At 42.5% G+C, this 72,089-nt stretch overlaps 2 long non-coding RNA genes across 2 annotated transcripts; both read right to left on the bottom strand.

The window, feature by feature from the left end:
* Positions 1-18,865: 18,865 nt before the first annotated feature.
* LOC122455442 lies at positions 18,866-41,547 on the bottom strand. The gene is made up of 3 exons (XR_006273649.1): positions 41,426-41,547; positions 31,853-31,974; positions 18,866-20,160 (listed from the first exon to the last, which is right to left on the bottom strand). It is a non-coding gene; the product is annotated as an uncharacterized LOC122455442 (long non-coding RNA).
* Positions 41,548-55,363: 13,816 nt separating this feature from the next.
* LOC119860453 lies at positions 55,364-64,623 on the bottom strand. Its single transcript, XR_005294543.2, has 3 exons — positions 64,345-64,623; positions 58,963-59,036; positions 55,364-55,808 (listed from the first exon to the last, which is right to left on the bottom strand). It is a non-coding gene; the product is annotated as an uncharacterized LOC119860453 (long non-coding RNA).
* Between the last annotated feature and the right edge of the window lie 7,466 nt (positions 64,624-72,089).

Below are 72,089 nucleotides of genomic sequence, written 5' to 3'. Positions count from 1 at the left end.
CCAAGGAAAACATCCAGCATCACGGCCAACCGACCAGCTCGAGGGGACCAATGAGACATGGGCTGCTATTACTATGGCCAGAGAGGCCACATACAGACCCAATGCCCCAAGCTCAGAGACAGACTGAGCAGACCGAACCCACCCAGGATTAACTAGGTAAGGACCCAGCCGGATGAGGGGCAGGCTTTCTGGGCAAGGGGGGCTGGCAGCTTATCAACTGCTCAAGAGTGGGGAGGGCCCCAGGCCAGGTCCTCTGCGGGGCTGGATGCCTTGGACTCAAGGTTCTCCATTTACAGGGTGGGCACGTGGCTGTCCCTGCAGAGCGAGTGCCTTGTTCCCCTTGAAGTGGATGGGAAGAAGGTCAATGGATACTGGAATATGAGCGCGGAGGTTACACTGGCCCGGTGCAAGGTGGTGGTGCCAGATCAGGTGATGCCCAACACTTACCTGACCCTGACAGGGATGGACGGGACCCCATTCAAGGTGCCGATAGCGAGGGTACACCTGAAAGGAAAAGGAAGGCCCCAAGGACTTGGGGGTGCACCACCATTTGCCCACTGAGGTGTTAATGGGAGGGGACCTGGAGGATTGGCCAAGCAACCCCCAGAGTGCCCTGGTTGTGACCCAGAGCCAGCGAGGGGCACTGCGCCCTGACTTCAAGGAGGGTACCTTACCCAAGGGGCAGGACCCTACCCCACAGGGGAGGGAGTGCCAAGGGTCACGGCTCAGAGAGGCTGTGACCTAAGACTGAGCCAGTGAGAGGGAACTGGTCCCCATCCTTTCCACAGCTGCTGAGTTTCAGGTCGAGTTGCAGAAAGATCACTCCTTGCAGAAGCTAAGGGACCTGGCCGACCTCAGTGAGGTACAGACCATGGGGAGAGGTTGCAAGGAGAGGTTCCTGTGGGAGAAGGGGTTCCTGTACCGAGAGTGGGCTCCCCCAAGGGAAACGGAGTCATGGGGGGGATCAGGAGGCAGCTGGTGGTCCCCCAGAAGTTTCGCCACAAGTTACTGTACCTGGCCCATGACATCCCTCTCTCAGAGCACCAGGGAATCCGGAGCACCAAGCAGAGGCTGCTACAGATCTTTTACTGGCCAGCAATATTGGCGATCCTATGACTCCTGTCAGAGGGTGGGGAAGGCCCGGGACAAGGGGAAAGCGGCTTTGAGACCCTTGCCCATCATAGAGGAGCCTTTCCAGAAAGTGACCATGGACATAGTGGGACCTCTTAGCAAGATGACCGGGTCAGAGAAGAAATACATTCTGGTGATGGTAGACTTCGCCACCCACTACCCCGAGGCAGTGCCCTTAGCTTCCACTGAAGCAGACACCCTGGCAGATGCGCTGCTGATCATTTTCAGCTGAGTGAGGTTCCCCAAGGAAGTCTTGACAGACCAAGGGTCCAACTTCATGTCAGTCCTGCTCCGGTGCTTGTGGGAGAAATGTGGGGTCCGGCACAACTGGGCCTCTGTACACCACCCCTAATCCAACGGGCTGGTGGAGAGGTTCAACGGAATGCTAAAGATGATGCTGAAAACCTTTATGAACCAGCACCCACAGGACTGGGACAAGTACTTACCTCACCTGTTGTTAGTGTATAGGGAAGTACCCCAGGAGTCTACTGGGTTTTTGCCTTTCTAACTGTTATATGGCAGGATGGTAAGGGGGCCCCTAGACCTGATGAGAGACGAATGGGAGGAGAAGACCATCCCAACAGAGAATCTGAGGTGGAGTATGTCCTGACCTTCCGAGAAAGACTTGCTGAGTTCATGGGCCTGGCCAGGGAGAATTTAGCCAGAGCCCAGAGGAAGCAGAAGGCTTGGTATGACCGCACGGCGCGGGCCCACATCTATGCCACCGGGATCAGGTGATGGTTCTCATCCCCGTGAGGAAAAACAAACTACAAGCCACTTGGGAAGGTCCCTTCAAAGTTGTCAAGCAGCTAAATGAGGTAAACTATGTGGTGGACCTGTCAACCGGGCACATCACCGCCGGGTGTACCATGTGAATATGATGAAGCCATATTATGACAGGGGGAATGTGGTGTTGGCCGTGTGCAGACATTGGGAGGAGCAGGGAGATGACCCTTTAGTAGATCTATTCCCTGGAACAAGAGCTGGTTGCCCCCTGGAAACAATTCCCCTCTCGGATCAGCTAACCCCTGCCCAGCAAGCTGAGATCAGAGGGGTGCTGCATCTGTACCGACAGTTGTTTTCCAACCAGCCTGGATGCACTAATCTGACTGTCCACTGGGTGCAGACAGGATCACATTCCCCTATAAGATGCTCCCCCTTCCGCATCACAGGGAGAACTGCTCACGACCTGGAAAGAGGTCAGGAACATGCTGGCTTTGGGAATGATCCAGCCATCTTCAAGCCCTTGGGCCTCACCGGTGGTGCTGGTCCCCAAAAAGGACAGGTCGATCCGGTTTTGTGTGGACTATCAGAAGCTCAGTGCCATCACTATATCTGATGCCTACCCCATGGACAGGCCTGTCGAGCTCCTCGACAAACTGGGAGGAGCCCGGTACCTTACCACCATGGACCTTACAAAGGGCTACTGGCAAGTGCCACTAGATGCAGATGCCAGGCTGAAATTGGCCTTTATCACCCCTCTGGGGCTCTGAGTTCCTGACCCTGCCTTTCGGCCTCAAGGGAGCACCAGCCACCTTCCAGCGCCTGGTGAATCAGTTACCGAGGGGGATGGAGAGTTTTGCCATGGCGTATATTGATGACATCTGTGTCTTTAGTCAGACCTGGGAGGACCAAGTGTCCCAGGTTAGACAAGTGCTGGACTGACTCCAGGAGGCGGGGCTGATTGTAAAAGCTGAGAATTGCAAGGTGGGGATGGCAGAAGTATCTTACCTAGGCCATCAGGTGGGGAGTGGCTGCCTAAAGCTGGAACCAGCCAAAGTGGAGGTATCAGAGACTGGCCTGCTCCCCAAACCAAAAAGCAGGTCCAAGCCTTTATTGGGATGGCGGGGTACTATCGAAGATTTGTGCCCCACTTTAGCACCATAGCCACCCTCATCACTGGGCTATGCAAGAAGGGGAAGCCAGACAAGGTGGTCTGGACAGAGCAGTGCCAGAGGGTGCTCTGCAGGCTGAAGGAGGCTCTAGTCAGTGGCCCAGTTCTGGCAAACCCAGACTTTGACAAGCCCTTTATGGTGTTCAGCAACGCCTCAGACACAGGGCTGGGTGCTGTGTTAATGTAGGAGGATGAAAAGGGGAAAGAGACACCCCATCGTGTATCTGAGCAAGAAGTTGCTAGCCCGGGAGCAAAACCACACAGCCATCGAGACGGAATACCTGGCCATGGTGTGGGCCCTTAAGAAAGTAGAGCCATATCTATTTGGGTGACACTTCACCGTGTACACCAACCAACCACTCTCCCATGACCTGACTACACCAGATGAAAGAAGCCAATGCCAAGCTCCTGAGGTGGAGCCTGCTCCTGCAGGATTATGACATGGACGTGGTTCATGTGAAGGGAAGTGGCAACATGATAGCGGATGCATTGTCCCAGAGAGGGGACCCAGAACTTCCCAAGGTCACAGGTCAGAGTGACCCTGCTCAGTTCAGTCTCGAAGGGGGGGAGAGATGTGATGCAGTAGGGAGCAAGTCGATTGACCAGGGAATGTCATCTAGTTTTGCTGGGACTGTCTGCATGGGGGATGGGAGAGCAGGGGATGACTCCACTTACGTGAGGATACCTGAGCCTGTAACCTGAGCTGGGAGAGGTTTGGACCCAGGTGACACCTTTGCCCAGGAAACTGGACAAAGGCTGGAGGAGGAGCTGGGGGAAGGAGGAATGAGACTGCAGGAGGAGGGTTTTTGGTTTCAGTTTTGTGCTGGGTGGTCAAACACAGGGAACCCCAAGGCTGGAGGGTCTAAGCTCCCTGACCCCAGAAGGACTTGACTGAGGGGTCTTGGTTGTAACTACAAGCTCTGTTTTGACTGTGTTCCTATTGTCTAAGAAACCTTCCGTTTTACTGGCTGGCTGAGAGTCACGGTGAATCCCAGGCAGGGGGGTGCAGGGCCCGGACTCCCCCACACTCCGTGACACTGACGAACTGACATCCAGCAGTTTAATGCAATTTCTCTCTCTTTCCATCAGATAGATAGATAGATAGATCTATCTATCTCTATCTCCATCTCACTCTCTGCATCCCTGTTTCTCTCAGACACAAGGGCTGTCCCAGTAGAGTTAGAAGGAAAACTCTATGATCAGATATTTTCAGGGAAAATATAATTGTGAACAGTGATAATATTGAATGCTAGAAGGTGAAAAAAAATGCAAAGGTGATCTACGATCATAAAAACAGCCTGTGGTTTTATTGAACGTAAAGAAAACATCTTTCATCAACAGGCTTCAACTTTATCTCTATGTCATAATAACCAAACAGCCACACAGAATTAATAAATTTTCCCCATAAGTCTTCACGAGAGATATCTCTTCCCGGCATTAATCAACTCTCATGAGTCTCACATCCAGACAGCACTGAGGTTCCTTAAACATGTGCCACCTGGTTGCTGAAATCTAGATGTGCAGTTCAGCCTCACATTTTCCAGAGTGAAGGGGCAAATACTTGCCTTTCTAAAATTCACTGTTAAACAAATGTAGTGCTCATGAAAACTGCAGGCTTGATCATTCTGCAGACTGAAATAAATGTATCCTTGAAACAGGGATGGACAAAAGGTGGTTCAAGCTTCCCTATGCTACATCAACTGTCCCAAACCAGTCCAGGACAGTCATCTCTAAGCTTCCCTTACATTTGGCTCAAGCTGCTCTGAAAGGTGCTAGCTGCAATGTGGACATGCCCAGTGACAACTGGGCTGAGACTCAGTAAAAAGAGTCAGATTTTTAATCTTTAGCAATAAATTACTCCAAAGATACTTTCTTGCATAGTCCCTCTTTTGTGGAATCCTCCTTTAGGGGACTTCCAGGACAACAGAGACCAAGGCAAACGAGGTGGCCAGAAAGCCCCAAATTTATGGTCAGGGAAGAGAGCCTCTATGTAGATTACTTTGGACTGTAGTAGATTGCCCAAGATCAATGGATGAATCCCTCCCTTCCTTCTTCCATAGGAGCAAACCTCACCCCCTTTCTCCAAAGGCCAGATCTAGTGAAAATGCCATGGATTTGGCTCTCACTGGTCCCCTCTCGGGATGAAGCTAGAAGCAGGGGTTCTCAGGACAAATTATTTGGTAGCCTCAAAGTGCAGCCACCAACTCTTGCTCTTGCACACTTTTTCCTAAAATACTTAATTAACTTTAGGAAAAACAAATAAATATGCACTCCAAATGGCTGTAATTTATTGATTGCTACTTACTAAGTCTGCTATGAAAAGTGATATTAAACATACAAGTATCTTTTCACAGCAGACTTACTTAGCTCCACAAGTCTGGGGCCAAATTAAGCCCTGGATGGGAGATCGGGGGAGGCAGCAGGGGCCGGGCAATGGGGGGGTGGCTGGTGAAGCAGCAGGGGGCTGGAGCCTAAAGCCCCATGGGGGACAGAACCCAAAGCTGTGTGGCTGGAGCCTGAAGCCAGAGCCTGCCTCCCCACCACCCAGTGGTGAGCTGGAGCTGGTTCGCACTGGTTCACGTGAACCAGCTGTTAAATTTTGAAGCCGGTTTAGAACCAGTTGTTAAAGAATACAAGGAACCAGACAGTTTGCTGTGAGGCAACTAGAAAGCTTTTGAATGCTGTAACAAGAAAACACTTAAGCACATGGTTAACTTTAGGCAATTTTTACTCACCCAGAGGCACTCTGGGTCTTCGGCAGCGGGTCCTTCAGTGCCACCAAAGACCCAGAGTGACTGAAGGAACCGGTTCTTCAGCTTTTGGCAGCTCATCACTGCCGCCACCCCCAGGCTGAAGCCCAAAGGCTCAGCCCCACTGCCCCTGGAAAGGTGGGGAACTCACCCACTGCTTGCTCCTCCAGCATTGTGCCCCAGGTGTTTCTGGAGGGGGGCAGGGCCCAACCCCTGCTGGAAGCCCCAGAAACCAACACGAAGGTGGTGTATCCAGGAACACCATGGACGGGGAGGGGCTGCTGCTTTTCCAAACCCTGCTCCCAAATCACAGCCCAGGAGGCTGTGGCCACAGGAAAAGCCCCTGGTGGCTGCATGTGGCCACGGTGGCCGCATTTGAGAAATGCTGGGCTAGAGCCGGGAGAGGGTTTATGCACAAGGAATGCAACTGCTCAACGGAGCCGTCCGCCATGGGAACTGAGACAAGTGTTGCAGGAAGTGCGGCTACTCCAATGAGACCCTGCCCCACATCCTGTGCAGCTGCAAGCCCCACTCCAGAGCCTGGCAGCTGCGCCACAACGCCATCCAGAACTGCCTAGTGAAAGTCATCGCACCGCGCCTGGGGGAGGTCACCGTGAACTGCGCCATCCCCGGTACTGACAGCCAGTTGCAATGTGATGTGGTAGTCACCGATGAGGCCCAGAAAAAGATCATCCTCGTCAACATCACGGTCTCCTTGGAGAACAGGACCCCGGCTTTCCGTGAATCCCGAGCTCGTAAGCTGGAAAAATACGCCCCCCTGGCCGACACCCTGAGAGCGAAGGGCTACGAGGTGCAGATGGATGCCCTGATCGTCAGAGCCCTGGGTACTTGGGACCCCTGCAACGAGCATGTGCTGCGGACCTGTGGGATCAGTTGACGCTATGCACGGCTCATGCGGCGCCTCATGGTCTCGGACACCATTCGATGGTCCAGGGACATCTACATTGAACACATCACCGGCCACCGACAGTACCAGGAGGTGTGAGCCGGTACAACATTGTGCATCAACTATGGGAAAGGGACTGAGAGACTTTTTCCATTGGACCATATGAACTGGAACCATAAACTCACTGAACATTAAATCCCACCAAATGAGGGTAGATCCATCCTCATCATCGTATCGGCTCATTATACTCCACACCTGAATATAGCCATTATATGGACAACATACCCCCATAGCTCAATGTCTGTACTTTGACCCGTTAAACTTTTACCCCCAATCGAGGAGATTGCAGATTATGTATTCCTTACGCCACCCACTCCTAAACCGAATTTCGCACCCCTTGATAATCTGTACCTTATTCCCTGATAACCAGAAACTTCTATGCCTAAACTCTGTACTGTTTTCTTTTTACTTCAACATTATCTTAATAAAGTTTATTCCGCTCTTAGTCAGGCAAAGCTCCTCTTGATGTCATTTGGATTTGGTATGTCTTTAAAAAGCGATTGTGTTATAAAGTTCAAAAAACATTATTGCATTTACATTTTAAGTGGTTTTAAACACACTTTTGCTATATGAGATTTAACTGAAAGATTTCAGTTGCATTCTCACAGTTGTTCAGGCTGGCAGGGATGTCTTTGGAGCACAGCCCTCTCCACGTGGACTTTTTCATTGCTGTCATGACACAAGGTGTATAAATTACAATGGCATCCAGCAGCATCTGCTCTCTCCCTTTCCTGGTACTTTGCCAACATGCCAGCAGCATGTTATAGAGAAATAGCAATATACGTTTGATCCAGCTGTGTATCTTGTTCTCTTGTTTCTTCCTTTCATATAGAGGCTATTTAAAATCCTTCCTCAGCAAACTCAATGGGCATTTCGAGTGAGGGTTTCAGGATAAAGAAAAAAAAAGTCACACATAAAAAAGCCCTCCACAAGTATCTTTATCAAAATACCAGTGCTGTCTGCGTTCTCATTAACACAGTGCTGGCAGTGCTGGCAACCTGCCTGGAAGAAGTAAGCAGCCGCCTGTGGATTCAGTTTCAGGCTCCACAACCTGATAGGGGAGGTGACTGCAGTGAAGTCCCAGCCATTGTAGGAAACACTGACTAACTAGAAAAGGAGTACTTGTGGCACCTTAGAGACTAAAGTACTCCTTTTCTTTTTGAGAATACAGACTAACACGGCTGCTACTCTGAAACCACTGACTAACTAGGGCATTTATTTGAATGAGGCTATAGAAACAACATTGAAGAGTGATTTATCAGTGATCCATTAGCTAAATGAAAGAGCTCTCTTATCTCTTAGTGATCCTGTTAGGCTGGGAAATGTCAACCATATGTGTTCCTCTCACCATCTCACAAGTGGCAAGTACCTTGCAGAGGAAAGCTCTACTCCCTGAGACTTAAGGTGGTAGAATCATACCCTATAAACTTTTTGTTGCAGTTTGCAGAGGAGGAGGGGATATTCTTATTTTTTCCTTAAGTCTTTTTTTGACATATATCAATATATTACTCTCTCAATCATTTAAGTCTGAGGTATAAAGAAAAGGCCTCTGGCTATTTTCCATCAGTATTATTCACTGCACTATATTTCCCCTAGAGAAATAGGACTAGAGAAATGGTGAATTAAAATATAAAGTGACATTTATAAAAATTAATTATGCATGAGCTTTTTACAGCCAAAGTGATAACTGAGGCTCAGTTGGTCATCCCGGTTATCAAGCAGGGTTAGAGAGTGAGGGGAGAAAATGGAAGGTATCAATTTACCACCATGTTCTTGAAAACTGTCAACACTATTTCTACCTTAAAATCATTAGCCATAAGAACTATAGTTGTATGATGATACAGAATAATGCAGACCAAAGGGACAATTCAACCAGCATAAGAAAAAAGTAAATCAAAAACATGGTCATTATGTACCCTGGTTACTAGAATTGATTTGATTGCATATTAAAAAAGGCAGCTAGGAAATGAGATTTGAGTCATAACAACACAATCAATACAAAGCAAACACTCCCCAAGAAGCTGAAATAAACACATGAAATACTGAAACATGTTTCTTCACTAAAATGCCTGAAGGGTACATGGTCCACTGATTTTCAGTGGTTACTGCTCTGATGTTGTTCCCAGTAGGTTCATTACAACTGCTTGCTAATGTCAAATCTGAGCTAGGACAATAATATTTCACGTGTATGCTGAGTTATGCATCTCTTTCTGTTGAAGCATGTTCACCCTTTTTGCAGCGACTACGTAGAATCAAACAGTGACTTTACCATTCAGGGGTCTATTGTTGTACAGTTATACAACATATAGACAGGCTGTTATTCTGTGTCCTGGAAGATTTCCAGTTATCATCATAGAGATTTATACCGATATAGCTTTTTTCCATAGAAGGATTACAAAGGACTTTTACAAGTTACAGACCAGATCCTCTAGTCACTGATGTCGGGAGTATTTTATTTGTAGCTTAATAATGCTCCCTGGATGGAGTGTCCATCCCGAGGCCAGATAGATGCTGGACTCCCGTGCATGGTCCGGACATTTGCACCAGTGCTTGAGGTGCTTCCAGATGTACTGGAGCAAGGTCCGGAACTATACATTATGGTGCAAGTGTCAGCTGGATTTTGTCATCTTTTTTCATGGGTTAAGGACTTCCCTACAAATGCAGCTACTGCCTCTCTTTCCCACTCTGCTGCATTAATTTAACTCTAAATCCACCCCTTCCAGCGTCCCAAATGTCAAACTCAGAAGTCGGTCTTCCTTAGTCCTCAGCTAGGTCAGACTTCTCCCTCAGGGTTGTTATTCAGCTCCTACCCAGTCAGCTCCTACCCCATCACTCCCATGATGCACCACAGCAGTTCAACCAGTGTGGAGACAGCAGTACATTATAGTAGTGCAGCCAAAGAGCGCAGTCCACAGAAGAGAATGGGGGCATCAGACAACCAAACTAAACTCCCACGAAGCAGTGTGGTAGCCTGCGGAGGGTGAGGGCGGGAGACAGATCAATCTGGGTCAGTTCAACAGTAAAGTGTTTTGATACACTTCAACAAACCAAAATGTTTTGATTTGGGTTGACCTGACCCAAAACCAAAAAAAGTTTCATTTTGATTTTTCCCCCAATGGGGGGGGGGGACACAAAAATATTCCCCAAATTGAAAAACTTCAGTTGTGCTGCAATTGTATTTTCCACTGAATCCACACTTCAGTGGAAAAATTCCCAACCAGCTCCACACACTATCTTAGCCTACAAGTGCTTAAATATTACCTGTACATGCAGCTCACAATGAGTACGAGTTTTCTCTAGAGACCTTACATGTTACTCTTTATGGATAGATAGCCTGTAAGACGTGTTTGGTGTCATGTATTTGTCAGGTCTGAAATGAGAGATGTTTGCAAAGAACAGGAGACCCTTTGCCACCCTTCCATGGCTCATTCTCTGGCAAGGGCCTGGAAGCTTACTGGTTTTGCCCACTACTGGTGTGGGGTGTCAGCCAAGGAGGGAATGGGACTGGAGCACCCAGGAGCTATTGGACTTGATGGGCCAATAGTGTAGTGTTGTCAGCCTTGTATTGAGTGACAGGAGGCATCTGCTCCTGGCTTGTTTCTTTGCCCTGAGCAGTGAGAGCAGCTCAGGAGAGCATTTGAGGCAGATGAAGTGAAGCACCATCACCAGTAGGTTTCCCCCAATTACACAGCACAGCTGTGTCTCATGGTAGGATGTTAACAAGCCTTGTAAAAACCCTTGACATAGCAGCCCGCCGTCTCAGACAAACTCCACTGGAGCACTCCAGCTTACCCCCCATTTGTTGCCTAGTGTTAAAAGTGCTGATGTGGGACAGGACCAGTATCTACTCAATGTAGCAGCTATTATTTGCCATGAGGAGGATGATTATTTTCCATCTGAGCAACACAGATTACGGTCTGTGCACACCATCGATAGCCAGCAACTGAAAACCCAGCTGCCAACAGTCCTGAAGTGATTAGAATGGTCCTTTGTTTTATAAACCCGTCATGTCCTGTATAATGAAACTCTCCCCCTCCTTGGTTTGCACTATTCATTGTCAAAAGGAATTTATACATTTCTAGGCTTTTTTTAAAAAAAAAAAGACACACATCTTTATGAAAATTCACATTTGCAAACCCAGAAGCTCAAATCCATAACAGTGCACAAGAAAAGGTGCATGCCAATCTTTGAACACCTGACTGGCAAGCACTCACTATTCTCATGCCACAGGCAAGTAAGGGATTTGCAGACATGTATGTATATGCTCAAATGCACATGCAAGCTCGCATCATGCACAGTATGTACTCTTGTGAATCTTTTGAAAATGTGAGTGATACTGCTTAGACCAGGGCTGTATTTCCATAAAGGAATATTTTTCTGTTTAATTTCATATGAAAAGTTTTACTCTTTTGTTCCAAAAGTATAAAGTGTTCAATAATGTGCGGAGCCTTCAGGATTGTAAATCTAAATAATGAGGAGCCTAGTTATTTGTGTTATCCATAATAATAATTTGCTCATCTGTAATAGTCATTTCTGACTAAGATATCCAGTCAGCAAGGCGAAGACCAGCTAGCAGCATCCAGCACTGTAAACTGCTATCAGATTTTAGCTCAGCTGAAATTATATAATTATCAGAAAGTAATAATTTCTTATAAAGTATCATTGCTGAACGAGACAATTAGGAAGCAGAATCCCTCCCCTTCACATGAGAGAGAGAAAGTACATGGATTTACTAATGTCCCTTTTATTTTTTCTAAAATTATGTTTGTTACTATCAGGACTACAGATCTATATTAACTGAAAAACAGTCAGCTGTCACTGCAATACAAATGCAAATTGCAACCTAGTGTCTGAACAATTAAGATCTAGCGTACAGGCTTATTGCCACGGGAGGAGCATAATTGAATTCCTATTGCTATCAGACAGGTTGGAAATTACAGTAATGAAGAACATCAGTTTTCTACTCTCCATCTCATTATTTCAGCTAAGGAGCATCTGTCTGAACAATATTTCACAAAGCTGATCAGACAGTGATAAAAAGGGAAAGACTTGCCAGAAGGAAACCTACCTATATTTAAGGGGACATATTAGTAACAATGCTAAGTGTGATCATTTATACTCACGAAATGAAGAAATTTAGAATTATGCTTCCCACAGCAAAGTTGATTCTGTTACTATTCAGTATGCATACGATAGCGTCTTTCATTGCATGACCACTTAAAACTGGGCAACATGACATACAACCTGATCTTTGTATTCAATCAATCCCACATGCATCAATTCTAGTATAGTTGTGTGACACATGGCTAGAAAGGTTAAACATCCTGCAAAATAAATAACCTCAAAAGACATGTGGGGAGATAATTGTGTTTTTGTATGAGTAGGGTCGACAATGTAATCAACAGTCCCTGTCTATGCTGTATTCTGTTAATTCAGAGGTCAAAAGAACATCCTAGCATTTAAATGAATTCTAAACATGGGTTCTCTCTCTTTGAAATATACGGTCAATGGTGGAGGAACAAGCAAATGGCCTTATGTTAAATTGTATAGCTAAGTACTGGTGATGGACCTCCTTCAAAGTCATCCTAATTGCCTTTATTCCCTAAGGAAATCCCAATTTATAAAAGCTCCTTGGTCCTGATTCTGTCATCTCAGATCTGCTAAGGCTTCATCAGGGATGTTTGAGTCGCAAGACTGAGGTCCCAGTTATGCTGCTACGCTCTGAATATGAGATTTGGGCACTGGACTATAACCTATGAACTGAATTCTAAAGGAACTCTTTGCAGCTACAAAGCTCACCATCTCTGCTATTATTTTGCACCTCAATGAATTGAACTCTTTTCTGTATGTATATTGATCTTTAATCATACTTGCTCTTTTATTTTTTAAAAAAAATTAGTTTCGTTAATAAGAATTGGCTGTAAAGTGTATTTGGGTAATATCTGGAATATTCAATAACCTAGGAGGTAATGTGTCCAATCCTTTGGGATTGGTAGAACCTCTCTTTTATATGATGAAATGAGATTTACAGAAATTTTCATCATATTTGATGTGGGTACCTGGATGGAGGCCTGAGGCTGGATCACTTTAAGGGAACTGTGTTGTTTGGACTTCTAAGTAACCAGTAAGGTAATAAAGAAACTGTTTTATGCTTGCTTGGTAAATCTAAGTATTGGAATATCCACCAGCTTTATGGGGATTGTGTGACCCATTCTTTGCAGTTCACCCTAATTGAGTAACCACAGTTGGCTCCCTGCTAGGGCCCCAGTCACAGCTAGAATAGTTAGAAAAAGAAAAAGAAAAAAAAACACACACACATTGTGGTCAAGTCTGCCCTTAGACACTCCATTACTTTTCCATAATTCTATTAATCACTTGCCAGAAGGTGAATCATTGCTTGTACATGTTTTACAAGATATCCTCTTTAAAATCCACTTCTTCCACCAGCTTCATTTTCATAGAGGTGTGTGCTTAAAATTTTAACCACAAATACCTTATAGGATCAGATAATTTTTAAAAGATTTGTATCTAGGGAAAGACAAACCATTACTTTAAACAATATATAGTCGTTTGCCCTAACTTCAGCCCTTCCCCATTCTGAACTGAACCCAAGCTATTTTTTGAAGTTTGGACCATTAGGGATAAGTTAGTCCCCATATTCCTCTTTCTCCACTGCTGCCCTTTAATGAGGACCTAACCATCCATGTGTTGAGAGGGAAGCTCTCCCTGAATTGCCAACCACCCCAGGCAAGGGGAGCAGGCAATTAATGGGCTCCTCTAAGAAAGAGATGCAATACATTTTGGGTCACTCAGAGGGAGACATCCCAGCGTGCACAAAATCTGAAGGAGAATTTGGTTCTGTGTCCAGCAGAGACTGACTGTTCTTAGATGACTCTTTAGTTCTCTGATCACAGAAGCTTCCATAAAGATTGTCCAAGGGCATTGCACTCTGCAGGAAGAAGAAAATTACATCCAGGGCCAACATTACAAGGAAGTGACATGGGCGACTGCCCAGGGTGCTGTGGTCAAGGAGTGGGGTGGGCCTGGGGTGCAAAGCCATGGAAGGGAGTTCAAGGCGATGGGACCAGGGGTAGTCTGGGGAGGCAGCAGGAGCCAGGGGCAATATGTCAGGAGGCAGCAGGGGCCAAGGGCAATAGAAGGAATGGACGGGAGCCAGAGGCACCAAAATACAGGTTCTCCAAGGGTGCCATTTTCCCTAAGGCCAGCCCTGTTGCATCTTAGGGTGTTTGTTTTTAATATGAAGAATCAATAGTGTGAATGACATCAGGGAAAACTGTTTCCTTGCGCCCCAATCTAGTATAAAAATAAATAGATAAATTGACAACTCTAGTCACTGTATCCCTGCTGTTGTTCTATAAAAATGGAAAATTCTTCTTTATTTTGAAGAGCTGCCCAGCTGTTTTCAACTTAGGGTAGTTCAAAGTATCTCAGATAAGAGAGGATTTTCAAAGTCAATGAGGCGAGTGAAGGTACTGATCAAAGTTTTGCATCATAAAGTTTCTCTTTTGATCAACAGGATAGATGAAGTAATGTTGGAATTTACCATTCCCTTATCCAGTACAAGCTCCAATACAGCAATATCAACTACTCCCATGTTAGAAGTGAATCATGTTCTGAAGTGTTTTGTTGGATCAGGGCTAGAGGGCTGTATTATGGAGTTTATCAGATTCTAAAAAAATTGCTTTCATTAGTAATATTTCATGATTGGTTTATTCTGTTTAATTCATAATTAATGGTTCAGCTCTGGCCAACTGTATCTTTCAGCACATGAAGTTTGAAACAGGAACAGATAGTGGGGAGAGCAATACCTAGAATATGAAGTAGTGACGTGCTGGAATTGTTTGAATCATCCAGTTATTTAACTATTTGAAAAATTGGAAAATAGAGAACTAAAAGCAAGTTGATGGGTTTATAAAATTTCCAGAGTGGACTTCCAATCCTTATTGATGCTATATCTGTTTAAATGTGTGATTATTTATCCTTCAGCTGGGGGGGGGGGAACACAGGGAAAAGACATTTTTCTTACTTGTTCTACAAGCTGTCTATTTAAGGTGAATCTTCAAGCACAGGAATTACCTTTCACAGTGGATTTCCTTTATATCTGTTATTTTTTACTCTTATTATTGCATTTCTGCAATCCACAGGAAATACCAAGAGTTCAGCTTTGACTCTGCTTCCAACTGAATCAGTTTAGTCTGGACTGGAGGTAAATTCTTACCAGTATATGACTGATTCACTGTTAACTTTGTTCTCCTTATTGAAAATATAAATTGGTTGGACCCTGTACTATAGTTTTATTGTATATTTGAACAATAAATACTTTGTTATTTTATTTTTACAGGTGGCAGCAGCTACTGTTACTATGCAAAAAGAAAAGGAGTACTTGTGGCACCTTAGAGACTAAAATTTATTTGAGCATAAGCTTTCGTGAGCTACATGCATCTGAAGAAGTGAGCTGTAGCTCATGAAAGCTTATGCTCAAATAAATTTGTTAGTCTCTAAGGTGCCACAAGTACTCCCTTTCTTTTTGCGAATACAGACTAACACAGCTGCTACTCTGAAACCTGTTACTATGCAGTTTTCAATCTTTCAGGAAAGATCACATCAGACAATAAACAGATCAAAAACAGTCTTTCATTAGAGTCCTCCAGTGTTAAGATACAATAAATAGACATATTTTAGCAGAAAACCAATTACAATCTCATAATTGTGGACTACATCCCAATAGCTGAATAGTTCATTGTTATTGGCATTAGGATATTTTTTTTACACTATATGACACACTAGACAAATATGTTTCATATAACTGACATGAATGCAATTTGTAATTTTAAAATTCAGTTTACAGGAAAAAATGAATAGAAATATAACCCAAATACCCTATGTACTGGCATATCATGTATGGTGTTTGAGGAGCCAAAGTCACATGACAGAGCAGCTCAAACTAAAATGTCTTTACTCTTTATAGAAATGTTTCAAGAGTAAAAGCAAATGTCTCTGATGAATATTGTTTGTCGAGACCAGTGGAATAGCCCTGAGCACTAGAATGGCTCCCCACTATGCCAACCTCTTTTTGGGCCACCTTGAAAAAGAATTTCTGGACAAATGCACCATGAAACCAATTATGTATTTGAGATACATGATGATATTCTCATGCTCAGGAGAAGACCACTTAAAGTCACGTTTAGGTTTTCACCACAACTTTAACCACCACCACCCATCAATTAAATCTTCTCTTGAACACTCCCATGTTAGCATCAACTTCCGGGACACCACAATCAACTTCAGCAATGGAACCCTATAGACAACCATATACAAGAAACTGCTGGATCCCCACACCTACCTTCATAGATCCAGTAACCACCCCAAAACACACCAAGAAACCCGTTATGTACAGCCAGACACTCAGACATCACAGACTATGAAAGTATGAGATATACACCTTAACACACTTAAAACTGCCTTCACCAAAAAAGGACACTCCACCAAAGCAGAAGATTGCATCATGGAACAAGCCACCTAAATATCCCAAGAGAACCTGCTTCAATACAGAAATAAAACCCCCTCTGACCTCACACCCCTAGTTGTGACTTACCAACCCATGTCATGCCATCAAATAACTACATCCCATACTTGATGGGGACTCCATCCTGAAAGAAATCTTTCCTAAACTCCCACTTCTGGCCTTCAAACAACCTCCTCTCCCCCCCCCCCCCGCAACCTCTCCTTGTTCATCAGAAGCAAGCTCCCCACAGACCAGGACACACCAACTCAAAACAGCACGAGACCCTGCCAGAACAGATGCAAAACCTGCAGATACATCTCCACTGCTACGTCTCCCAAAACATGTAGTAAATGCCCCCCAAAACAACTATGTGGGTTAAATGAGATAATCATTATGCTTGTGAATGTACACTCACAGGAAAATGATAACAGACTAAATACACCACAGGAGTAAACACTTTACAAAGTGATCACTCTGTATCTGCCCTATCACTTCTAAGTCTCAAAAGAAACCTGCACAACGCTACATAACCATATAACCACAGGGACAGGCTTAGTTTATTTCCTACAGTCAGCATATTCAGCAAATCTCTTTGCAGTCAAAGTTAATTACCCTTTTGGAAGGATACAGTATGGAATGTAATAGCTTAGGGTATAATATCACTGATTTACACTAAGAAACATACCAACTGGATTTAGCGGAAGCTGTCAGACCATTAGAATGAAGGCTATTGTTGCATTGAAGGCTCAACTTGGGGGGAAAAAAAAAAGGATCCTTATCTTTTAAAGGATGTGCTTGGTCAAGGGGGAAGTAGTATATGATGTACCCTCCCTCTGGACAACTACATAGGAGATAAAAGTCCATTTAACTTCTTTATCTCAGTCTTTAATCTGTCACTTCTCCCACAGAATCTTCCAAATGCTAACAGAAAAGATTAAAACCTTGGAATTTAATATCCATACAGAGATGAAAACTAGACACATTCAAAGTTCTGACCAAAACCCCCCAAAAATCATTCCCTATGCAAAGGTAAGCTATATCATTAGTCATCGAGTTCCTAGCTGCGGGTTTTGCACTGAGATCAAATTGTTTTCTCTGAAACACAGGGGAATTTTTACAATTTAACTGGAATATGTCAAAGAGCATTTATATTTGTTTATACCCTTACACGGATGCTGTCTCCCTGTTGCAGAGCAGCTGACCTCTCAGATACAAGGAATCAGTGTTGTGGTCAGCATACTGTCAGCCCATCGGAGAGCAGAGGGTCCACTGGGGTTCATCCTATATGTAAATGGGTTCAGTACATTGGTCACTCTTTCAAACAAGAATAGGAACTAACTGCATAAGAAGGAAAACATCACAATACCACAGAATAACCGTGTGCCATTTTTAACCTGATTATGTAAATACTATAAACCACATATGTCTAGCTGTGAGGAGATCATCAACACTGGACCAGATGGAAAGATCCAAATGAAGCTAGCTTTGAAGGTGCTGTTCAGCTTGATTTTAGGCCTAGCAGAGAACAAAACCACAAAGGCTTTCTAGAAACAAAAATCACAACTGCTTTAAGTTTATTGATCCATCCCATATCTGAAAGGTAAAAACATTTAAAGTAAGTGGAAAAAAATAACCAATAGAAACAGCCATTTCTCTCGGGTTTTACTACCCCTGTTCAAAGAGCACTATTTTATCACAACTCTGTGAGCAAGGCACCCTCTGACCGCTTCCTAGCTTTTTTATGTGCCTCAGCACACCTGCTGGCCATTTGCTAGTTTCAGCTAATTAGCCACCAATTACCATCACTTACATGTTCACCTATTCCATTTGAAAATCTTTAAGTGCAAGATTGCCCAGTTACTGTACTTGGGCATTCCCTATGAAAGGGAATAGCCAGGCAGCCCTTCCGCTAAAAAGTTATCATTTTAACTTCCAGCCTTTCAAGTTCTGCCTCAGCTGGTTTTAGTCTTTTGTTAAAAGAAATATATATTTTCTGGCAACAAATGTATCTTAGTACTGTGGCAGGCTGAACACTGCACTTGAAAATAGCTCACTCCTGGCGCTGGATATAGTATATACAGAGTGCTAGCTGCTGCCTGGGAAACTGGAAGACCTAGTAGAGCTCACTAGTGAAAGTGAGATTTCAAATGCAGAAAGTTGTGTTTACTAACTCTATCCCTTACTAAGGTGTTCAATAATTGACCATCAACCAGTCACCTATTCGTACTGTTGCATAACGAAGTGAGAGCAGTAATTCTGAATACGATTCTGAGATACAGAAACAACGTACTCAGCTATGCAGCTAATCCTGCCGATCCTGATAATCAATTTCTCATTCTGACCAGCTTTGCGATTTAGTTTTCCATTTATTTATTAAATCACTTGATCCTGTAAATCTTCCCGTGGGACTTGAAGTGACTTCAGTGGGAACTGTAGAGATGGAGGACTCACAAGATCTCAGCACAAACATATGGTCCAAACAGAACTGTTAAAATAGAAACAAATAGTATTTATTGTTCTAGTTATAAAAAGCTCATGACAGTTAAGCATATGTCTAAGCTTTTGCAGGAACAGAGCCATAAATCATTTGTGCCCCTTCCGGTTCATTTTTGATGTATAACTTAAATGGTTTTCTTTCAACAATTTGTATTGTGCTTGTCTGCCACATTAGACATACAAATTCCCTATTAGCTCTTTAATCTCTGGCAATCTTCGAAGGAGCAGGAACGTGACATCACAGATGGTGTTTGCAAACTGAACTGCGATCCTGCATGGTATTCAGGGCTATGCTGAAGCCAACACCTGAAATCCTGGCCACACTGAAGTCAGCGGGAGCTTTCCCACTGACTTGAACGGGGTACGTCTACACACCTATGGCAGCAAGCCCCGCAGCCTGGGTCAACTGACTTGGGCTAGAGAGGTCACTAAAAATAGCTGCCTAGACAGTGCTCTGAAGTTGTGGCTCACGCTCTGAAGCCTAGGGAAGGGGCAATATCACCCAGCAGTCTTAGGAGTCTGCCTGTGTAGAGTAGTGTGTAGGATTGGAGCAAAAGCCCTACCATTTTACCCACTTATTAGGAGATTGTTTTGCTTCATAAAGGCATTAGCACCACTAAAAACAGGTCTCTCATTTCAAAATATCCCTTAGTGTAAAAGAAACATTAAAATTTCCTGGTTTCTCTTTTCCTCAGACAGGATGTGCACATTTAGAACATTCATGCCCTAAATATTTTCTTTTCCAACTCTCTGTAAAGGGAACTCCATCACCGGATAAAACAACTTCAAAGCTCAGCCTCCTATTGTGATTTGTCTATTATGCGAGATAGAATAAAATTAATGAGTTCATCATAAAGCATACGGTAAAGCCAGATATACAAGATAGGGGGATGCTAAATCCAATAACAGGTTCAGCTATTACTTCTGGATGAACTCAAATGCTTATTAATATAACTTCAATACTAGACCCAGGAGAATAATTAAAGGGTTGCAGCCGTCAGTGTTGGAAAAATATTAATTCAAAACAGATTTTTCCTTGTTCTGTATTAGTTGGTATAATTAAGATAAACAGCAACAAAAGTAAATATTGTTCATTGCACCTAAAAGGGCTTAGTCTGAAAAGGAACAAATAAAAATATTTTTAGAACACAAGAAGTGTCATTCTGGGTCAGATCATGGTGGCAGGCTCTGGGTTCTAGGCAGTCAGTCCTGGTGGTTGGAGTTGTGGTCAAGTACAGGTAGCAAAGGTTGCAGCTGGCTGTAGAGTCAGGACTGGGGTGAGGGCAACACTAAACCAAGGTGTGGGGACAAGCTGCTGGTCAGAGTCTGTAGACAAGCCAAATCAGGATCATATTCAGAGACCTGAAGCAGGCTGAAGGTCAAAGCCAAGTTGGAGCTGTAATAAAATTTTCAATGTCAAGTTCTCAGGTCAAGAATGACAGGACACCACCAGATTTTAACCTCTCAAGAATCTATATAAATACTTGTGAGTTAGACCCAAGCTGAAATTTCACCCATAAAAACAATAAGCAATTTGCCCATCATTGCACCTAAATATTTTGTATTCAAATTTAATCCAAGTGAAATATTTCCAGCCATTGATTTTATTTATAGGTCCAGCCAAAGTTTTCCTACAGTGGCTCTAAGTACTGGAACAAGTGGAGGGAAGCTGAAGTCTGGGGATATTAGATTTCCCTGCCCACTTACAGAAGCACATTAACAATTTAAAAATCTCTTAATGAAGAAGGGCTAGATGCTATGGCAGCCTTCATATTTCTTATGGGCAAGCTACAATTGCTTTCTGGTTGAAAGAGAGCAAACGAAAGAATCCCTGTGTTATACTAGACTGTCTAGTCATGACAATAGCAATGAAGGGTAACTCATCGGTCATATTCAGAATTTTGTTTATTTAGTGTTCTTCCTCCAACTCCCTAAAATGTCAATTACTCTTGTTGGCAAAGCTTTTGAAAACCTCATTTTAATTTGGATCTCAGACGGTCTGAATTTCTTTAAAGCAAATTCTCAAATCAACATATTTTCATGTTCAAATGCCTCTTCTACAAAGAGATCTTTTCTGGAAGGGAAAAGACCAGCTTCCTCCTGAGGGAGACTGCTGGTTGTTCTAATTTTAGATAACAGTCAATAATAACAAGGGGCTTTGTCTGCAGGCTGCCTTTGAAAGAAGAAAAACAGCAGCTCATTGTATTTTTGCAGCAACAACGCTGCACATTTGAGTTTGAATTTACAAATCTGACACCACATAAGGATGATGAAGGTAGTGTCCATGTTATCTAGCTCCAGGCTGAAGTAACCACAACACAGGTCTGGTAGCAACTGTTTGCTGACAGTTTTCTTTGCTCTCTGGGCAAAGAAAATACAATTTATCCCAGTAGGATGATGCAAAGACTGAACATTACAAAGACAGAGTGGTCAGAAATAAAGATTTACTGAAGCCTGAATTTCAAGCAAAGTGCATGACTACTAGGACAACTACCAATAAGCTTGTGACAATATATAGCGGTAATAGGAATATTGCATTCAGGGAATGGGAATTTGGGAGATATCATGACTTGAAATGAGTAAAGCAAATTAGAACTTGTATAGGTTTCCTTAGTTGAATCATGAATTGATGTGAGACGGTTTCATCATCACAAGTTTAACACACTATCACAAAATGTCCAGTTCATTACCCATTACTTACCCAGCAAGTGATGCTGTTCAATATGATAGGGCCTTAAATCATCCAGTCATGATGTATCTGAGTCCACACACATGTTGGAAGTCTCCCAAACACGTGTCAGTGCTCCTTAGCTCAAGCTGAGCTACATTGCTGGTAGATTTCAGACTAGCAGCTGTGTTAGTCTGTATTCGCTAAAAGAAAAGGAGTACTTGTGGCACCTTAGAGACTAACAAATTTATGTGAGCATAAGCTTTCATGAGCTATAGCATCCGATGAAGTAAGCTGTAGCTCACGAAAGCTTATGCTCAAATAAATTTGTTAGTCTCTAAGGTGCCACAAGTACTCCTTTTCTTAGTACTGGAAGAGTTAAGTTGCATAAAAATATGAAATAGCTGCATATTAATACCTATAATGCCATAACTTCTGATAGCTCTGCAATTAATTGATGCCATGACTGTATGCTAGAAGCTTGTCATTAATGGCTATGTCTGTTAGTTCTGCTGGACTACAGTAGTAGCTCTGTGTTGCATCATGAATGTGCTTTTTCCAGTCAGGTACCACCATCTGACACACCCGTTCCTCAGATTAGCTCTCATTTCAAACTTTAGGCCAACTTCATGCATAGAAAAGGAGCACCCCAACCTCCAAATGTGGCTCCTGCCCCCACTGCACAATTACCCAGGCAAACCAGCTACTTAGGAAAACATTACAAATTTTAAAATAAGGGTGTATGAACACCTCGCCTGCTAACAATAGTTTACTACTTTAATCCCTGACAGCACAAACATGCTTGCTGGAGGGGCAGCGAAGTAGTACAAGTGTGATGTGGCCTATCAGGCCTTCCCTACTTCCTGCTGACACTCCCAGACTAAGGAAAGTCCACTCAGATTGGGTGACCAATAAGACAGTCCTCCAATGGTCTAGAAGAGCCAGGAGGAAATACTGACCAATTAAGCACCAGCAGGCCAGTTTAAAAGCCCCCCCCAGCCATTATGCAGGAGCAGTGGTGGGTGAGAGACTGGGACAGAGTACAAGCAGCTCTTCAGGGATGACCCAGCATCCAGGCCTGGGTCCTGCCCTGTGCACTGCAATGAAGACCTTGCATTTTGAAGGGGTTCCCCCGCCCCCCTTTGTTTAAAAAAGCACAGACAGCCGAATCTAGAGTTAATTTTCTTACTTGGATTTTGTCAGTCTCTAAACAAAGCTTACAGAACACATTACCCTGCCCACAGCAGGCAGCCAATCCTTGCAGACAACAGTGGGGAGTGCCTGTGTGAAGGGGACATTGCAGAGAACTGCTGCCTCCCACAAAGAAGAGACATTGCTCCACAAAAACATGATCAGGCAAGGAAGGCACTGTAGGGTAGGGTAGTAATGCTAGCACTGCCATCACAGCACTAGTGTAACTTTATTAACTTCCTTTATTTTTTGGTTTGTACAATAGCCAAACCACAAAAATACTGACACACTAGCAAAGCAACTACACTTTCAACCTATTTACATTGTGTACTCAGGTTCCATAAACTTCATTACAACTCAGAATTGAACACAAATATAAAACCTACTGATGCCATGCAGACATCCCTGTTCTTGGTAGATCTCATCCCTTTGCGGGGCATCAAAGGAAAGTCTTTAAAGAATCACATACATCACATCAACATCACCATATCTTTAGATGGAAAGTTCATAACTTCAGTTTCAATATTTATGAGTTAATGGGATCCTGCATTAAATAGAAATTCAATGTTCAGCTACAGAAAATAAATAAACCTTCCATTACGCATACTGTTGACAAGTTAATTTGTCTCCTCTTGAGATACTGCAAAGAAAATGTTAAAGAAAATAGTCATTTGAAGTGCTACAGCCCAAGTGCTCTCTCTCTCTCTCTCAAGAAAGTTAATGAGTAAATGCAAAAAGTTTCAGAGGTTCAGTCTGGTGGATATAACACTTTGTCCCCCCAGTAAGAAGCAATGAGCTAGACAACGTACAGTTTATTCACACATTATCCAAACTACTTTAGTCTCCAAAATTAGGCTAGAGATCTTATAATAAAAAAAATGTCAATTACAGCTTTGTTTCTTATAGTCCAAGCATATAGTTTTCAGTTGCTGATGTCTGAAATATTTATGAAGGAAAATGAAGGTTTTATGCTTTTTGATTCATCCCTAAATTCAAGATGTAGTCATTGCATTGTGACCTTGTCTATGCACTTGTTTTATGGCTTAAACAACCCATAAGACAGACATGTTGGAAAATATTTTCAGTTAATACAGCTGATTTAGACCTTCATCTGGCAAGACACTTAAGCAGGTGTCTAACTTCAAGCAGTTACCTGTTCCCATTAAGCATCTGGGATCAAAAACATTGAAAAGATACAGGAAATATTTGTTGAAGACACAGATGAAAAAAAAACCCCAGCCACAGAAAACATCTCTTTTTACACACACACACACACACACACACACACACACACACACACACACACACACACACGAGGCTATTGACAGTCTGCACTTATTACATGTTATCCACTTGTGGTAACATTCTATTATTTAAGAACATAACATAAGAATGGCCATGCTGGGTCAGACCAATGGTCCATCTAGCCCACTATCCTGTCTCCCAGCAGCAGCCAGTGTCAGATGCTTCAGAAGGAAAGAACAGAACAGGCCAATTTGAGTGATCCATCCCCTATCATCCAGTCCCAGCTTCTGAAACTCAGAGGTTTAAGGACACCCTGAGCATGTAGTTACATCTCCAACTACCTTAACTAATACCCTTGGATTGACCTATTCTCGATGAACTTATCTAATTCTTCTTTGAAGCCAGCTATACTTTTGGCCTTCACAATATCCATCGTCAATGAGTTGTACAGGTTGACTGTGCATTAGGTGAAGTACTTCCTTATGTGTGTTTTAAGCCTACTGCCTCTTAATTGCGTGGGTTCTTGCATTATGAGAAGAGGTAAATTACAGTTCCTTGTTCACTTTCTTCATGCCATTCATGATTTTATAGACCTTTATCATACCCCCCTCTTGTCTCTTTTCCCAGCTAAACAATGCAAGCTTTTTTAATCTCTCCTCGTGAAAGCTGTTCCATACCCCAATCACTTTTGCTGCCCTTCTCTGTACATTTTCTAAGATGGGGTGACCAGAACTTCACATGGTCTTGACAGTAGGGTGTACCATGGATTTATATAGTGACATTATGATATTTTCTGTTTTATTAGCTTTCCCTTTCCTAATGTTTACTAACATTGTTAGCTTTTATGACTACCGCTGAACATAGGGAGGATGTTTTCAGAAAACTATCTACAATGACTCGAAGATCTTTGAGTGGGACCAGATTATTTAGATCTCATCATTGTCTATGTAAAGTTGGGATTACGTTTTCCAGTATGCATTACTTTGCACTTATCAGCGCTGGGTATACAGTTAGTTTGAGTCTCTACTGTGGTGTTTTTAAATAGTTTCCAGGCAACTTGCAGGCATTTTACTCTTGTGACGGTTCCTTTTAAATTTTTATTTAACTAGCTTCCTCATTTTGCATAAAGTTCCCCTTTTTGACATTGAAGTCTACTCTGGTGGGTTTATTTGGTATTCTGCTCATCCCTCCACCAAGATGTTAAATTTAATTATGGTTGCTATTACTGAGTGGTTGAGTTATATTCACCTCTTGTACCAGTACCTCTATCAAATTTTCTGGCTTTTTTGGTACATTACAACAGTTACTTTATGGAAAGCAGATTATCAGTTTCCTAACTGTGAATGGTTTAAATCTGTCCCAACATATAATTCTCACTCCAAGCAATTTACAGCTACAGCTATAACAGGGTACTGTATCTTCCAGATTAATACTTTAAAAACTGTTGAAACAACAAAGAATTGATTGCCAATTGTCTTGTCACTGGTGAAGCAAGCCAAGATTTTTCAGCTTGTGCATAGGGAAAAAGAACCATCACAGCAAATATACACTATTTTTCTTTTAAGATAGAAAAATGGATTGATTCTCATTACATGTGTTCATGTATTAAATGGTTAAATCCCGGTTTTGTTGGGAAATTCTGGCTCCTGCTGCCTTGTGACCTGAATTTATGTTAAGATATTCAAGGACAGGAATTTTATTTGAAGGTGTTCAGTCACCATTAGTACATACAGGTAGAGCACAATCCTTCCCTTGAAATCAATGGGAGTTTTGCAATTAGTTTCAAGGGGATCAAAAGTGGGCTCTTAGAAAGATTTTGTCCTTATTGAATCAAACATTTCTCTAAGGAAGCCAAAAACTGCATTATAATTTTTGGGCTATAAAAGGTGCCTTACCCTTGATAATATAACTATAGAAGGTTCCTGGTTTTGATATTCCTAGTTTAGTCCTTTTCACATTGCAAATCCCTAATTCAGTTCAAAAGGAGCACTGATTTAGTGTAGAAATGAATTACCAAGTGTCCTACGCATTCAGATTCAGGCTAAGGTCATTCACTGATGAAGCATTGTAATGAAACTCATGCTGCAGTTGCTTGCATGATGCTGGGCTTATGGACATGTACAGCCTTTTTGCAGATTCACTCTCCAATGTTTACTGAAATGGATTATTCTGTAATACTGTATTTCATAGAGAGGGTATGCTGGCCAATGAAATAGAATGCAGCACTCCCATAACAGAGAACAAACATACATAAATTGTCATTTTGAAACACTATTACTAAAATTATGAATGTGACCTTCTTCTCCAATGAATTTATTACACAGAAAAAATATAAATATAATTCATAAATAAATTTCTTCAGTATGCTACTAATCCATGCCACACTCACATACTTAACAGGAGAATCAGTCAAAGCATCAGTATTCTTAGTAAGGGTTTCCATTAACAATTAATATCATGCTGGTCAAAACTCTATTTGCAGACCCAGGTCTCACAAAAACAGATCAAACATAGAGTCAGTGAGCACCCAATCTTTTACTGTTACTAATAATTTACCAATGCTGAGCACTTTTAAATATTGTGATCATGTGACTTGCATCCCTTTTTTTCATCTGCCACCTTAACTTGATTATATTTTCTGTTACAAAAAGGTAACAGACTATTTTTGAATGTGTTATTGTAGCCATGTTGGGCCTAGGATATTAGAGAAACAAGGTGCTTGAGATAACATCTGTTATTGGACCAGCTTCTGTTACTAAGAGTCAAGCTTTAGAGCTTACACAGAGCTGAACTGCAGAAGAGCTCTGTAAACTCAAAAGTTTCTTGTCTCTATGAATCTGACAGCCTGGCCCAGCAAACCCTTCATCATTTTCATGTCAGTGTGGTGTGAAGAATTAGGCCACATAATACTGTATCTTAGTTGCCATAATGCACAGTCCTCTTCACATCTTAACACATCTAGTCAATAGTCCTATTTCCAGTACCCTTTCTACGGACCTGCATGTGACTTGGAGATGACAATTCCTCCCTTCACTCATATGTTTGGATGTCCATGGGGAGGGCAATCTAGACCAGTCCCTAATTGTCACGCCCTTGATTTTCAGATTTGAATTGTGAGCACACAGATACCAAGTATGATAAGATGGATATAGGCTATTATTCCCACTCAGTGCAGCTCTAGAGAGAGCTCACACATCTTTTGTCCATTGTCGTGTTAATGAAGTATCTGTTTATTTTATGATCTATTAGGAGAAAGATTATAGTCATTCTTTGTGTTGCATTGAAATGTATCTAATGTCATATTTCATGTGGGAAAAGCCAAATCAACCTTGCACCAATGTGTAATGTAAGCAGCCCACCACATTACAGTGAACATTCCATCCTTTCCACCCCTCCTGCAGTGAATAGTGGAATACCCTGTTCATTTTTGTTCCATCTCAACAAGGCTCCTATTTCATTTTATTTTGGTGAAATTTCTGGTCATAGAATAATAAAGGCATGGTGCACTTATTTATTATGCATTTCAAAGCCAAATACATTTCATTCTCCTTTGACTCACACCACTTACATAATTTGCCGTTCCCTGTTCTAAATTGGGCAGAAGAGCACTAATGAAAGAGCTATGACTACCAAGATGAATGTATTCCATAGTAAATTCTTCAAAATAGAATAGTATCCAGCATTGTTTGCATAATCTGAACCTTCCATACAATTGGTAAACTAAATTGTTTTGTTTAATAGAAAAAGCAAGGGATGTTCAGTAACAAAATTCTGATGAGTGGTTAGAGGTAGTTGCTTATTCCCTGAGTTGCATCAGTGTGATTGGATGGTAAAAAGTACAGCCTTTGAACAATATGCAGCCTTGCCGAATTCTTTTTGCCATGATAACAAATGTACAGCTATTAGTTTGAAATCTAGTCTTCTAATCCAATTTTGTAGCTCAGGCTCATTGAAGTTTTAAACCCCTCCACAGTCTGGGTATGTCTGGATTTCAGGTTCAGGGAAAACCCAAGATTGGAGTTAAAAAAAAAAAAAAAGGCCTAACCCTAATCTGGTGTAAATCACCGTAGCTGCTTAAATCCTTGGCTAGTGTAAATTGCCATAATACTATTCAATAGAGCAAGGGCAGCTTGCACCAGCTGAGGATCTGGCGTATGTTTTGAAATGCAGCATTAATTATGATAAGTCTTTGCTAGCAGTGGTTCTGCTTACTGCAAGTCTACCTTGAAGATAAATCCATTGATTAGGCAGGAGTGGAGAAGGAACTGTTGTACAATCACAACTTTTCTTCTGGAGGACAAGAATTGTATCACCTGCACACAGTACCAGTTCTCACTGGTCCAATCATGTGCTCCTGGGAGGGGCTGAATGACCTTGACTCTTGGTGTAGCCAAGCTCATCTGTTTCCTGCAGCCACAGCAAAAATAAAGGCAGCAACCACTGCAGCATATGAGAGTTTTGCCACTGACTCCAGTGTGAGAGGACTGGGTACTCAGCACCTCCCAGGAGTTGCTCAGTATCTTGCAAACCGGGCCCTAGAAAACCATTATACCTTAGAAGACATTGTTCTGCCCTTAAACAAATGTGACTTTTGCCCTTCTTTTACTTATTTTATCCAGTGACATTTGGCCATTTTCAAACAACAAATACCTTGAAAGCCTCCTTCATTGGGGGGATTCACCTTTATCTGGCTGTGCAGCATAAAATTCCTGTACTGCCTCTCTTGAAAAAGATTCCTGTGTCACAGGGCAGGTTTCACTGTGTGCCAGGAGCACTGTAGGCTATAGCTGCTATTGATGTAACTCTAGACTTCTGACTACAAGGCACAGATCTTCAAAGTTGGGTAGAAAAGCACTAGTATGGCAATCTTTGTTATGGAGAGAGAAAGGAAAACTTTGGTTAAGATTTTCGGGGCCATGCATGCCATAAAATGGTTTTTCTGGCAGCTGCAGCTGCAATTGCCATATTTAACAGTATCAGGGCCTCCAGTATCTGGATTTTGTACTGCAGGGTATTTGTATTGCAGCTTGAAGATGCAAAGATCACTGACATATTCTACATCTGTTTGGAGAGGAGGGATAAGTGAGACTGCTTTACATTAATGTACATTCTGGCTATTTTGCTTTACTGCACAGCAAACACTGACTGGGGATTAAAAATCCCAGTGAGATGAGAGATGTTCTGGCAGCCTAAGTCTATCTAAGGGCTCCCTTTTGAGCTGGCAAAATGCAAGTCTCTGAATATGGTAGTTAGACAATTATTTGCTGTAGTTGGCCAGCAGATTCTGCCTGGCCCTATGGTGGGTGCAGAGAATGGGAGGGAAGCTGGTAGGGGGAGGGGTACAGAATAGAGGAGCCTGGTGTCACTTGTGCACCCTGAAGAAGAGCCTGGCAGCATTTCACTCAAAAGACTGGTGATGCACAATGCTCCAGACAAGGCTTCCCAGACATGCACACCAGCTAGTAGAGGTGGCTGGCTGCACTGAGGGGAGGAGAGGAAAGGAGGGAGTAAGAGGATGCTGAACCAGCCATAGCCTCTGCATGCTGGAAGATACAGTAACACTTCTGTCAGTGATGATTAGCTCAGCAAGTGGCACAGCTTTGCCATAAAGGGCAATTACTGAGCCTGGCAGCAAACTGTCTCACAGGCAATGAAGTACACTCCTGTGCAGAATCTCCCTGCAATCTCTCAAATATCAGTATCCTTATAGAAGGGAATATGGACTGCACAGTACTGAATAGCTTCCAGAACTGCATGGGTGATATTAACCAACCAGATGCCAGAAGCATAAATAACCTTCTGGAAAAAAAAAAGTCTGAAATAGGTTTTCCTAATGTCACTAACCATTTTCTTTTCAACCTCTCTCAGGTAGTCACTGTGCATGTCAATGTGTAATTCTATTGATTTGCCCCAATTATAACTGTAAATTCAACATTCAGGGGTAGCTATTCAAAGCAGCTTGCAGGGATTTAGCCATGTAATTTCTTCTGACAAGAGACATGATTAAAACCTAGCTCACGGCTTTGAAATTGTACTTCCTGGAACTGCATTTTCCTCCTATAATGGCATCAACGCTGTTTTAATGTAACCTTGGCTGCCAGAAGCGGATGAGCTTGAAGTAAGTGAGGTGACAGGGTTGTGCGGTGGCACATCAGCAAAGCAACCCATTACCTCTGTTTCATGCAGATTTCTGGTCCTGCTACCACCAGACACAGCTGGCTAGAGTATCTGCTTTGCAGAATTGTGATCAGCAAAGGAGAGCAGAGATGGGGATAGCTGACAGGAAACAAGTTCTAGTTCCCTAATTTTCTACCCAGCCCACAGTCTCAGCTACAAGAAGAAAAGGAGGACTTGTGGCACCTTAGAGACTAACAAATTTATTTGAGTATAAGCTTTTGTGAGCTACAGCTCACTTCATCAGATGCATTCATCACAATATCTAAGGGAACATCTGGCAGCTGAGCATAGCCAAAACAAAAACCACTTTAGCAGCTCCTTCTCCGCTATCCCTCCCAGTGGTGTAGGAGGAGTATGGCAATACTGGTTCCATGCCTGTTAGGGACTCTGATTGCTCAGGAAATCCCAGCTAGTGGGAAACCCAAGTCTCTTCTCCCTTCACACCACCTGAGTAGTACAAGGTGAAAAGAGCAGGGCAGAGAATCCATTCAAGTGGGCATAGAAAGAGTATTGGATAAGGGAGCCATTATTGAAATGGAAGTTAATCCAAGACAGATGTGCACATGTGCCAAGTCAGATTTCCATAAGTGAAGCTATAGAAGTCCTGCCAGAGCAACTGACTGGGAGACAACCAAAGTTACTTTTGAAAACTTAAGCCTTGACAAATGCTTGCCCCTCCCTTCACTCAAATTTTTACTTCCAGTCTCCTGTTTTCTTTCTTCTTCTTCTCCTTCCATTATTTCCACCTTCTCATTTCATTCACTTATCTCAGGATAGTGATTGTCCTTCAAAACTCTGATTTGCTTAGGAAACTAAATGTTACGTAGAATTCCCCACAGTAAGAATAGAGAATACTGAAGCTATGGAGGTATGACTATTGTAGTTAGTCAAAGTAAAACAGAAACATCTTAAGAGTTACTACAGTCGTATTTCTTGCCTTTATGGACTTTTCACACACACACCCCATATGAACCATCAGTCTCTAGGCTTATTTACAGCACTTTCCAAATGTCACAAGAAAGAGAACCAAAAAAAAAAAAAACCACCACACACTCCGAAGCTATCTTAAACAAGAACTACAATCACTACAAGCCAGAAAAGATATTAACCCGGTCTCTTGCTCGGACCAGAAACATGGCAGTTATTCAGGATCCCCTTCTTCCAAGGGGCACTTTGATTTAGAACCTTGAGCATTGCTCCTGGTGTAATTCCAGATTTTAACGAGACTAAAGAGTAACCAAAAAAACAAAAAAACACACACCACACACACTCCATACACATTCTTGACACAAGTAGTAAAAAGTAACATTACCCTTGTTACTCATTTTCTAATAAAACAGGAACATTCTGTGAGCTATAGATAAATTATCCATTGGGTATGTATGAGTGACCCAGACACCATACACACTCCCCCTCCCACCTTGTCAGTGTAAAGATGAACTGGGAGATGGTATTCATAGCTCCACAGTAAAGAGTTATGCCTTTATGTTTTTAAGGAGGCCTGTACAAGTGTCCCTGGATGAATGTGGAAAAGGTTACTTTCAGTAAGAAGAATACAGTCCCAGATTCTCTGTAGTATCCAAAGAGTGCTTTAGTGCAACTCAAGAGGGATTAGCAAACATGACTTTAGGCGATATTTCTGCTCCCTCGGTCCTGGGCTGGCTGTTCACTAGGCTGATCCCCCTCAGCATAAGTTACAACAGCATTCAGGCTGCTCTCTCAGTGACCTTTTACAGCAACCAGATATCAGCAGGGCATAGGCATGCTTTCCCTGCTTAAAATTAGCTCCACGTCCCCACAGGCTTACCTTACATGACACCTCCATGGCTAGCAACACTGGTTCTAGAGTTACTTTGTGCCAGCAGCCCAAGATCTGGGCCATGGAATTCTCCACCATTCTAGCTGGCCCCTTCTATAGCTCAGCTACTGCTGAAGACAGACAAACAATGCAGCTTATGACAGTAAGCAAGGCATTTGTGTTTGTAATAGTGCCATAGAATATCTTCATTGGATTGGTAATGTTTTGTTCATGCTACATTAATCTAACATAATATTACTTTCATACTGACATAAGCCACCGACATGTAACAATGCTGGTGTAAAAAATATTATCTGAATAATATGAACAACACAATGGAGAATTGTATAGTTTAGAGACACTTTGTCAAGCCATTTTGCTGGCAGTTTTTCCCCACAATGCAACTGAATGTTTGGGTTTAATTTACTGGAGTGCTAAGAGATGGCTGGGAGCACTGGTATAAAACAGTTAATCAAATTTTAAATCCACCTAGCAAGATGATATTGATAGTCACTACATTTATGTGCTCTGACTTTGTACATGTTACTCACTAGGACAATGTTCCAACAGGGTTTTGAATTCTTCATTTAGCTTTATAGCATCAATTACAATGCACTAATCAATCAGAGTCATTTACACAGTGAAACAAGATAAGTTGTACAATGTAAACCATAGATGCAGAGTAAAACATCTGAAAAGATAATACAGTTCTACCTGGCTAAGCAAAGGACAAGTACAGCCTTTTATATTCCAATATTAATTTAAAGATTTTTGTAATATCCTAATTCTAAATGTACTCTTCAATAGCCCATAATTACTGTAGCTTCCTAAAATCAAAGAAAGCTGGGGCTGTAAAGCATTGCTCACCTCACACTGAAAGCACAAAGTGCATTTTTCCCTTTTCCATTCTACTTTTATACAACCATGTAACTGAAATATGTGCTGCACTCCAGCAGTCAGGTGTCATAGCCAGTTGATTTTTATTTTATTTTTTTGCCTTGACAATAACAAATCAGTCACACTTTCTGGGCCTAGAATAAAGAGGTGGCATTCATGCACCAGGTTTTAAAGAATTCAGCATCAGCTTTCACGAGAAAAAGGGTGAGATGATGCATCCTACTGATCATCTTGTAAACGTCAGAAAGGTTTGGACTACTTGTCATGTCTTGTTTCAGACTAGATTACAGCCACTTTGGGGCAGAGGCTGTGGCAATTATCAGGAACTGAGTCATAATGCTGAATTGAACGGTGTCTTCAGATCAGGTTTTTTCTCATCTAGCTAACAATTACTTCATGTAAATAAAACAGAACTTACATTTCCTAAACTGTGAGGAAAACTGTCAGACAATCTGTTTTCTTCTTGTACTAGTAAAGAGCACATATTGTATTATTTCAGTGTTACTTCATATGCTGAATGCTCTGTGAATTCCTTGCTAAAATATTTTATTAGAACACGGTGAAATAATAGCAAAAGGTTTATGTGGTAAAAATATGAACTTGGTGATTTGGGTCAAGCCATCACAGACACTACCAAAGGCATGCAAAACAAAACAACAAAATATACCCACTGATCTGTGTGGCATTTGTGTAAGGGGACTGTTGCCCCCTTACTAACATTCAGTGGGGGTGTTTTAGTTGCTAGCTCCCAGTACTAAAAAACGGGGAAGGGTCGATGGGGAATCAGGACCCTGAGACTGACAGCCCCCAGGAACAATGGGAAGAGGCCAATGCTCCAGGTCAGCCTGAATGACAAGGCGGGCAGGCTAATTAGGGAGTCAGGAGGCCAGGGAGGTCCCGTCCTCCATGTGAGCTGGATTTGCCTGGGTCAGACAGAGTGGGGCCGAGCTAAGGAGAAAGTTGGGGCCCAAGCTAAGCTGGGGAGTAGAGCTGGGCCAGATTCAGAGGGACCAGAAAAGCAGCCCAGAGGGAGCAGACTTGCCCTGGGAGCAGAGCTGCAGCAACCAGAGCCAGAGGGGCCAGAGAAGCAGCCCAGGGAGCTGGAGGCAGAGCAGCAGCAGCAGCGCAGAGACAGAGCGGTGGAACTGGGGCTGGAGCAGTCCGGAGCTGGGTGGGGTAAGCAGCTGGGGAGAGCGAGGGGTACCCTGGGCAGCGGGCCCAGCACAGGGAGACGCCTCAGCCAAGGGGCTCTGCAGGCCAGGCTTGGATCATAACCCCAACAGGGCGGGGGTGACACTGGGGAAAAAGGTCCTACCACTGAGAGCCTGAGAGCGTGTGGCCACCAGAGCAAGTGTCCAACCCACAGCATCCCTACAGCACAGCCACGGCCTGAGGCTTGCAAGAACAGACTGAACTGTCCTGACATTCCAGAGACGCTGTTTGTGATGTTCCCTGCCACAGAGCGGGTTGATGTGTTTCCTTTAATCTTTCCCATTATTCCTTATTCTTTTTAAAATTAATTGTTGATTAAATAACCTGCATTTGTTTTAACTTGTATGTAATGGTCAGAGAAGTGCCCAGTGCAGAGAGAGTACCCTGGAGTGGTGACACCCTAGCCCCTGTCCTAGGTGACCACAGCAGGATTGAGGGTCGAGCCCCCCAGGAATCCTGGGCCCAGCCTTGTTGGGGTTACGAGGACTCTGCCAGACAGGAGAGTGGAAGGGGAGTCCTCAAGGGCAGGGAGGCCACTGGGTAAAGGAAGTGGGAGCGAGGACTCAGATGCTTTCACTAGTCCACTTCACCGGGGTAGTGCAGAAGCCAGGAAAGTTCCCCCCAAGAGCGGGACTATTCCCCCGCTTACATTTGCTTTGCCCTGATGAAATAAAGGTGTAAATCCTCAGAAATACTAATGCAGGAAAATAATGTAATTATGCAGGAAAGGTTAGCTGTGTTTATTCTTATGACAGTAAATCCCACGGGATTAACAGTTCAAATGTATTGCACTCTTGCAGTACCATGGTTCTGCTACGAGGAAAAGAACAAACTGAAGAGGACCCAAACCAAAACCTTGGATCTAAACATCCTTAAATGTTGAGGAGACTCCTGGGACATAACAGACAGGGTCCCAGTCCCTTGGCCAGCTCTGAACAGAGACCCAGCAGCCACTGCCTCCCCTTGCTATGCCTGAGATACCAGTGCAGCACAGCCCATAACTGGGAACGCCCTGGCTATGCAGAAGCCCAAAATGGAGGAGGAGGAGACCCTGCTGGAGTCCTGGCACTGTGGACAGGGCAGCAACAGGGAAGGGGGCTGCAGCCTACAGGCTTTTCAGAGGGAGCAGAGGTGCTGGGATCCCCATAGGACTGCTCTCAGGGCTATGCCCTGCCCTGGCATGTCTCAATACTTTCTTCCCTGGCTGCAGTCTCCCAAATGGGCCTGTGTCTGGTTCTGACCTCTACAAGCTGTGAGTAAAGCTGAGCCATGCCTGTAGGGCACCCTGCACCTCACCATCTTTGCTGCTCTGGGACAGGTGCCTTAGTGGAAAGGGGTCCTCTCTCTGGGCCCCCTCTTTAGGAAACTTTTGGTTGTGCCCCTGGGAGGCTCCCACCAGCAAAATCAAAAGTCAGCGCCTGTGGAACAGATTATTTCAGAGAACTATCCACAATGACTCCAACATCTTTCTTGACTGGGAGCAGCTAATTTAGACTCTGTCATTTTGCATGTAGAGTTGGGATTATGGCTTCCAATGTGCATTTATCAACACTGAATTTCATCTGCCATTCTGTTGCTTGGTCACCCAGTTTTGTGAGATCCATTACATGTCACAGGAGAAAATGTTGATTTCATAATATTTTGTCATTGTGAAGACAGCTGTTCTGTTTGTACCCCATGTCCCTAGGTACTCAGGCATATCCACTTAGCAGAGCAACGAAATATACTGCCCTAGATGGGCAGAGCTGCCTCCTCCCCTCACAGTGGGACATATGAGGACCTGCAGAAATAATCCATCAAGGCTGACGCTGCCTCCTTGGAGCAGCCCTGTATCTCTTTTACGGCCTCAGAGGGATGACTCCTTTCTTCTGAATTCCCCCACCAATTTGCCCAGCACTCAGCCCTGCATCTCATTTTAGGCACTGCTAGGAATAGGATTAACTCTTCCTGCCCTTCCCCTAAAATATCCTGAAAAAAGGAACCTGAAAGCTAAACGTGTTTAACTCCGGCACCACAAAAAATAGGAAATCAAATCTAGCTGCTTTTAATAAAATGTGCCCCATTTGTCTGCATGTCTTAAGACTGCTGCCATTTGGTATTGTTGGCCTGTGGAAGAGCATCAGAGACATCATCTCAGAACGTCCATTAACCTAATAGATCCATTGTATATTGTTGTAGTGGGGCAGCTGCCTCTCTCTGGGAGAACAAGAGAAAAGCAGCCAAGCTAGGCTGATTGGGGAAGCAGCCACAGCTGAGGCCAGCTCAATTAGGGCCCAGCTGGCCCTGATAAGAAGGCTGTGGGCCAGAAGCTGGAAGAGTCTCACTCTAGCCCTGGAGTGGAAAGGGCTAGCTGCCTGACAGGCAGGTACCGGAACTGGTGCAGTGCTGGGGAGCTCCAGCCTGGTAAAACTGCAGGCCTTGTTGAAGGCCAATCAAAGGTACTGGGGCTGCAGAGATACAGCCTGGGAATAGGCAAAGGCAGCAGGTCCCACCCCCTTGCCAATGATGACTGGCCATTACAGACTGCAGTCTGCCCTTGTGAGTGGGGGGTTAGATGATGACTGGTAGTAGCCACTGAGGCAAGGTGGGTTTAGAGGGTTGGGGGTTCCCCTGAGAGGGGAAACTCAGTAAGGAGGTACTGCTGGGGGCAGAACTCCCAGGTAAAACGGTACTGGGGTCCAAGCGGGACAGGGGGCCACTGGCAGGAGAGAGACCAGTATGCAGTGCTAATTCCCAAACTACCAGCAGGAGGCATCACACCTGTGAGTCTCAACCTTACTACAATTGTTCTTTTAAATATAATACTAGAGGCTTAAAGTACATGTTGTCATGCAGTTGGGCTAAGAAATCCACTATCTGTGCAGTGTCCCTCAGAGCCAATGCAACGTTGTATTGCAAATTAGTTGGAGTGTAAGGGTGGTGATTGGTTGAGTAACCTCTGATATCACAAAGGCCTTTTGGCATGGGATAGATACGTGTCTTATTGTAGCTGTACACTACACAAATTTAATTTGTAAAGTCAAAATGGCTGAGAACCTAAAAACTGGGGATATTAACCAGCCATGAATCCCAGTGATTACTGAACGTGGTGATATTCTAAACAAAGTTCTGATCCATGCTTATAGCAGTTTCCATCACTTCACGCTCACTCAGAGTCTCAGACACTGAGTGACAATCCTGAAATCTTACATAGATAGCAATGCTGCCTTGCAATGAAAACATCAAAATTAAGAATTGATCCAAATGAATCTCTTCTAACTCCTACATTTGGGGCAAAATTCATTCTTTAGATCTACAGGGTGTGTTTCACCTACAATTTCTGTTTCCAGAAGTGCAGAATACCCATTTGCCTTAAATTCTGTTGGGTTCCTAGAATATTAGAATCCAAATCCACCCACTGATCTGAAAAGCATTTGCTCTTAGAAGCTGAATTTCTGTCAGTATTGTGCATTTTCTTTTTGGAAGTCAGTTTCTGAAATCATGCAAAATAAGAAGCGTGTGTTCCTTATTAAACCTTGATTTTTATATTTCCTGATGTACTGAGTTTTCTGAGTCTGGCCTTTTCGAATTTCATTTTGTGTTGAACTCATGTTTCTGTTCACAGCAACATAGCAAGTGTTCCATTCTGAAATTTACAGAACAATGTTGTTGACATTGCTACTGCCTTAGCACTGGAGAAATTAATGGGTCTATCTGCAGAAAAAGATACCCCAAATTGTGAGTAAAGATATCTGAATATGGGCCTAAGGAATTAGAGGTCATTTTATTTAAAAATTCTTTGTATTTGAACAGATCGTTTTCCACTTGTTACAAGCGGAGTTGCAGAATGTTTGTGCCATTCTTCAATAACTTTGGGAATAAACTTAACATTGCTCAAAAACTGATCAAAATTTAAGAACTGCATTATGCTACTTACTGGGTTATGTAAGAGAAATTTCAGCTAGTAGTTGGAGGAGAGGAAGCAGGGGGGTGGGAAGTCTTGTTAAATCTGTTAGAGATGTTTCAGAGTACCAGCCGTGTTAGTCTATATCTGCAAAAAGAAAAGGAGTACTTGTGGCACCTTAGAAACTAACATTTATTTGAGCATAAGCTTTTGTGAGCTACAGCTCACTTCATCTGAATGCATCCGATGAAGTGAGCTGTAGCTAACGAAAACTTATGCTCAAATTTGTTAAAGGTGCCACAAGTACTCCTTCCTCTTTCTATGTTAGAGAATAAACTTGGTTCATAGGACAGAGAATAAAAACATTCCATAGTCAATTTGTCTTTCATCTAGCCTTGAGATTCCACAATTAACTAGCTTTCAGCTGGGAAAGAGCAAGTCTGAGGGGTGCATGCTATTAGTTCATGCATTCAAAATTGATTACGCTTCCTTCTGAGTAAAAACTTCAGACAATATTTTATTTCCCCTTTGCGTGAAATCCAGGATGACTTCTACTGAATCATTCATACCTTGTAGTCTAAAATTAAATAAGACTGGAAAAACCTAGAGGGTTTCACAGGGAGATTTGAGAATGATATAATGCATGCTTTAGTACAATAAGGGAAGTGTAGTTACTAACCTTTTCTTGAGTGTATATTATCTGAGAGCTACAGATAAAAAGAATGAGACAGTGCCTTTATAAAGGAAGGCAAGTCTCATTATGCCCATTTTACAGATGGGGGAAAAATGAGGCACAGCAAAGTAACTTATTCTAGGTCACACAGCAGAGTCAGAACTATCACCCAGCTCTTAGAGTAATTCACAACCTTGGATAAAATTATTAATTATATATGGCCAGATTCTGCCATCCTTACTCCCATTAACAGTAATAGTCTCATGCATTTCAAAGGGACTTCTTGAGGTGTATTTCTACTAAGTCTGAGTAAGAGTATCAAACTGGCCCACATTGGGTTATACATGTGGGAACCACGCATTACCATGCTCTAATCATTGTTATCAAATATGTATTCATGTGGTTTAATGTGCTTTAGGCTTAATCTAGCAAGGTTCTGAGCATCTGCTGTGAGATCCTGAGCATTGTCAATCCCCAGCAAAGGGAAAATGAACACGCTCAGACCTTGCAGGTTGAGGACCAAAATGCACACATCTGGCAACTGGGCTTCCCAGCAACGATGACAAACCAAGAATGTGGTGTCGGATCCTATTCAAACCTTTACGTCAAAGCATCTTTTAACATCTTTACAGAAGAGCTTGCTTGACATTTAGTCACATTACAGACAAAATTTACAGACTGACACTGTCAGTGGTGTTGGAACAGATAATATTCATGATTTTGCCTATTCCCACATCCCTCGGGACAAAAATAAGCATGTTAATGGCAAAGGGGAAGGCCAGCGACACAAGCCTTTTGCAAGCAGCCTACTGTGCAGGCATAAAATGCACTTCCCACAAGCATTTGAAACTGTCATGCAAACGTTTGTACAAAGTGAGCCTAAAAGGGGTATAAAATGCATCACGAGTTAAATTAGTTTAAAATTCTGTTTTCAAGTAGTGCTTTGCAGTGTCCACCCAGCTGTGTTCTTCCCTAAACTATCAGTTTCCTAGCCTAACAGTGAGTGTTCCCATTACCTCTTAGACAATTCATGCTCACAGCTGCTTCAGAACAGAGTTACTGCAGAGATGACGTAAGCAGTTACCACAACAAGGGATCCCTTCACTACTTCGTAGCTTTGCTAAGTCAGTAACGGATTTATAGTGTCACAGTTTCAGGGTAACTGCTCTTGCATTCCCCTTCGGTGGTCCCTCAAGGGCACCAACTCTAAAAGTTTCTGGCTCCACTCCATCACTTCTCGTGGGTGGACTTGTACCTTCCTCTTTTCTGAACAGGGATTTTCTAGGCTGCAGAGTTCCATACCTACACGGTGATATTCCCAGCAAGCCAGTCTGCCTAAACAGGACAGCATGTGCTCTTTGCCTTCTTGCCAAAGGCCATGAACAGCATGTTACCCAGTTATAGGCTACTACATGGGGTTTTTTTAATAAGCAAGCCCATTTATTCTTAAAGTGAAACCATTACAGAGAAAATTTGTTTAAAACAATAAAAGAACCTACATGCATGCCAAAAGGCTTACCAGAGGTCACCTCAACTCAGACCTTGGTCTCTGGTAGGAGACAGTCCTTGAAGACCCACAACTGGGTTTTTCCCATGGTTACGAGTTCATAACTGTCTCAGATTCAGAACCGTAACGCAGGCTGGGCAAGACTTTTTTTTAACACAGCTCGAGCCTTTGATCTCAAGTCTCTGGGAAAAGAGATCAGTGGTTCCCAAACTTGTTCCTTCGCTTGTTCAAGGAAAGCCCCTGGCGGGCCAGGCCAGTTTGTTTACCTGCCGTGTCCGCAGGTTTGGCTGATAGTGGCTCCCAGTGGCCGCGGTTCACTGCTCCAGGCCAATGGGAGCCCCTGGAAGTGGCAGCAAGTACATCCATTGGCCTGGAGCAGCGAACCGCGGCCACTGGGAGCCACGATCGGCCAAACCTGCGGACACAGCAGGTAAACAAACCAGCCTGGCCCGCCTGGGTCTTTCCCTGAACAAGTGAAGGAACAAGTTTGGGAACCATTGAGAGAGAGATAATGAACACTCCTCAGGGTGTAACTCCCAAACGCTGGGTTTTGTATAACTGAGGGTAGGGAATTTTGCATTAACTTCTCCCTCGGTAATCCCCAGGAAATTCACTTCACACTTATTGTCCCAAAAGTCCATTCCGGTCTGGCACACTTTCAATATAGTCCTTTGAACTCCCAGACCACACATCACATCTCCACTCTGGAGACATCCCATACAATCTCATCCCACAATAATACATAAACCATTCTCTGTTGGTGCACACTTACCTCTCATGAGCACTTCCTGATGGGTGGGTGCAAGCCTGCACCTTCTTTTCAGTGCCCCCTGTCAGCTGTTGCCCTCATCAGCCCTCCAGCTAAATCACCCAATAGCTAAAATGGATTAAACCCTTCTGAGGTAACACAATCCAACAAATGGCTGGCCCTCTCTGTGGTCTTCAGCCCTGTCTCTAGGCCTATTTAAAGTCTAGCCCCTTTCTTGGATTTTTAGTATGGAGTCTTATTGCTGCCTTGGGGCTTAGGCCACTTCCACAGTAGCCAGTGGGAGGACCCAGGCCCACCAACTACTCCAGATCCCAATCCAGGGACCCTACAAATAAGAGCCACTTGCTTCTTTCTTTAATAGTTGTTACTGCTGCATTCCCTGAACTGCTTCCCACTCTGTCCCATCACCTTCTTGGATTCTCCTTCTTCCCCTGTTTAAGCAGGGTATCGCCCAGGCCTCCATGCCTGGAGAGTTTCTCCTTTTGTATCCTGACTTCTCAGTCTTCTCTCAGGCCTCTTTGCCTGGAAAACTGGTAACATTCTCTGCCCCTTTTTAATCAAGAGTCTCTGTCCTAGGTCTCTGCCTGGAGAGCGTCCCATCCTGTCCCTGTATGAGCAGGATTTCTCCCCAATCGCTTTACCTGTGGTGTTTCACAGCCTTTCAGTCCCTCTTCGCCGCTCTGGTTCTAGTCAGTAACTGATCATCTTAGCCTCTGCAGCTCCTTTTTATCTGAGGCTACTGTGCTCTGACTGGCTGATTCCCTGCAGCTTTTCCAGGCGGGCCTGGAGGACTCGCCTTCACTGCTCCTTTTCTGCGGTGGGGTGTGGTAGGACTGCAAGGCCTCCAGCAGGAGGCTTCAAAGAGCCTGTTACACCACATTCTCTTAATACAGTGGACCCCAAAGATACTTAAACTTAACTCAATAAAATCTCCCAAGGACATTGCAGGAAATTGCCATATCTGTCTCACAGTGCTTGAATAGTTATTCTTCCATGTCAACAGTGGAAGTTGGTCATTACTGCAGTCATTATGAAGCCTCCCAGTGAGCTGTTACAAAGCAGACAGTTTTGCATCTAGAAAAAGGAGTACTTGTGGCACCTTAGAGACTAACAAATTCATTTGAGCATAAGCTTTCATGAGCTGTGAGCATAAGCTTTCGTGAGCCACAAGTACTCCTTTTTCTTTTTGCGAATACAGACTAACACGGCTGCTACTCTGAAACCAATTTTGCATCTGCATCTCTTCCAAGGGGTGATGTGCATAAGAAAGCATCTTCCATTATTTCAGTCTAGTGCACCTTCCTCGTTCTTTTGTCAGTTTAAGGAATCATGATGCTGATTTGAAAACATGGTGCAAATTATTACCACTCATCTCTCTACCCTGGATGATGTGCTACCAAAAAAAGATGATAAACCCATTTGAGACAGAATAAAGAGTAAACCACTCTGAAAACTTATTGCACAGTTGCTCCACTAATTATACTGTCTAGCAGAGGATTGTTCAGTGCTGAACCTACAGTGCATCAGTCCTTGCAAATCAAAAGTCCCTGGATTGCCTTTCATTGAATCCTAGAATCATGGACTTTAAGGTCAAAAGGGACCATTATGATCATCTAGTCTGACCTCCTGCCCAATGCAGGCCACAGAATCTCACCCACCCACTCCTGTAACAAACCCCTAACTTATGTCTGAGCTACTGAAGTCCTCAAATTGTGGTTTAAAGACTTCAAGGTACACAGAATCCTCCAGCAAGTGACTCATTCCCCATGCTACAGAGGAAGGCAAAAAAAAACCCCAGGGCCTCTGCCAATCTGCCCTGGAGGAAATGATGCAACGAGGGGGGGAAAAACACAAGACACCAAAAGCTGTGGAACTTTTTCTCCATATTGGTGAGCACTTACTGACTTCAGTGGGACTCCTTCTGTAACTAAGTAGTCATTAATGTGAGTAAGCATAGGAACGGACTCCAGCCCTAAAACGTGGGCTGGACAGATCTTGACAACTGAGTGTTTACTTTTTTGATTTTGAGCTTTAGATCTAATCCATACTGTAAAGCAATGACAGGCTGGCAGGTTAACTCCAGTACCAGCTGGCTTATCACTTACACTATTGTGAGAGCCTATTCTTGTGTGTAGTGATGAAAGGAAGGAATTACAGACTCTTGTGTAGCCCTGGCATCCTGTTCCTTTTTAATTTGGGCACTGTGCCTTTAATTGCTGATTGCTTGTCATCTGATAGCATATGATTAAGGATGCTAGCCATGCTGAGGAGAAGGTTTGAGTACGCTTGCTCCTCTGAGAGGGAGATAACTTTGGTTTCATTATTCCTGGCTTTTTTTGTTTTTGTTTTTTTAATGAGTAATATTTAAAAAGGATGGCAGGTTTGACTGGACTTTCCTGAGCAGCATTCAGTTTGACTGACATTAATAGGCAAGCTCTTCAATCTAACTCAGTAATGGCATTTGCTGATGCACAACTTGAATGAATTATTCTTTCCTTTCTCCTTTTATTTAATTGGTTGAGTTACTGGGATTATTCTCTCTGGGCAAGAATCTGGAGTTCTGGGTCTGTACAAGTGCAGAGAGTCATTTATTCAATTAATGTCACTTTTTTTTCTCTCCCCCACTCCAAGAACTTATGATTTTTGCAAATGTTTATTTTAAATGTATTTAAAGTTAATTGCATTCTTCAGTGCATGGCTGAACTGGGAGCTGATTCTGGCAGGGGGGCTAGCTGAAATCAATGTGAATGCAGGATAGGCCAAATTCTTTTAAAACAATGATTTCACCGATAGGTGATAGCATCACTTAACACAACCCAAGAGGAAATGTGATAATGTTTGTCTTTTACTGGATGATCTCCATACTTTAGGATTTGCACAATTCCCAAACAACTTTTAGTTGTACAAAAGTAGCTCAGCTCAAACTTGTGAACCTCTTATTTTGGGTGGGGGGTGATTTAGCTTTTATAAGGATCATTATTTAAAATTACTATTAAACATGATTTTCTACCTTGAGGTACCCCTGGATAGCCATCGAGAGTGCCACCAAGGTTAATTCAGCACTGAAGAGTGAAACTGCTATTCCAGTGCATTGGCACCGCTGCAGGTAGTACAGCAAAGACAGCTTGGTTTAAGCAGGCTTAGTAGTGTGGATGGACAAACCAACTCAGGAAAAAAACCCAGACTGGTAAATTGGGTGGCCTATATATAGCAGGCTATTTCCTTTGCTGCTGAATACAATGGACTCCAACAGAGCTACATTGATTTTTACTACAACAGGTGAAGCTTTGGCCTTACTCTTTTTCACTTGAATTTCTCCCTCATCTTTATTTTTTCCCATGGTCTGTGCTTTTTCCCCTTCTCTCCCCTGCCGCCCGCCCTGCTCCAGTTCTCTCTAATTGTTCCTGGCATATATATTGCATTTGCTCCTAACAAGAATTGTAAAGCAATGACTCAAGGCTGAGCTGAATTTCTGAACCAGGTTATGGGGTGGGTATCATAATGAGCAAAACAAGCTTGCCATCCTTAGTTTTTACATGTGTCCTGCAATTGTAAGTTTTTTAAAATGCAGAAGATTGATCACCTAGGAAAGGATTATTATTACTGCCACCACTTAGCTTAGCACTTCAGTTGCAAATGAGTGTATGTCACGATATTCCAGTGAAAGATAGATAATGGGGTATGGATTCCCATAAAAGAAAGAAAGCATAGACCCACTCATTGACCAGTTTTTTTTTTTGTTTTTTCCAATACAGCATCAGTACAGAGTTTGACCACAGGAACACTTATTTGTGATATATTTAAAGGAAGCTTAAAGAGATAGGAATGCATTGTAAGTGGAAAAGCTGCTCAAACAGAGGGCTATCCAAAAAAACCACCCATTGTAACTATATTCTTTAATGCATCCTGTGAACTTGCAGTTGAAAAGAAGTCCACACAGAGAGCCTGCAGGCATTATCATTTCGTGCTGTGATTCTATCATACCTCACAAGCTAAACAATGAAAGCAACAAGGTGGGTGTGGTAATATCTTTTATTGGACCAACTTCTGTTGGTGAGAGACAAGCTTTTGAGCTTATATAGAGCTCTTCTTCTTCCTCCTCCCCCACCTTGTCTCTCTAATATCCTGGAACCAACACATCTACAACACTGCATAAGCTGAACAATGTCAGCCCCTCCCTATAAACTGGCATAGTGTTCTCAAACAGTTTCATATTCTCCCTTGTAACTATCACTTGTTATACTTATTGTAACACATGAGCCATATTTGTGTGTATTTTTTTTCCATATAAAAAAACTGTAGAAGGCTTTTCATCCTCTTCAATTCCTTGTGATAAATATATCTGCATGTTGGTACTTTCCCTCCAGGGCTATTCCAGAATGCTATTTGGGGAACAAAACAAAAATCACCAAATACTTGATTTCTTTGAAGGTAAAATTGATTTTGTGTTCCCCAGCCCCTGCTAGAATTACTATGGCCTAGGACATGACCTACACTTTCAGATAAGTATTCTACAGCATTGCTTCTCAGCCATAGATACATGTACCCTGGGGGGGGGGGGGGTACTCAGAGGTCTTCCAGGGGCTACATCAACTCATCTAGATATTTGCCTAGTTTTACAACAGACTACATAAAAAGCACTAGTGAAGTCAGTTCAAACTAAAATTTCATACAGACAATGACTTGTTTATACTGCTCTGTATCCTATGTACTGAGATGCAAGTACAATATGTATATTCCAATTGACTTTATGGTAAAAATGAGAAAGGAAGCAACTTTTCAGTAAAAATGGGCTGTGACACTGTTGCATTTGTATGTCTGAGTTTGTTTAGTTTTTTAACGTGAGGTGAAACTTGTAGGTAGGCAAGACCAATCAGACTCCTGAAAGGGGTACAGGAGTCCGGAAAGATTGAGAGCCACTGTTCTACAGTATGTAATTTGTAGCTGTTTCTAAATGTTTTGTTATTAAAACCTACCTTTTTTTTTAAACAAACCTGTGATACCTCCAGTTATGATTTGAGCATCAAAGATACTTTCCCTCCCTACTGATATTCATCCTTTTTTCCCTCCCTTTGAAATGCCTGTCACAGAATGCATCCGATGAAGTGAGCTGTAGCTCCCAAAAGCTGATGCTCAAATGTGTTAGTCTCTAAGATGCCACAAATACTCCTTTTCCCTGTTTCTAGACTGGCAGTTCTGTTCCTTTTCAACCTAATACAGAACCTCTGCCTCTTTGAATGAAGACCAGACATGTTTCCTGAATGTACTTGGAGAGGGGAGAATGCTTCATGAAAAGGGGTTTAGAAGGTCCAGTAAGGACCCTGCAAAAAGATCTTGAGACTGTCCAGCTAAGCGCACTCTCTCTGAGAAAGAACAGGTAGATTAATTGAAATAGGATTGTCAGGAATTATTTGAATCTAAGAGAAGGAAAAAATAGAAAAAAGTCAATCAGCCTTTACAGCTGCTGCTCCAGCTACCTGAACATGAAAATGCCTGACTTAGATAATCAAGCAGGGTCATGCTCACAGCTCTGATTGGGAGGAAAAGAAGAGCAGTGCCTTAAAGGGCCATCTTTCAGCTCTACTTGCCCCATCCAAATATCACATGAATTCAGACACCAAATATATGGCAGGATCAGGGCCTGATTTTAAAAATGTACCATATATAAAAGTCCCCCTCCAACAAATCATTTACACTAAATGATGTCAAATATCTATCTTAGAGCCACATGAAGACTTTCACCTCTAATCTCATCCCTTAACCCTCCTCGTTATTTGGTATTGCAGGAATATCTAAATAAATGATCATCTTGCCCTCAGCATTGGGAAAGCTCGCTGCTTCTTGGGGAGATAGTCAGAGTTTCCATCTCAACACTAAAATGTCTAGGGAGGAATCAATACTTTTATATTACCTTATCCTCATCTTGTGGATTCATTAACACAATATTTGGAGTAGAACTGACTTAAGAACCAGCCCTTCAAAGGGTTTCTTTTACCATAACAAAAAGCTCAGTATTAACCTAGGATCTGAATAGCTGCCATCCAGACCTTAAAGAAAAGGAGTACTTGTGGCACCTTAGAGACTAACAAATTTATTAGAGCATAAGCTTTCGTGAGCTACAGCTCACTTCATCGGATGTATTTGGTGGAAAAAACAGAGGAGAGATTTATATACACACACACACACACACACAGAGAGAACATGAAACAATAGGTTTATCATACACACTGTAAGGAGAGTGATCACTTAAGATAAGCCATCACCAGCGGGGGGGGGGGGGGAGGAGGAAAACCTTTCATGGTGACAAGCAAGGTAGGCTAATTCCAGCAGTTAACAAGAATATCAGATTTCAGAGTAGCAGCCGTGTTAGTCTGTATTCGCAAAAAGAAAAGGAGTACTTGTGGCACCTTAGAGACTAACAAATTTATTAGAGCATAAGCTTTCGTGAGCTACAGCTAAGTGAGCTGTAGCTCACGAAAGCTTATGCTCTAATAAATTTGTTAGTCTCTAAGAATATCAGAGGAACAGTGGGGGGTGGGGTGGGAGGGAGAAATACCATGGGGAAATAGTTTTACTTTGTGTAATGACTCATCCATTCCCAGTCTCTATTCAAGCCTAAGTTAATTGTATCCAGTTTGCAAATTAATTCCAATTCAGCAGTCTCTCCTTGGAGTCTGTTTCTGAAGCTTTTTTGTTGAAGGATAGCCACTCTTAGGTCTGTGATCGAGTGACCAGAGAGATTGAAGTGTTCTCCAACTGGTTTTTGAATGTTATTCTTGACATCTGATTTCTTGACGTCATCCAGACCTTGTCTCTAAAAGTTGAAAGGCCTGGGAGTTATGAGGAGCACACACAGCGGCTGCTCCTGGAGCCGATGAACAGAAATAGCTTCAGGATAAAGAACATAGAAGCTTTTCAGTGATCCTGACCTCTTAAAAATCAGGAGGGTGAAGTTTTAAATTCTTGGCCACTCTATCCTGTCAGGTTTCAGAGTAGCAGCCGTGTTAGTCTGTATTCGCAAAAAGAAAATGAGTACCCGTGGCACCTTAGAGACTAACAAATTAAGCTTATGCTCTAATAAATTTGTTAGTCTCTAAGGTGCCACGGGTACTCCTTTTCTTTTTTCTATCCTGTCAGTTATTGCATGGAAATGTGCTGTTTTCTCATGTGTAGTACAGCTTGTGTCAATGTTCCTTCCCCACTCTGAATTCTAGGGTATAGATGTGGGGACTGGCATGAAAGACCCCCTAAGCTTATTCTTACCAGCTTAGGTTAAACACTGCCACCACCAAAGTGTTACACAAAGAACAGGGGAAGTGCCCACTTGGAAACATCTCCCCCACAAAATATCCCCCCAAGCACTACACCCCCTTTCCTGGGGAAGACTTGATAAAAATCCTCACCCATTTGCATAGGTGAACACAGACCCAAACCCTTGGATCTTAACAATGAAAAGCAATCAGGTTCTTAAAAGAATTTTAATTAAAGTAAAAGAATCACCTCTGTAAAATCAGGGTGGTAAATACCTTACAGGGTAATCAGATTCAAAACAGAGAATCCCTCCAGGCAAAACCTTAAGTTACAAAAAGAAGCATATACATTCCATACAGCACAACTTATTTTATCAGCCATTTAAACAAAACAGAATCCAATGCATATCTAACTAATTGCTTACTGACTTTTTACAGGAGTTCTGACCTACATTCCTGCTCTGATCCTGGCAAAAGTATCACACAGACAGAGAGAACCTTTGTTTCTCCCCTGGGGCTTTGAAAGTATCTTGTTTCCTCATTGGTCATTTAGGTCAGATGCCAGTGAGGTTATCTTAGCTTCTTAACCCTTTACAGGTGAGAGGGTTTTTCCTCTGGCCAGGAGGGATTTAAAGGTGTTTTCTCTTCCCTTTATATTTATGACAGCTTGTTTTTAGTCTGTTTCAATCTGGCAAGAAAGTAATCCCTGCAAAGTACTAGTGGCGGGAGCATAAATTCTAGTATGAGCAGATTGTGAGCGAGTCCTACCCAGTGATGGAAGTAAGCAGGTATGGTCAAAGATGCCGTACCATTAAGATATTTATTGCCAGTATGCCATACCGGAAAGACACATTTTTACAATGGCAGGGCTTTCTCAGGGACCGCAGCAGCAAAAGGAGCAGAATGTGGGGCCGCTGCTCCCAGGAGCCAGCGCCTCACACCAACAGCATCTCCAGCAGGGCTGTACAGACCCCAGACACGAGATGTAGCTGTGTGGAAGGTCTGGGGGCAGTACAGTCACACCAGAAGAGCAGTTCCTAGGAGAGCCCTGGGGGTTCAGAAATCTGTATCCGGTGCAGTGGGAGGACAAAGCCCTCCCACCCCACCCCAGGTAACATGGGATGGAGAGAGCTTAGGGGCTCCGAGTTGGGGGTGGGGCAGGGAGGAGTCATAGGGGAGGTCACATGATCCCACCCCTTTAGCTGGTACCCCTCTTTGTGTCCCTCCCATGAGTCGCCCAAGCATACTGGTGAGAATTACAATCTACTTGCACCACTGGTCCTACCTTCCGTTCTCCATAATATTATTTATTTGCATTGCAGTAATGCCTGAAAACAGTGAGCAGGGTCCCATTGTACACACAACACAAAATCACTGTGTGCCTCAGAGAATTCAATTTAGGATCCAATAGTTCTTATGTATTATCCATAGGGCACATGATGTGGCCTAGTGGATAGAACATCAGACAAACTTTGGGGATCTTGTTTCTGTTCCTGGCTGTCACCTCCGGCACAGGCCAGTAAGTCACTTCACTGTTCTGTGCCTCAGTTTCCCCATCTGTAAAATGGACATATTACCTCCATTGAGATCTACTGACAAATCACTGCATAAGAGCTACATGTTATGTGCTGCCAGAGGCAGCTACTTTGTAGTGAAATATGTACAAGCAACACCTTTTATATCAGAGATGGTGTGAACTCCAAAAATGTGGAGCTGAATGTGAAGCCCCTTCTACCAGTTTGCAAATGGCTGGTGAGTGGCCATCTTCCAACATGACTGTAACGCTATCTGCCTATACCTGAAAGCTGCTGTTAACTCCACTTTGTGCTAAACTCAGTGCATAAGCATGTGCTTTGGATGTTCTTGGGCAGAATACTGTGCATCCAATGCATCTCTTGCTATTATAGCTAGAATGTGGTTTTGGAAAATATTTAATCTAGACAGTAATTTTTTGCACCTGTTTGTAACTTTTGGAAGCACCATGAGTTTGCAAAAGATGCTACACTTCATAAGTTTATTGTATAAGTACTTAGATTTCCCCTGGCCCTGCATAGGCGAATGAGGTAGGAAGGAGAGGAGTCGTCCCCTGTCCTGAATTAAGCACAATCTATATCAGGGAGTGGAGGCTTCAGGCTGAATGGCACTAGCCTCCCCAAAGGACTCAAGGAGGAGCTGGTCAGAGCTCTGCCATTTTCTGCGCTGACCAGCAAAACTTTGCCAGCCTGTACTGGGAGCAGTGCTGCTGGAACAATTTTTATAGCAGGGGGGCTGAAGGCAGAAGCCATGCGTTTGGGTTATCATTACTACTTCAAGCCAGGGGCTGCAGAAGCACCCCCTGGTTCCAGCACCTCTTCATTCTCCCTACTGGAACACGGCTTGTGGGTTAAAGCTACACTCTGACCTCAAGAGTGAAATACTGCCTCCATTGGTGTCAATAATTAGAAAGCATATTAACTAGACACACTTGCATGCTGAGACTGATTTTTCAGAGACAGGCTCTGAAAGATGCAGATAGGTGCCTTGCAGTGATTATGGAAGTCAGGTGCCTCACCAGTTTGGACACTTTTGAAAATCCCTCTGTCTCTCTCTCTGCATCTTTAGGCACTTAAATATCTCAAAAAATAAATCTGTTAGTCTTTAAGGTGCCACCGGACTCCTTGTTTAAATATCTTGGCGTCTAAACCCAGCTTGTGAGGTTATGATGCTTTTCTGTCTGTACCTCAACTCCCTCTTCTCTTTACAAGGCAAATAATCGGTGAATCTTGGCTCATTAGCTGCCCGAAGCACCATGGTTCAGGACAATCTTGCTCGCCGCACAAAGCAGCGGTTTCTGTAACAGCACAGAACCTGTTACAGAACCTGTTCTGTAACCAAGCTGGTGCTAGGAGTCTGTGTTCTGCCTTGCTGGAGTGATTTATTTATTTAGGAAGCTGGCAGGAAGCTGACCTTGAGGAATGTGTGATTTGGAAGATGCTAACAAACTGTCATACATAACTTCATCCCTTTCTTTGCACCAAAGATAGACTCTGGCCATTAGGTGCACCTAGTAATACATTTATCTTCACTATTGGGAGGGCTTGTTTTAATGAGATGTTTAGTTATATCGATAGCAGATGGCAATTATAGTTAGATTAGAGTATATTTTGCTGTAACTCCGCCGCCCCAGAGTTACATCAGTGGAATTGACATCAGCATGTGATCCTGTGTGTCTGTAGGAAATGGAGAAGGTGCAAATGGAGAAACTGCACTGATTGCAGAATGGTTACATGTACTGGCTTTTACTAAATTAAAAGGACTACAGCATTCTATTGTTCCTCCAGCTCAAGGACAGTGCATGCTGCCAGGGAAAGCTCCATCAGTCTTAATAAGCACAACACCTGCTTTCTCTCTGTGGCCAGCCAACTCTGCTGCATACTACACCATGGGAGGTAGGGTATAGGTATTGCCTTTACACTGCTCCTCCATACTACTTCGGGAAGTTAGCACTTGCAGCAGAACACTTAGTTACCAGAACTAGTGGCTCCCCCTCTCACTCAGAATACAGAGAGCCTAGAGATAATCCGGCAGGTTTCCTCCATGCTGTTGCATGTTTCAAAGAGTATCATTCTTAAATCAGGATTCTGCTGAACTTTACTTTTAATAAGGTAACAGGGAACTAAAGGCTAAATAATTTAATGTACCAATTTTTATCAAGTTAAGGTTTAAATGTGCTTCTAAATGGTCACGTATTCACACTTTTTCCTAGCTGAATGATAACTATAATAAGCACATGGACACCTCATTAATTTAAGTCAGCATCCAGTTGTCAAAAACTGTTTTCTGTTAAACTTCTTATTTATGTTGTCTAGTTATTCAAGTAAAGCAATGGAATATCCTGCAGCCTGTTATGTCTATAGACCTTCTCAAACAGCCTGACTTATTTCACATTTTATATTCTGCATATTTCATACAACCCTATTTAATTTCTTTAAGGGTGAATACAATTTCAAGAGGAAAGTAAGGCCTTGATTTTTATTATACATTTTAGTTGCTTTCAGGACAAAAAGTTTTCATATTAATGCAACTGAAGGAGAAACAGAACTAAGAATTTAGATTATTAAAGAACCTGGAGCTATGTTACACACCTCAGAGTACAGACAGAGTGTCTGGACCCTGCCTTTGAGAGCTCAGTCTAAATTTGCTCCTTCATTGCAATGTATGCAACACAGCGTGGAAGGGATGTGTATGAAAGTTAGGTATCAGTAACAAGAGTATGTGTAAAAAGAAAAGGAGTACTTGGGGCACCTTAGAGACTAATAAATTTATTTGAGCTGTAGCTCACAAAAGCTTATGCTCAAATAAATTTGTTAGTCTCTAAGGTGCCACAAGTACTCCTTTTCTTTTTGCGAATACAGACTAACACGGCTGCTACTCTGAAAAGAGTATGTGTAAAATTTTTTAAAAGCAACTAAGTGGCTTAAGTGCTCAAGTCCCATTCAACGTCTATGTTATTTAGGCTAAGTACCTGAAAGCCAGATTTTCAAAGGCATTTAGGCATCTAACCTCTGGGACATTTGAAAATCTCACAAATCTATCTGCAACTTGAGATGCCTACATACCTCAGTATGGCTCTTGGGTACTCTTAAAAGTAGGACTTAGGCATTTCTGAAAAATTGACCTTGTGTGGCTAATCAAAGGCATGTGCACTCTGACAACATACAATTTATGATCAATAGATATTCCTGTGCCATGTCATGATTCGCTCATTTCCAGTGGGCTTTACAGTAGAAGCGTGTCTCAAGGAGGGACTGGAGCAAAGGGAAGGAAGTCACCCAGAGAGGGTTGGGGAAGATGTCCCATCTGTTAGAGGGCGTGGCAATGTGAGCAAGAAAAGAAATATGCAAAGCTCGGTAGGGACATGTGAACATTCCATCCTATAGATCCAAACACAAATCTTGTTAGTTCACATGAATTCAAAATGACAAAGCAAAAGGTCAGTCAAAACTGTGGAGTTTCATTGGCTTCATATCAAATTGAAGGCACATAAAACCTTGAAATGTTAGTTGATAGAAAACCATAAGTCACGCCTGGATCACTTGAAGGTTCATTAGCCTTCACAAAAGCTTTTGACAAATGGGGCATGAGTTGTGATTAAACCAGGTGCATTTCACACTGTTCTTAAGAAAAATGAAAATAAAAACCCCCACAACACAATGGTGTCATAAGTCTTCTGAAGGGGAAGCATTGTACCTGCCAGCTTTGACAATAGTAAAGAAGACTGTGTGAATTTATTGCACAAAGCAATGCTCTCTCCTTTGTCCCATTGTGGAAGTGCCGATTGGCCAGAGTTCTGTTGCTTGCTCTCATTGTAGAGCAACTCTGGCCAACAACAGGACATTGTTTGAGCTTGTTTCATCTGGCCACTTTCTGAGGTAGAGGGCAAGTTCATGACATTGTGTGTGGCTTTTTAGTTGCAGGTTTAAGTGCAGTTAAGTGGATTTGGGCTGAGGGAAGAGTGACAGTTGAGAAATACCTTAAGCAAGTATATTTGACAAAGCAAGTCAATGTTTTTTCAAAAGAAATGTCCATATTTCATGTTCGTGGGGTTTACATATGTCCTTTACATCTCTAAAATAGGGATAATACTGATCTCTTTTGTAAGGCCCTTTTAAATCTATGGATGAAGAGCACTGTACGAGAGCTACATATTCTTGAGTCAGGAGTAAGTTTCCATATGGGATAAAAATAGCCAATCATGAAGGTAACTCAAGACACCAATCCCAGACTAGAAAACAGTTCTAGAACCATCATGGTAATCTAAAGGAAAGTACTGAATCACAGCTTAAGAAAGAAGATTTTGACTTGGGCCCGCACTACACTAAAATAATTAGGTTGGCATAACTGTCACTCAGGAGTACAAAAAAAAGTCTACACCCCCCAGAGGCATAGTTAAGCTGAACTAAGCCCTGTATAGACAGCACTAGGACAAATGGAAGAATTCTTCCATCAAACCAGCTGCTGCCTCTTCGGGAGCTGGATCCCTCCCTTCAGCACAGGTAGTATCTACATAGAAACACTACAGCTATGCAGCTGCAGTGGCACAGCTGTACCATTTTAAGCATAGACATACCCCCAATAACCCACAAAGCAAAGGTCTAATACTGCACCCATTCATATCAATGGCAGAACGGACATGGACTTTAATGGGAGAGGACCAGCCCATAAGAGAGATAACAGAATGAACAGAAGCATTGGACAGAGTCAATCTATCAGCTCAGGGGCTTGCAAGGCTTAAATGTCAAATAAATAATCCCCAATTGAAACAACAATTTGCTCAAACCTAGTGTACAATCCCCACCAACTGGTGTTTCAGTGTTAGAGCTGCTTTAGCACTAAGCAAAGCCATCATGAGTCTTTCACACAAGACTAAGGAGAGCAAATATCTGGCACCATCACTTGATGGCTTTTGGAAAATTTACTGCACCTTAAGCATGAGCTGCTGAGGTTCCCTTCCTGCTCATTCCAGAACCGCTACTGACACTGGAGAGGAAATTAAATAAGCCTTAAGGAGTTAGTGGAAGCTGCAGGACAGACATCCTGTGTGCTGTGGCTGACATGAGAGTAAGTCATATACAGTGACTTAAGCAAGAGTAATATGAATGGAAAATATATTTCCACAGCAGTATCAAATGGTCATAGTGTGGTGCACACTCACCCTAAAACATCCCCTGGAAGCAGGGCATGATGTCTCAAGGATCTTCATCTCCCACACCTCCTGCTGGTTATTTGCCTTTGGGAGCCAGTCAGTCCCCCAGTTGAGAAGCTGCCGTGTTAGATAACAAAAGCTCAAACCAACATTCAAAAAGTCTCTCAACCACTCTGCCCTTCTTCTGGGCTCTGTCTTCAACCTCCTTCTTAGCAAGCCACAGTTTTCCTCACTAGCTCTAGCAGCAAGCACTGGCCCCTTAGACTGCATCTCTCTGACATTCCTGTTCTCCTACAGACCCTGGTACCAGCCCCATCAGAGGAACTCCTGTGGTTCCTTCCTTCAGGCTGAACTCTTTCCCCTTTGATGAAGCCAGGTATCTACTAAGTTTTCACCTGATGCCTCCCAGACCCACCTCTATGGCCGAGAAGCAACTGATTAGTTCCATCTATTGCACCTGTACTGTAAATAATTGGCTATTAACCCCTTTCCAGCCCATTATGGGGTTTCATCCCATCCAAGGCAGATTTAAAGTAACAGAGCTGCAGGATACATTTCCCTCTGGAAGCTGGCATGCACCTACAGCTGCTTTTAGCCTAGAATTAGAGCTGAGCAAATAACTCACCCTGTATTAATTATTTGGTGTATTTCAACATTTTTTATTGTTCATTAATGGTCTGAGAAAATTGCAAAATTGTGAAGTATTACAGTTAGTTTGAATTATTTGTGAATTTCTTCCATGAACAATTCAGTTGCTTTATTCACAAATTACTCTGTTTATGTACATAAATCATCCAGTTAGGAAACAGAACCAGCACCATGTGACTTACATAATTAACCCACATGGCTCTAAGTACTAATTGTAAAATCAAGTATATATAACAAAATTTGCTTTTAGCAAATTGACTAAATTAAACATTCACTTTTCACATGCAGTTATGTGTCTGTGGAAGGCAAGTGGAAAAGGATCATGAACATGATTGACCAGAAATTCAAATGAAAATATTCATGGCTGTTCTTTCTCCCCTCCCGCTCCAGTCAGCAAGTCACTCAGCTCTGGTTACAGCATATCAGCAGTTAACTCAAAACCTACCAGGTAGAAAATAGGAAAATGTAATGTTGGATAGCATGAGTGTCCTGTAATGCACCAATTATTAAACAATGTATCAATTTTTTAAAAAATTAAAAGGTAGCAATAGCACAGGAATCTGAATGAAACTAGCAAATGGATTTAAAATATGTGGAGTGTAAGAGAAGCTTTTATTTAGTTAGGGTCAGATTATAGTCGCTTTACTCACAGGCTCAATCCCTCAGTGACTGCCTTGCATACATCAAGATCAGCTAAGCATTTTCTCCTTTTTGATACTTATCGACCCTTTGTATCTTGTAATGTCTATCCATCACTATGCTGTAATTAGATAGTTTTACATTCGGTAAAAGAAAAGACTATGACAGGGAAAAGAGTCTTTCATTTAAAGAAAGCATGTGGGATGGAAAAGCTGTTTAATATTAGCATGGTATAGCCACTTGATTTACAGGCATTGGTACTACTCTTTCCATTTTCTTCAAGGAAATGCCTGTCTACATATGGGGCCCATGCTGTCAGCAGGAAGGAGTACTGTGCTAAGGATCATAACTCCAGAGGAAAGCTTCGTGATTAACTCGGTGCCACTGTGTTGCAAAAGCTGCATGGTCAAAGTGCAGATAAGCTGTAAAAACTCTGTCAGGTCTGTAACATTTTTGCCACAGGGAATTTTTGCCAGTGGTAATTAACGTGAAATGAAATATCTGGGGCCAGATCCTCAACTTGTGCAAACTGATAGCTCCATTTAAATTAACGGAGCAATGACAATTCTTAACATCGGAGGATCTTGCCCCTGGATTCAGAACTAGAAGTTTAAAGGCTGCATTTGCTCATAATGTACAATGGCAAAATAAAGAATGTTTTAAGCACTTAAGTGGAGGGGTGCTGAGACCATTCTGAGATAATTTGTATTCAAAAGTATTCCCAGATTAAAAAAGGGCATCATTTCGTACAGCAATATCTTATCTTTAGCTATCAGAACATTTGTTTACTTGTATGTGCACAGAAAGCCACACTACACAAAGTGGGCTGCAGTACACAGTATTTCAAAATTGTGCATATGCTTCATTTTCTCCAGAGATCCTAAATGATGTGTCAAATGCATTATCTCAATCATATTCCCGATATCCTAGAGAAGCAAAGGATGAACAAAACATGGTCATTCGCATCACGAATTGCACTGGGGCATCAAGGAAATGAGTGTTTCTTTGCAATATTTGATGTTTTGCTGTAAATAGCTAATTACTTTTGTATAAAGGATATCAAGTTTGAGAATGGTATATTTATAGAGTACTAATTGAATGACCAACACACAATTTTAGAACAGTAGTTCCTTTTTCTTGTGCATTTGATTAGGGAAGTTAAACCATATGGTTGAAGTGGTGATCGCAGTCTCTATTGACAGTGAAATTAACTTTGTGGGACACTAAGAAATACCACCCTGTTGGAAGTAAATTAAAATCCATGAATGAAATATTATTGCACCGTCTAATTTATCAACACATTTCATCCTATATTAAAGTGCCATATGCCTCAGCGCACATTCAGGGCAAGCCATTATAGGTGCCTGAAATAGTGCAAAAGCAAGACTTCATACAGTTGTTTAGTAGTACAGTAAAAGCTTTGTTATCCGGCATATTGGGCGAATGGGGGGGGGGGGGGAGTGCCAATTAATCAAAAAATCAAATTAACTGAGAGTTATGCTTACCAATGGAAAACCAATTTTTCAAAGGATTAGAATACAATAAAATGATTAAGTATAAAATAGTATACAGGTATTCACCAATCCAGTAGTAGTACTGCACTGCAGAATGGTTGGTTTCTGGAAGCACTTAGGTGTATACAGGTAAAGTTTCTATAAAGTAGGTTATCTTATGACATTACATATCACTATGGGCAGCACATGGCGTATACCCAGATCACTAAAAATACACTTAACACTAAAGCTATACTGAACATAATTTAATCTTTCTTTGATGATTCAGAAGGCACTTCAGGGTCTTGCAGTGCCTCAGGGTCATTATCATCAACATCAGTTATTGTAGATGTCGAAGGTGTAGGAGATTGGGCTGAATCTGTAATAACCCTGTGACATACCCTGGAAGCTGCTTTTTAAAAATAAATAAATAAATAAATCCCTGATATCAGCTTGCTTACTTGTCTTCTGCCTCTTTTGCATAAAAGAGTGCAGAATGTGCAATCACACATCCTCCTGGGCAGTATACTAGTCCCAGTTACCAGACTGAAGATTTGTATTGGGAGATATCAGAAATGCTGGTTACTAGAGCATTCCGGTTGATAAAGTGCTGGATAACACAGCTTTTACTGTAGTATCAAATAAGTGTACATCATTGTAAATGGTAGAGGACAAGATATGTAACTATTTAAATCTGCTGTATAAATAAGAGTCCATTTATAAAATAGAGCATAGAAACAGAGGAAGACTTGAGAGCTGTGGAAAAATACAGGAGAGGGATGAAGCTGGGATTGATTATGTAATAGTTTAAAAGGGGTTCACTTTTATAAACCAGTAGAAGATAACAAGAGAGATGTGAAGACAGTGGCTTCTGTTCTTTAAAAGAGATGCCCTAGTTCAACCAGAAGTTATTGAGCTTCATTAAGGAATTATTGGGTGAAATGCTATGGTTTATATTATGCTGGAAGTCAGATAAGATTATTGTTACGGTGTTGCAATCTAATATTTTCAGTATTGCCAGCTTCAAGAGCTCAAAAATCCTGAGTCGGACCCCCAAAAATCAAGAGATGGGCCCAAAAGTTTAGACATTTAGAAAAAGAAAAAAAAATTATACTCTGTTTTCTAGGTCAGTCTCTTGATGTTTGAACTCCCCTGCTCATCTCCAGGGTGTGTGCATGTGACAATTAGTGCTGGCTGGATACAGTTATTTTGGTCCCCGCTGCAGGAGCTCTCGCCCCCACATTTGCCCCTCTCCTGTCCAACAATTAATCCTGTCCCCCATCAGTTCTGTCCCCACCCAACCCCCCTCAATTCATCCCCCAACCCCCATCACCCCATTAGTTCAGCCCACCCAACCCATCGACCCCCACCACTCTCAGTTCACCCTCCCAGCACTCCTCATATGCTCAGAACCCACCATCAACACAGCCCTTCCCCATCCCATCAGCCTCGACCCTCCTCACTTCAGTCCCCAGGCCAGAGTTCAGCCCTCCCAGTCTCAGCTCTGCTTCTCTTGGGAGTCTTCATCTTCCCACGGCTGAAAAAAAAAAAAATCCTGACATTTAAGAGTTCTTTTGCAAGATCATGAGTGAGGCTTAATTTTACTTAGAAATCACATCTCTCGTGATAAATTCATGAGAGTTGGCATATCTGTTTCTTGTGGCTGTAAATTGCAATTACGAATATGTACCCACAATTATTTTCATCTGTAGTTTAGATCAAATAGATAGGTAAAATCCCAGTTTGAACCTACACATTCAGGATTTAGGGACAAATTTGCAAGCGAGGTAGCAGCCTGGGCTTAGCTTCCTATATCATGTAAATTCTTTTGAAAATTTGGCCCTTATACATCTAACAACTAAGCCTGCAGATGCAAATAATTGTAGGTGCAAAATTGCTCGAATAAATGAATCTCTTCAGGGACAAATCCTCTTTCCATCTTTTCTAGCTATTTAGATTGTGAGCACTTCAGGAAGGCACCTGCTCTGTATATTTGCCTGTAAATCACCTCGTACACTTTGATTGCAATATAAATAATAATGTTGATTTCATTAACATTTTAGTAAACATGGATTCACATACCACTGTGTACTAGAGCTGAGAGAAATTTGGAATTTCCATCCCACAAGAAATTGACATGTTAACGTGTTTTCATCCCAAAATGGGACAAAGCTGAAATGTTGAAGTTTTCTGCAGAATGGGAATTCCCCAAAAATTCAGCTCAGAAGTGTTGAAACATTTTGACATTTCCAAACTTTAAATGGTTCGTTTCACTTTGTTGAAAAAATGACCCAAAATATTTTGTTTCAAGTCATTTCAATATTAAACTATTTGTCTGCTCTGCATTGCCTTATGGGAGTTGTAGTTCCAGCCCCCATTCCCTCTTGTGGGCTAGGATCCTTAAATGCACTACCAATCCCATAATGCACCCAGAGGCATGTGTCTTCTATGATGCACCACACAACTTGGTCAAACGAAAATCAATGCATTGCCATATGGAAAATGTAGTGCTCCAGAGAGCCCAGGTTTTAGGAGAGACTGGGAGCTGAAAGTACTCCCATTTAAAGCAGAGTGCAACAGGGAAATGAAATTAGGATTTTGTTGAACAGATTCAAAACAAAGCATTTTGGATCAGTTCAAAAAATAAAATATTCCAATTTGAGTTAAACAGGCTGGAAATTAAGTATTTCATTTCAATTTTCCTGATGGGAAAAAAAAATCAAAATTTTCCTGCAGAAAATTTCAATTTTGCAGAAACTGCATTTTCCATTGGAAACTCATTCTGATAGAATGTTCCTGACCAGCACTGATATGTACATTATTAGAATCCATTTTACTGAGGAAGTAACTCATCTCTGATTTACCAGAGACTTGTCACTGTTAAAAGATGTTAGGCAACATACACAATAAAGGAATGTGACACTAGAACAGAGTAGACTTTGTTTGCTAATATTTCATCTGACAGTCACTAAAAATCCTGGAACAGGATTTCTTCATTGCCCTATGCACCATTATAATTAATGTGCTGAAACAGTACTCTGTGCATCTTTGAAAAAGCAAAAAAACTTGTTCAGTTTTTTCTTCAGACACATTTGTCTGTGTATTGATTTGATTTCCAATTAGCAAGCAATTATGGTATAGAAACATTCCTAGCACCAAACTGACAAAGGCATACGTACACTGTAAATATAAATAAATTGGCCAACTAATCTAGGGATCTCTGGATCTGATTCCTAGGGATCTTAGGAAATTTTGGGTATGAGGCCTTAAGGTACGCAACAAGTTTTCTAAACATTTTTACTTTTAATCTAAAAAGAGCTATCCTGTTGCAATATTTATTATGGGCAAATTGTTTAGCCTTGTCCTCTGATTTTATGAGCTCACTTTGGTACATGCAGCTGAGGACACTCACATCAGTGGCTATACAAAATACAAGTCTGGCTGAAAAATCTGGCCCAATATGTTTTGGCATCATAAATACTGTGACAACTCAGACTTGGTGGCTGCCAATCCCTTACGATAGTAGGCCTCAGTTACTCCGGCTCTAAAAGTCTACCCTTCTATCACGGGGGGGGGGGGGGGGGGGGGGAGGGCAGGGAATTTCCACTAGCATGTTCTATCACCCACATCAAAGAATGTCACTCAGCTGGCATCCAAAATACAATTTTGGCATTGCATGTGTTAAAACAGTGGGAAAAGAGACAGTCAAGTTAGTGAAAAGAAAAATCAGAGATCACAGAATAGAGAGATGGCAATTACTTTAGACCCAGATTCAGCACGATATTTAAGCATGTGTCTATTTTAAGCATGTGTGTTGTCCCAATGAACTCAGCGAGTACACTAATGTGCTTGAATTACCATGCTGAATTGGTAATTCTGAATGCTAAAGTAATGCTTGGGGATCTAAGCGTGGTGTTTGGAAAGAAAGTGGTTAGGTAATGAATGCAAAATTAATTTATTTAATTCTGCTGAAACCATCCATATCCTCAGTGGCAGGAGGAAAGCTAAGGTCACATCTGCTATTTCTCTTGGCACCTATTTTGTCAGAGAGTAGAACATGGTGGACAATGATTCTTCATATAGAAATCCAAAAAAGTTAGCTCTCTGTTGATTTCCTTTTTTCCTTCACTCTTTGCACACTGCCCAATTTTCTTTCAGCACCTTGGCAATTGTCCAGATGACAAATTTGATCAAGAGAGAGTGAAGCTTCACAAGCATTTGCAAGGTTTCTCATCTGCAGTTGTTTGTTCTCTACTTACTAGACCTGGTCAGGGATATTCTGACAAGTCTCTTTTTCAGAAAGTGACCTTTCCTTGAAATCAACACTGTTCACAAGAAAGTCTGTTTTGAAGAATCTCTTGATTTGACAATTTCAAAACTTTTTTCTCTCTCTCTTTTTTTTTTTAAGATTGTTTTGACATTTTCAAAATGAAATTTTTGGTTCAAAATGACTTTTTGTTTAGAAATGTTTGTTTGTACCTTTTAAGAAGGTTTAAAAAAATTAAAGGGTCAAAATCAAAATGTTTTGAGTGACCTGATCTGAAAATTTTTTCAGATTATCGGTCCGTGAAAAATTAACAAGATTTCAACTTTTTAGCCCAATTCAGGATGGGAAAAAATTTCAAACTCTCAGAGGCTCAGGAAAACCATTTCCTGCTCAGCTCTATTTTACTGACTCTTATATAAGCAGTGTACAGCTAACCCCTGTGATGCAGAAAATAAGGAGCTGGGGTAGCTTGAAAGAATAAATATTTGAAGCCTGCATTTATAGAAGTATCTAATGGACACAGAGCTGTAACCAACTCCTCGTACAGAAAAGAAGCCGCCTCAGATATCGCTATCACTTTCTGCTTCAGAGGAAAATCCAGCTGTTTGAAGTATCACCTGTTGGATGAGGAGCGAGAGCATGCTTTTGGTTAGTGGAAAATAAGATATTTCATGGAGTCTGGAAGCAGCTGTCAAACTTGGCTGCCTGATGCCGGCAAACCTGGTGAAACACAAAACCAGTGTAACGGGATCCCTACAGGGCCCTCCTGGCTCCTGCCCCCGCTGGGCTGAGAAAGTTACACAGAGACCTTGGAGCAGTGCTCACCTGGTGCTTTTATTTACAGGTTGTGTTCCCACCACCTTTCCACCCTACACATAGTCCCCTTACAGTCCACGAGCAGGGGAGAAGGGGCAAGCTATCTCTCTCTGCTTCCCCTCACTGCCTTTCCTCTACTGCAGCTTACAGCCTGTCCAGCTCCCCCCCTGCTGCCTCCTTCCCTTGGGGCTTTTCTCCGGCCCCAGCCTGATGAGGCAGCAGCTGTTCCAGCTTTCCCAATCAGAGCCGGGTGATCTACCAGCTCCAATTCACCTCCCTTAATTGGAGCTAGAGCAACAGAGGGTTGGCTAAGCAGTTTTTTGCATAGCACCCTGTCACACGCCTCCCGCCTTTCTCCGAACCACCCAGTTCGACCATACAGGTCCCTTCTTCCCCCCTTCTAATGGGTGGGGTTCTACTGGGGAGGCCTTCATCTTTTGGGTGACCTGCTGGGGCTTCCTTGCAGGGTTCAGCCATCCCCCATCTGCAGCAAGTACATCACGTGGGGGGTGGGCCACCCCCTAGTGCTGCTTCCGCCCAGAGGTCATCACACCAGTCATACCCCTCGGTGCGCTCCTTCACCTTGAACAGGGATTCAGGATTGGCCCCAGCTTCCTCCTGGGCACCCAGGACCTCAATTGCCAAGACCCCTGAAGCAGGATTTGGGCCTTGTCTCCTAGGGGTCTGCCTACAGAGAGTTCTGTTGGGCCCACTGGCTCTGCTGAGAGCCCTTGGGTGGATACTCCCTCCCTATCTTTTTTCTCTCCTTTTCCTTGTCCCGTCCTTCCTGACTCGAGCTCTGTTGTCTAGGGCTTTCTATTTCCAAGACCTCTTTCCCCTTCCTCAATGGGTCTCTCTCTCCTCTCATCTTGGGCCTCCTCACCCCATCTCTTTTCCCTCTGGGCCAGGGGTCCCAGTTGGTGCCCACCACCACTGCGTACGGCAGGCCCTCTACCACCCCAACTAGTTTCCAATGGAACTGGCCCCAAACCTCAGGGGTACCTGGGCCATTGGGCACTGCCTTTCATCCCCATGGATGCATCCCAGATTTATTTTGGCCCCAGGAATTATCCAGTGCAGCTTCACTAGCCCCCTCCTTACTAGGGAGCAGGCCAAGGCAGAATCCACTAGACCCCCCTGGGGTCTCCTCCCCCGCTTCACGGGAATGGTGGACAGTTTTTGCCCCTTCCTCCACCCTCCAGAGTTGGTCCACCCACAACATTCTGCAAAGCCGCAGTCCATATCTGGGCAATCCCACTTGCCCACACTGCCAGCGGATGAGTTGCCTGGTCCTAGTGGGAGCTCCCCAATGGGTCACCCGCTTTTTCTCCAGACCCTTCCCATTCAGGGTGTCCCTGGATTTTCTCCCAGTCTTCATCCCTATAGGGGTGCCCCTCCTTCCCTAGGGGTCTGCCTCTACATACTCCTCTATCAGCTTTACCACAGCCTCCACCCGTGCCCGGTTGGTGTTGTCTCACCCATACCCTTGTCCTCTCAGGGGGGCTTCATAAAAATGCGCTCCAGGATGAGCGCATCCATGACCATCTCTACGGTCTGGGCACCAGCTCTCAACCATTGGGTGGCCCAGTCCATTAATTTCTGGGCAAAGGCCAGAGGCCTCAACCCCCCCATCCACTTCACCGCTTGGAAGCAAGAATCTCAGACAAGCCCCCTCATGTAACAGGGTCCCTGCAGGGCCCTCCTGGCTCCTGCCCCCCACTGGGCTGAGAAAGTCACACATAGACCTTGGTGCAGTGCTCACCTGGTGCTTTTATTTACAGGCTGTGTTTCATCTCCCTCTTACAGTCCACCAGCAGGGGTAAGCTATCTCTCTCTGCTTCCCCTCACTGCTTTTCCTCTACTGCATTTTACAGCCTGTCCAGCTCCTCCCAGGTTTCCTTCCCCTGGGGCTTTTCTCCAGCCCCAGCCTGATGAGGCAGCAGCTGTTCCAGCTTTCCCAGTCAGGGCCAGGTGATCTATCCAGCTCCAATTCACCTCCCTTAATTGGAGCTGGAGTGACAGAGGGTTGGCTAAGCTGTTTTCTGCTTAGCACCCTGTCACAACCAGCCATTGTCAATAGGATTAAAACAAAGTGGAGAGGAATAAATCAATGGCATGTGCTGTGTCTGCTGCAAGCCTGGTGATAGCACCTATCTTTCGGAGATGCCGATTGGCCATTATTGGGTGACAGGGAACTCCTTGATAAACTTCTCCTTGCAAACTGATAGGAGGGCTGGGTAGCCTCCTTTTTTGCTGACAATCCTCACTCCCTGAATGGACATGGTTAATCATCCCTGCCAAACATGGTTCAAGGGATAAGTCAGAAGGTTCTTGACCTTCTTGATCTCCACCACACCCAGAGCGAGGCCAACAGGCTGAAACTTCCTCTCCCCCTCCTCCATATAGGGAGGAACTTGCTGGGAGAGGACTATGGAACGCCTTGGTCTCCCAGTGCTCCTTCCCAAAGCAGTATGGCCAGCGGACAGCGGGGAGTGCAGAGAATATCAGAGCCTTCCATAGGACCTGCCATTGGCACTAGACCCACAGAGCCCTCCCCTTCCTCTCTACGCATGGTGGTCAGGAAAAGACTAAAGTCCCTTGTGCTTGATCCCTCCTTTGTCCAAACACACACATTTGCCATACTGCACATGGAGTGTATCACAGCCAAATAGGGAACCTCGTTGTGGGAGTCCCTTGTTAAGAGATAAACACGGCATTAACCATGTACAATAATTTCCTATCACTGCTGCCAGTGAACATCCTCAGAGCAGGCTAATTTTTAATCTTACCTCAACTGTCTCTGGTAGTGTCTGTCATAGAAATGTGTTAGACTAGCTTTTCATGCTGCATATTCTAACAAGCTCTCAAGAATAGAATCCCCAGTCAGCAGTTGTGGGGGAGTGAAAGGGGACCTTTTATTGATCAGCCTAGATTCAAAGTCTATAACTTCCTTCCTCAAGTTCAGCAGACAGACGCTCCTTTCTGCACTGATCGTGGCTGTGAAGTGACAAAGAGACAGCCATGGGCATTCAGAGTAAACGGTAACTCAGCTTCAATGAACTCTCCACCTCACCCTTCACTGCCGGCTTCATAGATGAGGCTCTGACACTATGCAAACCTGACGCTGTTAGAATAGTTCAGAAAACAAAGTAGCTCAGAACGCGGCAATCCCCTTATAGAGAGGAGGCCCTAGTGGCTTTTGAATATTTCTAACACACACACACCTCAGAAAGTTCAGCTAACGCATTCTTCCAGAACATTCTACTGCTAGTGCTAGGGAAAAGCATCTTTGAGGCTGTTTTTTTACCTATTGAGATTTGTGTTTTTAATTCAGCCACTGGTCAGGAGGTTCTGAGCACTGAAACAGCAGGGATGGTCAAATATAGGTCACACCTGCCCTTTTCTTTAACATGGAAATATGGCCTGAGGGGGTGGTATTTATGCTTCATTCTGGTCCATGTGGAGGACTTGGCAGGCTTCTCCATATCATTCAAAATTAGGAACAGCCCTCAGACATCTGGCAAATTGGGCAAAGTTCGGACACCTCTGGCAGAGGGCTGCTGAATTAAAACATTCAGGGCTGATTTATGCCAGTTGAGAATCTGGCTTTGAATGTTTTTAGAATGTTTAGTAGAACTTTCATATATTTTAGTGCTGTTTTAATTCCAGCTGAGCAAATAGTAGAAAAATATTTTCCCTGAAATATTGATTTTGAAAATCAGTTATGGCTATGTTCACAGATCACTAATTCTGAATAACTAATAAACTTGAGGATGTCATAATCCAGTCTGTTCATGGACAATTTGAGAATGATGGTGGGAAAAGGCAAAATTCAGCATATAAAATCATTGGTTGTGAATATTCACTCATTTCTAGTTTCAAGATAATCCCAACATACTACAGCTTCATCGAGGGAACCTAGGACAGGTGTTGCGCAATTTGCTTATGGTCATTCCTCTCTTACTGTCATTTTATAGATTCCTAGATTTTAAGGTCATAAGGAACCATAATAATAATCTAGTCTGACCCCTGGTAAATACAGAACATGAACATGAACTGATCTCTTGTTTCTTCATGGCTTCACTTTGCTTCACTTGTGTAATGTTCTGTCAGGTTCACATTTCATATCATAAAATACAATTCTGTACACAGACTTCAGTCACATTTTACTTCTTTATGTCTTAGATCTCTTTAATATTCCCTTCCAGTGACTTATTACAATAAGCCTAAACTGTATTAAACCTATTCCATATATTGGTCATGTTAGAAATATATATATTCCAGAATAAAAAGGGTCTGTGTGTGTGTGTGTGTGTATAGATAAATAGATAGATAGATAGATATAGATATAGACCACAATAATAATTTTGGTCCAAATGCTATGGGAGAAAACGATTATAGATTCAATCTTCAGAAATATAATAGCAAGTCTTGATTCGTGGGAGCCTGGATTCACTTCTCCATAAGTGCCAGGTGTTTAAAGATAGGCTTAAGGACTACTTGCACACTTTGGGCCTTATTTGCCTCTCAGTTGGGATACATCAATGTGGGAGAGGAAATCAGGCCTTCTATGTTCTCAGAAAATGTTTGAAGTTTTCTATCACGAACTGACCTGCATTCAGACACTACATGCCAATTCCTCTCATTTTTCCCTTGTCCTCCCCACCAGGTACCTTGCCCACCACACATGACCTGCTTCACTGATTGTGTTTAGCAACATGGGACCAAACTTCTTATCCTCAGAACTTTCTAAGGAGAAAGTGTCAATGTGATACTTCCCAGAAAATGACAACAGAATTCTTGTTCAAACCTTGCATAAGCTAATAGTTTTATGAATCTTGGGAAAAGGAGCAATAGCTCGTTAATAACTGAGTAGCAGGGATGGAAAGATTGGGAGTTTTATGCTTCATGTACACTTTATATATAGGCCTCATTTCATAAAGCAGTGGCATTACAACAATCAGTAATAAACATCTGAGTTCTGTCTGCAGAATTAGATGTAAAACTGAAATCCAATATAATGTCTGGTCTAGTTGTAGACTTATGAGACTTTGCTTTCTTATCTTTTATATGCAAGTTTTTCCATTATTTTGCCTTTGTTTTCTTTTCCCTTGTAGAGTAAGCAATGATCTTCTTTCCTGGATGCTGCCTTCATGGTAGGACAGCTAATGTTAGGATTTAGGGTTGAGGGTTTTGTTTGACACTGCTCTAAAGCCTTTATGGTTATTTTAATCTGAAACTCATGTTATGCCCCAGCAAACATTGCTCATAAACAATCCAGTCACTTCAGTTCAGTGTAACTGACATGTGGCAGAAGAAAGCCACCTGCAATCTATAAAAGTATGACGAGGATGGCAATAATTACAGTATAGCTAAAGCAAATATCAATGACAATCCGGACAGTACAAAGCAGTCCCAGGAGGATAAAGGAAGGCAAGGAAAAGAAATTAAAGGGTTCCTCAAAGCTGAAATGAAACTCAAAAGATTCTGAAAATGTGTATGAACAGCTTTAGCTCCAGAATATAAATAGCTTTGCCATCCAGGTTTGAGTAAATCCAGCAGAAGATCCAGTTATCATTTCTCGTTAATGCAAAACATGTGTGTGCATGGAAAGTGCCAAAGAGAAAATATTTGCATGAATTATTATTTTGAAAATAACATAACACTTTCATCTAAAATACTACAGAAACCAAGACTGTAATGATTTGCTAAGTTTACAAGAAAATGAGATAAATGGTTCCACATATATGGTGTATATTTAAATATGCTTAAACGTGCCTATCCAAGGCTCTAGGTTCTTGCACATATATTAGAAGCATGCAAACAAAAGAGCAAATAGCTCTAATCAAAGACTTAACCATTCTCCTGAAAGCCAATCTGCCTCAATCACTCAAAATATAAATTGCCCCTTTAGCACACCAAAAATAGTACGTTCCACAATCAGACAATCCAAACTTTTTACCTTACACCTTCCCGCAAAACCTGGGAATGTAGACAAGCTTTGCAGATAATTACGGTAAGGAACTCACGGACCAAGGTAACAGAGTGAGTTCCAGAGTCACATACCTCCTTACCCCCCCCAAACACCTCCATTTTAACCAGCAGGCTGTTAACCCAAGCACTCCCACTGGCCATCATTGTGTGGTATCATGCTGGGAGAGATGTTGTCTCTCAGCTAGGTATGTAGGTCCCAAACCAGTTCCATCTGGAGCCACAATCTGCACGAGCTTAGTTTCCTAGATAGTCTTGACATGTTTGTACAACAGCACCTAGTACAATGGGATCCTGACCTGGCTTGCCTCTGCATACTACTGTAATATACATGTTTATTAATAATAATAATTAATAATAACTAATGGCAGCTCTATGTAGAGCATACTATATTAATCTGATCTAGAGGTGACAAAAAATGTGTAGCCAAGTCTATCCCCAAAACAAAAGTTTTGAGCCTTCTAAACAAACGCAGATAGAAAAAAGGAAAAACAACCAAATAAACCATCCTGGCCACTTTGTTCTCTAAGCATATCTTAGTAGCTGAGGATCTTAGACCATCCCTAAATCCAATGGTTTAAAAAGTAGATGATCAACCAGAACAACTCATACTCAGGCCTGAAACCAGATTGAACGGGGTCAAGGAAATCTGAGGACTCCAGGTATTACCAGAGTTGTCTCACTACAACCTCCTCACCTGTTTTTCCTAAAAAGGGAGGTTTGAAAGATATCCATGATCAATAGGATTAGGATTATCCATATCATTGATGTTCACTTGAGCACGAGCCCAACAATTTCTTCCTTAATGCCAACCGACACACTGTCCTCCCAAAGAGAGGTGCTGATAATTTCTACAAAGAGCGGGCCACGTATTTCCCCACTGTTTTCACTAACTAGGGAGGGCATATGTCCAACTAGCGGGTGGTAGCCTAAATCCTCCCTGGGATGTCCAGAATTTCAGTGGATGAAACTGAAGAAACAATGGATGAAGCTGAAGAAACTAAAGAATGCTCTGGATTCGTCACCTTCAGATACCATTCTACCATCCCAGAGGCAGGCAGCTTGGCGTAGATCCATACAAACATCTGCAGTTTAAACTTAATTTGTTACCTAGTGGAATCAACCCAGATTGACCGGGCTGACTGTCATTCAGGACAGTTCTGTTGTTCAGTATTTGGTAAACACCGTGGATTAGAAAAAGAAACCTTTCTTCACTTCTTATCCTCTGCATCCATTTTCAAAAAATCTTTATGTTGCAATTGGTCAGTCTATGCAATGTGCTACTAGCACTCACACCATCTTCCTAATCATTTTCACGTGGTGAGTTTGAGTCAACTTATATTTTAAATGATTTTCTTGAGTACATCGTTGAAGTCTGTCTGTAATTGAAAGAGATTATGGATGTTTGAGTGGCTGAGTGGGGGGAAAAAAGAATTTAAAGAAGCTTTTCTTTACCCAATGAGTTTGAGTACTTTATGATGTCTTATTGTTAGCAAATGTTATGGAGCTGTTAAAAGTGCTGAGTAGATACAGCAAAAACAATGCAAGAATATTCTTGCTAATAATTAATTTTTCCAGTATTTCAAGCCCATTGAGAGAGTTTTTATCTAAAAAATTTTGGGATAAGGAAGGAATTTCCCCAACAACATACTTGCAGGAAGTTTTAAGCTATTTCATCTTCTTCTGATTCACTGAGTGGTGTTCATTTTATGATCAAAAGGGCATATTCCATGCAAAGGCAGATTAAGATTTATTGGGGCCCTGGGCACAAAGAACAGTTGGGCCCCCCACTCCCTGGGGGGCCCCCAAATTGGCCAGAGCCTCTGGGCCCATGAGTTAATCCACCACTGATCCCATATGATCAATTTCCTAATAATGCAGGATGGACAGGCATTGGTAAATCTCAGTCCTTCTCATTCATCATCTTCCATATGATGCCTATTAAGACACAAAAGGACTTACCCCAATATATAGTCCTTGAAATCGACCCCATTCAGTCTGCAACAAATCGCTGTGTTTGTCACATAAATGCTTTGGTGATAATTTAAAAATATTACACAGTGCTTTTATGCACTGGTACACACAGATTTTGTTTGATTTTGACCAACTGCTGCAAAAATATAGCAGAATGATTTTTTGTTGGTGATGGCTCCAAGTCTGTGTTGTTGCAAATTCATGCCATGTACTGCTTAGTTGATCATCATTCCTACATCTATAACGTAATAGCCAATAAAATAAGCTGCAAAATTAAAAAAGGCAATTTGACATATGTTAGGTGTACTGATCTGATAGCTTTCTGGCTGCTAATGACAGAACTGCTGTTCTTTCTGTACTGAAAGATTTTCCTGAAGGTAGAATAAGCTGTAGGCAGTGACATCTAGAGCACTGTTAGCTGTGGGGACTTTTAATCTAAATATGTGATGTTAAATGAGCTGTGCAATTTTTTTTGTAAGCAGGCCTGAATCCTGGCACTTGGCAAACACTAAACAGGCAAGTCTGGTTTGTTTATAAATGTGGAACTTTATCCCTGTTTACAGAAAGGGTTAATGAAATTGGTGCCAGCTGTTCAGTGAACCTTGATCAAGTTTCAAGTCATGGCCTCATTTCTAGATCAGGGTGGAAACCTGGATAAAGTGGATGGTTTTACATAGTTAATGACCCAAACATGGGCAAATCTTGGTTACCAAAGAAAAAATTCACTTTACATTTCTGGTTTGAACATTTGTAACAAATAATGCAGTGCCCAATTCAGATTAGAACCGTATTGTGTGAAGCACTATACAAATATATCTATCATCTCTGCCTTGAAGAGCTTACACACTAAGGCACCCATCCATCCTGGGTCTACTTGTGTGGAGCAGCTTGTAAGATTGAGGCCCTAGAAGACAAGTGCCATATGAAGGGTGGGGAGAATGGAGATTAAATTAATATCTACGTTTGCCATTTCTTTTATTATTAGAAATAAAGTTGATTCCAAGTTACTCCTTCTGCTCAAAGTGAAACTCCCTGTGACTCCAAACAACACTACCATTTGTTCATGAATCCCCCGCATACTGCAACTGCTCACTTCAAACAACTCTAATTATTAGCTACTGTATCAGCAAAACATTCAGATTTATCTCATTGTACAGAACTTGCTGTTTCCTCAGATAGCACTAAAGAAATGTAGAAATTCACAGAGCTGCCCAAGTATTACACACATTCGCTGACTTAGATGTGAAACCATTTGTCATACCTCCATAATATTTATTTATGATTACTAATTTGGAGTTTAGAAATAATTTTTAAGTATTATTTTCATCAATTTAGCATCCTATCCTGTGACCTATATGAACTGATGCGAAGTGTTACAGTTGAGTGAATAACATGTAAGCAGCCTCAGGTTGAGCTCTACCCTGACATCTGGTGGTGAGTTGTGGAAAAGGAATTCAAGGGCTGATCTCGTTTGCATGAGCACAGCCACCCCACCTAGCATGATGGGACCGCTTGCCAAAATGGTCACTTTGGCTGCTGTGG

Source organism: Dermochelys coriacea, chromosome 8 (assembly GCF_009764565.3).
Source record: "Dermochelys coriacea isolate rDerCor1 chromosome 8, rDerCor1.pri.v4, whole genome shotgun sequence".
Taxonomy (NCBI): Eukaryota; Metazoa; Chordata; order Testudines; family Dermochelyidae; genus Dermochelys; species Dermochelys coriacea.
Note: the sequence above shows the minus strand (reverse complement) of the source record. Positions and strands in the feature narration are given on the sequence as shown.